This window comes from Rhinolophus sinicus, linkage group LG09 (assembly GCF_036562045.2).
Source record: "Rhinolophus sinicus isolate RSC01 linkage group LG09, ASM3656204v1, whole genome shotgun sequence".
Classification (NCBI taxonomy): Eukaryota; Metazoa; Chordata; class Mammalia; order Chiroptera; family Rhinolophidae; genus Rhinolophus; species Rhinolophus sinicus.
Window position 1 is genome coordinate 101,985,803 of NC_133758.1, and position 72,089 is coordinate 102,057,891.

A 72,089-nucleotide genomic window follows, 5' to 3' on the forward strand; every position below is an offset into this window, starting at 1 on the left:
TTCAAAGCCAGCAATGGCTGATAGAATCTTGCATAGATTGTATCACTTTCACAGGATTCTTCTGACTCCTTCTTCCACACTTAAGAACACTTGTGATTATGTGGGTCCACCTAGGTAATCAGGATAATCTCCCTATTTTAAGGTCCACTCATTAGCAACATAATTCCATCTGCTACCTTAATTCTCCTATGCCATGTAGTGGGACATAACCACAGGTGCCTGGGATTAGGACGTGGGCATCTTTGGGAGGTGATCCTTCTGCCTGCCCCACTCAGGATAATGGTGATAATTTGCATTATAAGGTTGTGGAGAAGATTAAACAAATCAATGCATGAAAAGTGTTTAGAACAGTGCCTGGCACATAGTAAGCACTCCATACTAATTGGCCCATAGTAAGCATTCCATAATAATTATTATCGTTATTATCCGGAAAGGAAATGCAGACTATAAACAATTGTTGCATTGGAGGGTGGGATTAAAGCTGATTTTCTTCTTTCTTCCTTTTGCTCATGTTGGTTTTTCTCCCATGAACATGTATTACTTGGGCACTTAAAATTTTGTAAATAAAAATGAGACAAATTAGGAAAGGAGGTTATCATAGTATAATAGGAAAATAATTTAATTTGGGGTTAAAAAGTTCAGGTGCTCATCTCAGCACTGGTTCTAAAAGAAATTGTGATATGGGGTGAGTTGCTTTACCTCTCTGCATTTCAGTTTTTCTTATCGGTAATATGAGAGGGATGAACTATGCATTTTGCAACATCCTTCCAGTTCTAAATGCCATGTATCTAAAAATTGAAAGATCAGTACATTCATAAATGGTAAAGAACACTTCTTAGTATATAAAGAACACATACAAAATCATAGAAAAAAGACAGCCCTATTAGGAAAAAAAAATGAGTAAATGCTATAAGCAGGCATTTCACAGGAGAAAAACAAATGGCAGTAAGCATAGGTAAAGATGTTAAGCCACATTAGTAACCAGGAAATGCAATTTAAGACTAAACTGAGACACAATTTTGTACCCGCTAGGTTGGCAAGTACCTCCAAAAGTTTCTTGCAGCTTGTCCTCTGTGTGTCCCCAGAGTCAGCCATTTTTTTTGGCACCTTCTGTATTAGGAACAGAGATACGTGTTTCATAACTATCCAGCCAGCCGAAGTGAATTTTTTCCTTCTCCAATTCATCACAGTGTTGATTTCAATGCTGAAGAATCACATTCTTCGTTCCCCTGACTTGTCTTCTGTCATTTCACAAGGTTTGTCCATCTAGTCACAATCCAGAGGGGCTGGATCTCAGAGTCCTGCAACAGTCCTGACAGTCACGTTATTTTTGACTTCCATCTTTGATCCCATAGTCTCCCCCCAAAATAAACGGCTTTGTCTTTTTCTGGGGGGGGAGGAGTTCTATTTTCTTGACTCTAATTGAAGCATTTGGAAGCAATTATCAGAACTCAGGTGTACCTTAAATATCACTGTTTCCAATGAGAGGGTTGGCTTGCATAGAGTTTGCAAAATGAAGTTGGTGCCAAGTGAGTTGAAGAGGATGGGCAAGAATGGTCTTTGAGGCAGCAGTGACACCTGGCATCTACACGTCAGCGCTTTCATGTGCCTTTGGATGTTAGATTCTACGACACATCAGTTGGGTGGAGTACTGGTTTTTAAGACTCACTACTGAAGGCAGAATGGCCCCCCCCAAGTCATTGCATACCACTTTGCATGAGGTCTTCAGTTTTGGAGACAAAGATTTATTTATTTTTAACTCTTTGTCATGAAAAATGTTCAAATGTACAAAAAGAAAAAGAATATAGTGTAAATACACTCTGTAAAGTAGATATAAAAAATTATATAAAGGGTATAATGAAATCCATCACCTGTCATGAGTTCTAATAAATTATAAATCATGAACTTTCTTATTTCATTTGTCCTCCCCCATCCTTTCCAGGCTTATTTTGAAGCAAATCGCCAGTACCATGGGGTGTAGATGTTGTGAGGAGGCCATCATGATAAGCAATCTCAAAGATCAAGAGAGTATTATTAATGGCAATATTGAGTAAAATCCCTCTTTGCCACATTATTACAAGCTATTTATTTTAATCAGTTGAATGCCAAAGTTCTTCACACTTAAGACTACTTTTAGCTTCCATAGCAACAGAATATTGAAAGAGCCAATGAAATAATGCCAGGTCTATTACAATAGTCGTAACCAGTCTCTATAATCCATCCTATGTAAAGCCCATGTTTGCCCATTCTTTTAGTAAATGTGAGTGCCTATTATGTGCAAAGCATAGTACTAGGCACAGGAGGAGATTCAAAGGTGCATCAGATGCGGCTGCTATTCTGTAGCAAAGAATGTGTCTGGCCTTTGTCCTCAGTTTCTGGGTGGGGGTTTCTAAACCCTTGGAATTTTCCAAGTGACAGGAGTGCCTTTGTTATTTATGGTGGGCCCCTGGACCACATCTGACTCCATGATAACGAGATGACTCCTGATGGAAAGACCCAGCCATGTGATTAGAGGGGTGAGGCTTTGGTCCAGGTGATACTAACCTGATCTCCAGGGAAGGAAGAGGGACTGCAGATTGAGTTCAATCACATGATCAATTATTCAATCAGTCTTGCCTGCATATTGAAACTCCAAGCAAAATCCTGGACTGGATAGCCAAAGCTGGGGTGTGCTTCCTGGTTGGTGAACACATCATGCCTAGAGCATGATACATCCCGAGTCCACACCGAGAGGACGAGGAAGCTCTGCGTTTGACACCCTCGCCCTATGTGTCTCTTCACTTGGCTGGTCTGGATTTATGTCCCTTGTATTAAAACTGTAATCATAACCATAGTGCTTTCCTGACTTCTGTGAGTCCTTCTAGCCAATTACCAAACCTGAAGGGGTCGTGGGAACCCCTGAATTTGTAGCCAGTTGGTCAGAAGTGCAGGTGGCCTGGGAACCTCCTGCAGCACAGCCAGTGTCTGAACCTGAAGTGAGGGCAATTTTACTGAGGACCATGTCGTTCACCTATGGAGTCTGCAGTAGCTCAGAACTGCACTGCAGTTATAGACGAAAAAAGGAGTTCTATGGAAAGTAAGCTCACAGGGTGATCTGATCATAAATTCCTAACTGAACAGGTCGTGGTGTGGAGTCACGTACCAAGCGTACAACTTCATAACTAAAAGGCATATCTTTGCCTTCAGCAAGCCCTGTCCACTGATTCTGTGCATTTAGGTGAACACACCTTTGAAATGTCGCCTTTCAGACCCCTGCTTCTGATACATGACCACCCTGTCAGGCCCTGCTGCTAAAGCATGCAAGAGGTAATCCTATCCCCATCCTCCTCTTGCTTTCTCTCACCTTCATGTAATCTTCCTGACATTCCCTCCTTCATCTCAAATGCATGAAAGAAAACTGCAAACTGTTATTCTCAGAAGCATTTGTCTCAGTCTTTCGAGATCTCGCTTCCGGGAGTATCTTCTGTTTGGCTCAAATAAATGTTTATAAACATTCTCTATAAGGTTTGGACGTTCTTAAGTTGACACCGTATTCGACTTCGATGCTAATGAAACTTAAAAGGGTCAGACAACAGTTACAAATGTGCTGTGGAAAACGAGAGACGGGAAAGAGAACTTGCAACTAGGGAGACTGGAGGAAGCATTGGGTGAAAGGTGGGCCTTGCCTGGAGCCCTGAAAGGTAAGTGAGATTTGCACGTGCAGATGACATAAGAATAAACAAGTATTGCATACTTCCTCTGCTCTGCATCAGGCCCTGCTCTAATGACTTAATAAGTTAATGACTTATTAACAGGCACAGTCCTATGAAGGTGCACTAATATTATCTGTCCTCTACAGGAGTGCATGCAGAGCTCAAACAGCTTGCCAGGAATTGCACACCTAATAGGTGGAGAGCTGGGCTTTGAACCTAGACAATATGAGTCCAGTGTCCACGCTTTTAACCACTACACTTGACTGCCTTTCAAGTGAGAGGAAAGAACATTTCAGGAGGAAGGAATAGCAGAAACAGATGGGAAAGCAGAGGTATAAACATAAGGGGAAAACAGGAATGTTAGATAAGTACTTTGAACACCAAGGAGACATTGGGAAACCAAAGTTTCTTGGGGCTGGAGCTTTGTAATGGGAGTCTGTGAACTTTTAGGCACTGCAACAGTGTAAGAAGTTACCGTTGAAAGCACAGCCCCCTTCTCCAAGTCAGGGTGCTGCTCTTGCACCCCTGAAGGATGAATCACTTTCCACCTGGTACTCAAGTTGTGGTGTATAGATTAGAGACTCCAAGGGGAACTATGGCTTTCTCATCGTTTCATCTCCCAGTTGGCCTAATGCATACTGGAGGCACGTGAGTACCTGTGGAATGACTGACTACTATACTAGACTGTACCATATCAATTGCCAATATTTGACCCTTTCTGACCTATAAAAATAGCAATGTGTTATGGTTTCAACCTATGAAGACACTGGATTATAATTATGCTCAGAGAGAGGCTAATGTTAAAATTCAAGTACATGACTGTTAGAGGCCGTGAAATAGGCATTAGAAACTTGACAAAGGACTATTGCTAAACTTAATGTATAGCATTTAAACTAGTATATAAGAATATGTAGTATATTCTACACATATACATTTGTAAATATGCTATAATACATATATTAGCTATTTTAGTATATATACATATATATGGAGAGAGACAGAGAGAGAGAGAGAGAGAGAGAGAGAGAGAGAGAGAGACCTATCTGCAGGTTAATTCTACAAGGACTACTATCCATGCAATCTGATCTTGATGTGAAATCAGAAGCTCAAATTCCATTCAAGTCAGGTTTATAAACTTGAGGTAAACCTCAGAACAGATCAAAAATGAAGGAGGAGAAAGAGAAACAAGAAAATCGGATAAACTTTATTCAATAGTTGCCATTAGACATAGTGTTTCATAGAGGATTCTGTTTCAGTGCGTACGAAGAGTTCATTGTTAGCTGCCTTCCACCAAGAAGTTAGGACATTTTTAATGTTAGGTATGTGTCACATTAGGGATGATGCCATCAATCAAAGGAACAAGACCGGCTGATGTGTATTTCTCATAAAGCAAAAGAGACCTGCCCATCTGTGAGCCTACCTGCTGAGCTCATGGCTGATTCCACAGAAAGTAGAGCGTTATAGCTAAACCCTCAAGAGTGGCCATCATCTATGCAGCTTACCCAACAGAAGGGAACTGATGAATCAGACAGCATAAGTAAACTATATAGTATGCAGCCCAGAGTTTGCAGCCACCCCCAAACTTCTAGTGAGGAGTTTACACGTATACAAGAGTCACAACTCAAGGAGAACAGTTTAAAGTAGACTGAAATGCAACTCAAAATCCTGCCCAGTAAGTCATATGTTTGTTTAGTTTAATTGAACAGATTGTGAAAAAACAAACGATTTATTCCTGACAGCAGGAATGTTTGTTGTGTGCTGACTCCCCTGAAGCAGGCCTACTAATAGGTAAGATTTTTCCTCCTAAAGGTTCGTTTTAAAATAAAATGCTCTAAATAATTAATAGACATAATTGTTTCTAAGCTGGAGGAAGTAGTGAAGCTGGACTAGCTATGTAAATCACGTGACTCGATTTGTACACAAAGGGTGCTCACTCACAAGGTCTGAAGGTAAGGCCCAATAGAAGTGTGAAATGATCCCCCTAAATTAAAAAAAATATATTGATCAAAGGACATCGGATGTCTCTTACATTTATTTACAAATCGCTGGGAAATTCCGTTACTTTCTTTAAATCTCTCAATTTTGTGTCCTGTGGAAATAACAGTACATTCCTAAGAGAATAGCTCTTCTTTTACTCCAGGTTCCCAGAAGTTTTCTTTACGAGGGAGAAGAGATTTTAGGATCCATTCTCCAAGCTGGATGTTTTGCAGGGTCTTCTCTCTAATCGTTTGTAATCCTACAAAGTCTGGTGGCCCTGCCCAACCAGCTCCCCAGTTGCTCACTTTTGTTTTGCTCCCTCCCCTCCCTTCTATCCCTTCTGTTCTAACAGGAAGAGCCTGTTTTTCCAGAAGCCTCTCTTGCCTGGAGACATCAGAAATTCCAAGACTCAGGATGACCATATAGCACAGACCTCTAAAAGGAGAGACTGATACTAAGCGCTTAGAACCCTCTATACCTGATTTTCACACTATCTGGGGCCTCCTTTCCTGTTCAGATTTCCATTGGGGCTAAGAGGTCTGGACAAGTGCCTATTCCTTGGCCCTTGTAGCTTTTCTCCCCTCTTGTTGCTCTCTGCTCCGAAGAGCTTTCTCTTCTTCTTTAGTGATAAAATAATGATACAGCCCCTCTTCTAGAACTATGTCCAGAATTACATGAAATAACACACCCACCATCACATTCAGAGCTCCCACCCCGCTTACTCTCCTGACCATCTAACATAGTATATGCTTACTCAGTGGTCTCGCTCCCCACTCTCCTCAAAACTGTGAACTCCCTAAGGCAGCGACTTTGTCTTTCACTGCTACAGATGTCCCCAGAGGCCAGCACACACATCATAGGCATTCTATAAATATTTGTTGGATGAATGAATGAATGAGTGAGTGAATGTGCCTAGATTGGAGGAGATAAACAAAGAGAGTAAAGAACAAACTTGCATAAAACAACTTTCCTAATACTTTTGAAAATCTGGGAAAGGGTTACAGAGTTACCCAATGGGTGTTAAAATGATCAACGACATCCTGAGCCCACTTCTCAATGTAGTAGGAAAAAAATGACTTTTGCTTTCAGATATGTACTGTAGCCTAACATTCTTTGTGGGGACTTTTTTTTTTTTAAAGGAAACAATCTGTTAGACAAATATGTGAAAGCTTTTTATTTAAAGAATATAAAATATGGAGTCCGAGCGTCAAACTCAGTGTTTTTCTTTCTTTGTGTGCCTCAACCACCAACAACCTGATATACTTCTTAAAGTAATTTGATTCTCTTTTTGGACAAAAGTCACCTTCACCAAAGATGTTATGAATAGCACATGTGCCTTTAAAGGAATATCCTTTAAAATACTGACCACAGAATCATATGATATGATTCTAAAAGGTTCCGAACAAGCCAGAAAGTTTGTTTCTCTAAAAAATGAAAGAAGAGGGAAAGAGAGGAGAATATGTTATAAGCTCCCTTAACCTTCCAGAATGATTCACTTTTTATAATTTTATTTCTCCATATATTGTCAGTATCACAGTAAAGCGTTTGATTTACCAGCCTATATGGCAGAAGCAACTCTGCTTCGGATCCAGTTTTGTTTATTAAGTATGAGTTGCACTATTGGAGTTGGGTCCTCAGGCTTATTTCTACTCACTGATGGGGTTTTGATTGCAAGAGTCAATGACGGCAACACTCTGACCAGTGGAGGAAAGCTTTTTGCAGGACGCAGAACACTAGATAGTCCAGTGGTTTGCTCCTCCCACCTGGAATTCTAACTTTCTTTTGGCTTACCAGGCACCATTCAGTTGCTTTCTCCTTTCTGCTTCAGTAACACTTTCAACAACTCTCACTAGAGCACCTATCACAGATCCATAAGTTACACAGGACCAAAGCTAGCCCATATGGCACCTCTGTGTAAATGAGAAAAAAACACCCCTTCCTTTGGGTGAGTCAGAGAGAGATGGGGTAATACCAACCATGTATTTTTATAAGTTTGGGGAGAAAATTAGGGCTGGGGAGGACACTCATCTTGCCCCCTTCTCAGCGCACACCTCTACCACCAAACAGGAGAAGGATCAGTCAAGCACAGAAATTTTTTTTGCTGTTTAGTTCCATTGTGAGATACAGCTGCTAACAACAGTGACAGTTTTCCTGCACAGACCACATCTCTTCCAGAACAAATGGAACCAGGTCAACACTTTGTGTGAGAAAGACTTTTTTAGAGACAAGGCACTTGATTTCCAAGTGCGTGCTTTGCAGGCTGTCAGCCATTCAGTGATCTCTTACCGTTTTACAGATGGTCCTATATTCCGGGTTTTCAGTAAGAATAAGAGGAACAATGCAATGATGCTTTCTTCTTGTGCTTGAGACCACTCCAGAAAGAACCTTGATCATTTATCCCTCCTCCATCTCCTTTGGGAAGGAGGGAGACAGTGGAGAGGAGAGGGAAAAGACTGAGGTGAGAGAATGGGGTGAGAGGCAGCTGCTACTTTAATCTCAAAACTATCCTGGTGACCACAGTCTGGATGAATTGGAGCACTGGATGCTTCTCTCGCTGGTGTTGGCCAATGATGGTGATGGAGTGTGTACTCTCTCTGGAGAGTCCCCTTCTCGATAGGCTAAGGTTCGTCCTGACAGGCGGGGAGTTACATGTGCTTTTCCACTCCCATTTCTCAACCACGTACGTTGATGATACACACTGACAGGCGTACTAGTAGGGCTAGGAGTGCCTGTTTCAGGGAGTGTTAGGTTTTAACCCTAGAGATAATCTCTTTCCATGTTTTCAAACTTCCCTGTCTTGACCTCATAGTAAGAAAATATTTCATATTGCAACCCTGTGCACACATGACTATATAAACATAGATTTCACTGAAATAAAAGTTTTTGGAAACATTATTTAGTCACATAACATGTAATACACTCTAATCTTTTCTACTCTGTTTTTAGAACATGCTGATCACAACTCACTAAATTGATTTCATGATTCACTAATGGGCTGGGACCTACAGTTTGAGAATCACTGATCTCTTTTAATCCCCTTTTGTTTTAGAGCAGGAAACCGAAGTCAAGAAAGGACAGGGTTACACAACTATTGTCTAGTGGCAGACCCAGGACTCAAACCCAGGTAGTGAAATCATCTAATTTAGCTAATTATTAATAACAAACACTCTTCTTGCAAAACAATGAGCAAATGCTATGCTGGTACGGTGAAGGATGCATGCTATTACCAAAACATGTAGATTTGTTTTTGTTTTTTTTTTGTAGATTTGTTTAAATGGTGGAAAATTAAAATCACTCAAAAAGAACTACATGAAATGTCATCCTCCAAATTCTCACACATTTATCATTTTCAGTTGCAAACTCCAGTGTCTAGAGGGCAAAGTTTTTATATAGGTATGAAGTTTATATAGTGATATAGAATTTATATATCTATATCTATATCATCTATACGTGTTATTTTACAAGCATGTTAAATTACATCTGCAACTTGGCTCCGATTTGCTGGCTCATGTAAACCTCCTTTCACTGATGTCTATAATGAAATGGAAAGAGACATGAGCCACCAGTCTTCCCAGAGATCTTTACTTAAGCCTGTTTGGTCAAAGAAGGGCTGGTGGGCATCGCTGTGCTCAAAGGGAGGCCTCTCAGTTACACTAGGGGACACCACGGAGGTATGAATGGGAGGGTGGGATGCCTGAGAGAAAGAGCCATGAGCAATAGTGCGCGTCTAGAACAGTCTCAGCGAAGATCAGCAACTTCACAGCCCATCATTCTTAGATGGTTGACCTTTAAACGCTGCACACATAATAACTGCCGTTGTCTCTGACCTCATTACCACTCTAAGAGTAGTATTTCTATTAACATAAGTTAGTCTTTAAAAACGAAGCCCTAAATTTCAGCAACCAGCATACTTTCCTTCAATAAAAGCATGCATGCCTTCCTGTTCCACCTATTTTTATCCCATTTCAATAATAATAATAAAAAAAAGCCGGCTACAGCCAAAGCAAATACTTTCTCTCTCTTACCAGCAGCAGGGCTGGTCTCCAACCTGCCCAGGCTATAGAACTGAGGATGGAGCTGATTTTGTCCATGGCTTTTTTTTTTTTCCCTTTCATTGACATGGTACCTGTTCACCGGTTCACGTGTCAGCTGATGAAAGCAATGATGACCTTTTCCAACAATTGGCCTCTGTCTTTACACTGGCTTTCTGCACTTGACTGGAAGCCATGAAGATCACCTTAAGGGCAGCTTTCAACCTATTCCTGTGAAATGGCAACAGAACAGAAAATGACACAGAAGTAAACGGACATTTGTAGATACACTGAGGACTAGGTATAGGTACTTTTAGCTTGTGAATGTGAAAAGGTCACAGGTTGTTTCTGAGCATGTTCCAGCTGGAGGCAAAAATGCTTTGGGGTAAACAAATGGACCACATGCACAGACGCACTGAAAATTAGGTATGAAAGTTACATATGCAAAAGTACCACAAAAATTCCTGCTGTGATCATCATGAAATTACCTTGGAGTGTGGGTTTCTGGCTCACTTTCCAAGCTATGCAAGTCCTTTCATAAAATCTCTAGGCAGCATTCCCCCCCCCCGCCCCCCCGCATTGGTTTGCCTTACGTCAGCATAGCACAGTAAACGTTTTGTCTCTTCCAAGCTCTAACTGCTAGAACAATTGTGTAAGAGGTGATTCCTTTTGGGGGCCGGGGGATAGGAAAAATAAATCAGAAGGTTTGATTATAACTTTTAAAAATCAAGTTTTAAAAATTGGTATATTTCTGTACTTTGTAAAGACAGACATCTTAAATAGTGCCTCACCATGTTTTGGCAGACACATCGCTGACTCTTGGGATGGGCAGGCTTCCATATCCATATTTATGGGAAATATGTCAGAATGTAACCCATCCCACTGTCTATGAAGGGATCAACAATTACAAGTTATCGTTGCCCTGTCATTACATTGCTTTACTTCTTTTCAAAGACTGACATAGAGATTGCTGTGAGATGGAAAATAATCAATCCTCAGAAGAAAACAGAACATTGGCTCGTACAGCTGAGGAGAAGAGTCGCATGTATAATGTTTCATTTCTCATCTCATCTTTGGGTGATGCAATGTTAACACACCACAACTCAGTATTATCAAGGAGGTGACATTTCACAGAATGACTACCTGCATGGCGGGGAGGGGGTTCTATAAGCCGGATTTGCTACTGATGACACTAGCAATTCAGTGACACTAAAAAAAAAAAAAAATTGAGTACCATTTCCAAAAGACATAGGTACCTTTGAAGAAATAATATTGCCTTTTCTTTGACTTTCATGCTCCAGTTCATCCCCAACAGATAGGTGCAGTCAAAACCTGTATCCGTAATGTGAACAATATGCTTCCTTTAATATAAGTCCCAGGTGAAATGAGATTAGTCAGGAAAGGCATGATAATCTCTCTGATTTTACTAGTTAACAGTTCTCCAAAAAACAGACATGTGATTGTTGTTATTCTAGCAAGTCGGTCATTTACAAATGGATCTGTGTCCAAAAATTTCACTTATGTGTTTGGAATATGGAGTGTCAAGTATAGGTGCCCATATATGCAGCATAAAAATGATAGGTACCCAGACTGGCCCAGAGGCATCTATTTCATTCATATTTTGCTGATGATATTGGGAGAGACAAATAAATATGCAGGATCCAAAGAGTAGTAGTCTGCTTGGGAAGACAATCTGTGGCACAAGATCTAAAAATAATCTCCTTATAATTTCTACCACTTCCAGGAAGGAAGGAAGGAAGGCAGGAAGAAAGGAAGGAAGGAAGGAAGGAAGGAAGGAAGGAAGGAAGGAAGGAAGGAAGGAAGAAAGGAAGGAAGGAAGGAAGGAAGGGAACAAGAGAGGGAAGGAAGAATCATCGTATTAGCCATGGTCCAACCAGGAAACAGAAAGCACTCAGAGATTTTGGTTTCTCAGGAGACAACAAAGCTGAGTAACTACTAAGAAGAAGCGAGGCAACCCAGAGATCAGCGGCAGCAGGAAGTTAGTCACTAGCGCCCCTGGAGTGGAGGGTCAAAAGGAAGAGGTGGTGTTAACAGAATCTGGAAGCCAAACTGCCCTGTGGAAGCTGGAAGCATAGTGCGCCTGTCCAGTGGGGGCTAGAGCCATGGAGGAGCTGCCACAGATGCTGTCAGGGAAGAATCTATGGATTCAGGAAAGGATGAGGAGAAACATTATGGCTTCTCTCTTCCTCCCACCATCCAATTGCCACTAATGCCTTCCATTGACCAAACCCAGCCAGAAACCAGCTGACACAAGATCTTAGGAAATTCAGCCTTTAGGGGTCAGCTTCCTACAACACAGAGCAAAGCAGGGAAGGGCAAAGAATGGGTCTCAGGACTCACAGGTCAGGTCTGGCACATGAACCAACTAACTAAAAAGAAGGGGGGCGGTGGGGAATCTAAGTTCAATCTTAGCAGATTCAATAGGAAAGGATTGCTTATTAGCTCTGAGAAGAAAGATCATGTACAATCAACATGAAAAGTCATATTATGATACAACAAAGATAACACAACCAGACATCAATATGAAAGATGCTACAAGATAAACCATGAAAGCTGTCAAATGATCATGAGATGGAGATACTGTGAAATGACTGGGTTCTATTAGGTTGGTGCAAAAGTAATTGTGGTTTAAAAGGTTACAAATAATTGTAAAAACCGCAATAACTTTTGCACCAACCTAATAGTTCAGAAAGAAGGAAGACTGGGATGGACGTAAGGCTTGTGGGGCAGAGAAGCCTCCATTGATGACACAACAAGTGTTTTACTGGGTCAACTCTACATAGTGACAGTCAAAAGACCAATGAAACCTGAGGAAAGGTATTGGACTCCTTGGTCAGGAAGAGTAGGTAGAAGGCAAGTGACCCGTGATCCTATTGCAGATGGCCCCAGTCTAGTCTAGAAGCCATACTGACTAGGTGTGGTCACATTGCAAAGTTTGGGAATGCCTGGAAAAACGAAAGGCGCTTGCAGGGTGGCAGGTTTCCGCAAAGGTTCTGGTTTGAAGATGGAGGAAAGAGACAGAGGGAACAAACACCATGGTGGTGGTGGTACTACAGTGTGAAGGGACTCACTACCACTGAGCTGTGTACTCAAAGAAACGGTTAAGATGCTAAATTGTATGTTATGTGTATTTTACCCAATAATTTTTTTAATTGTTTAAAAAAGAAAAAAGAAAAAGAAAGCAACACCAATAGGCAAAAACCTGCACAACAAATCACCGGCCAGTCTTCCCTTACAGCCTGCAAGCTTCTCGGGAAGGAATTTGCATCGTGTTTGTCTTAGTCATCCCAGGGCTTTGAACAGTGTCTGACATGCAGTAGGTGCTCATTGCAGAGTTGTTAAATGAATAAATGGGTGAAGCTGAAACTGCATGAAATTAGGAGGGAAGAACCACCAAGCAGGTCACATGGAAGATGCTCTGACGTGAGGTGGCAGCATGGTGGCCTGCTGGAAAACCCCAGCGGCAGCCAGACCTGCGTGGGCAGCTACAGTCAGAAAATGAGACGGTTCTTTTTGAGCAAATATGCAGTCATAAATAGTACAGGCCTATGCAAATGGCCACAGCTGCACAGCAAGGACCGGAGTGTGCCCTGGGCCCAGAATGCATTCCTAACCACCAAATTCTTCCCAGCTATCTGTCAGCTCCGAGGGGTCCAGGCCTGCCACCCAGAGCAGGGACCCACTGAGAGGAAACGAGGTCATCACCATTGTGTTAGGCCCATAGAAGGCTGCTCCTAAGAGGTTTGCCCTGAGGAACCTGTGATTCCAATATTACCTGCCTGTGAAAGTGTCCCAACCACTGAGATGGTTTCAAGAAGACAATAAGAAGTAACTGATATGTCAAGTTCTTGGGTAATGTATAGCATCTCTCATGTAGGAATTTTTATTGTGATGATCTAAATGTACGAGAGACTGTCTCCTTTCCGAGGAGGGGGAAGAGGGGCTTTAACAGAAAAAACAGCAATATTTGATTTGTATGGCCCCCTGAAAACCTCTCAGGGGGCTAGGATGAGAGTGAGCCCCGGAACAAAACCAATGAGAAGACAGTGCTACTTATTACCATTTTGAAAGAAAGAACTGCACCCTATTTATATTTCTCTCGCGTTCCCTTTCCCATAGGCAAGAATGCAGTCAGTGCCTGCCTGACTCATAGACCCAAATATTTGTTGAATGAAATAGTCCCATCAGCGAAGTTATAACAATTCCCTAAAATAAATTTTGAAAGAGAAAGTGAAAAAGACATGTAGTTATTACAACAATACTACCAACAACACAATGAAAATGTATTAAACACAAATTCAGGTCCAGGCACCGTGTTAAGCTACAGAACAGTCCACACACGACCCTACACACTCTCCAGCAATTCACCATCCACACTTAGGAAACTGCTGCTGGATGGAGTCAAAGCCACAATCTTATTTTTATTGATGTATTCTCCACCTCCCTCCGTAAAAGATTTGAGGTGACCTACAAGAATACAAACATTCAAAATAAGATTTTAAAAATGTTTTAGTTTCCTGGGGCTCCCATAACAAAGTACCACAAAACTGGGTGGCTTAAATAACAGAATTTTGTAGTCTCCCAGTTCTGGAGGCTAGAAACAAGAGATCAGGTTTGTGCAAGGTGGTCTTTCTGAAGGAGCTAGGAAAAGGATCTGTTGCAGGCCTCTTGCCTTATGTCTGGTAGTCCCTTGGCTTTTGTCAGCACGACTCCAATCTTCACATAGCATTCTTCCCGTGTGCACATCTGTGTTCAAATATCCCCTTTTTATAGGGTACAGTCTTATTGGATTAGGGGCCCACCTTACTCCAGTATGACATCATCTTAATTAATTACATGTACATGACCCTATTTCCAAATAAGTCCACATTCTGGGGCTTAGGACTTCAACATATGCATTTTGACCCAATTCAACCCATAACAAAAAGTGAAAATGAAGAAGACATGGGGGGATTTCGAACCAACAGAATATGCACATTTATCTACTCACCTTCCTAAAACCTCAATAAATTCATAAAGTAATAATAAAAAGTTATTAATCCACATGCAGGAAGAGGCTGTAGGGACAACAATAGTGGATAGGAGATGGAGGATGGATAGCAGAGACAGGAGAGGTAACTGACCTGGCAGAAAAGAATGAAGTTACAACCCAAGGCCAATAAAAGGTGAGGCATTGTACCATTCCACAGAACTCCAGAGATTAGGAGATGCCAGATGCCAGCAGAGGCAGGGGTCACACAAGAAGCTCGACACAGACATTGGTTGAAGAGTCTGTATTCAGAGACACTGGTCCTCTTCCCCACCTCACACAGCCAGATGACCGTGTTTCCCAAGCAGCTTCCTAAAAGAACCAGCAGATTTCTTTTTGGAGAGATTGAGTGGAAAGGTCCAACCCAGAGGACACCAGGTTTGTAAGAGGGCTGGAGTATGGAGTAGGCACAGTGCTAAAACCAGGGATACTATGTAAAAGCCCACATAGCCTATGGAACTGTCAGCCCCCTTCCCCTACATAGATCTTAGAACATCCGCAACTGGAAATGTGAAGGTAAAGACAGGAAGATGGATGATTCTACACTAGAGACCCAAACAGCCCCAGGGGAATAGCTTATGATAGTTACATTTAGGGTTCCCCAACAAAAGGCTGGCTCCCCACCTGCTTGTCCTACAGTGACTCCTACCAATCAACAACTCTTGCCCATGTTAATAGAACTTCAAGTGAGTTTTCAGCGTCTCACTCTTAAACACAAAAGGACAACTAGACACTGGGAGAAGGCTTCTGGGAGCTGGACATGGAGTGAATAAACAAAGGCACCAGGAGGAAACAGAAAAAAATAAAAGGAACCAAAGAACATTTAAAAAAAAAAAATCAGTAATTAATATCCTTGGAGAGACAAGAAAGAACAGTATTTAATAAAATGACAACAATTAAAAACAAGAAAGGCGTCTTGGCAATTAAAAATATAATAAATTAAAACTCATTCAGAACATTAAAAGATAAACACAAGAAAATCTCTCAGAAAGTAGAACAAAATGTCCAAGAGTTAGAAAATAGGGAAGAAGAGATAAGAAAATAAGGAGATAAGAAAAGAAAAAGATTAATTTGGGAAGTCCAACATCTGAATAATAGGAGTTGCCAAATAGAGATAAGAGAAATGGAAGTAAGAAAATTATCAAATAATTATAATAGTAGTAGTAGTAGTAATAATAATAATAATAAAAGAAAAATTTTTGGAACAAAAACATGTCTCCAAATGGTAAAGGTCCACTGAGAATCTGGCATGACAAATGAAAGAATACTCATAACCAAGGTTCATCACTGTGAAATTCGAGAACACCAGGACTAAAGTGAAGACCTAAATGCTCCCAGAAAGACTATAGAGGTCACCTAGAAAGCATGGGGAAAGAGAGCGACATTGCAGGTTAGCTAGTGTAGTCGTCAAGAGCATGGAGCCTGGAGATGACTGCTTGGGCTTATAACCCAACTTATGATTTGTGTGACTTTGGGTAAGTTACTTGACCTCTCTTGCCTCAGTTCTCCATCCCTAAAACAGAGATAACAAGCATCTCTCCTTTATATATGGGATAATAGACATAAAAAATACTTAAAATAGAGCTTGGTTCATTAAAACTGTTACATACGTGCTAACTCATTCATTTTTCCAGACTTCTCAACAGCAACATTGGAAGCTAGAAGACCATGGAATAATACCTTCAAAATCTGAGAGAAAACATTTTCAAATCTAGAATTCTATACCAGTTAAGCTACAAATCAAATGTGAGGACATTTTAGAATTTCCCTTACATCCCCTCCCAGAAAGAGATTGTTTTCTTCAACAAAACCAGGAGAGCTGAAGACATATGAGTGTCTCCTAGTTTAGAAATAGCATGCTCATCTTCCTATTTCTTTCATTTTCAGTTTTAGATATGAACTATTGACTTTAACATTTTGGTACATGAGTACTAAGCTCTGCACTGTATTTGTACCATTTTCCCCTGTCCTCATCTCCCTAACTCAGTTATGTCACAATTTTTATTTAGTTCAATCAAGAAAATCAAGAGTTAGCATTTACAACATCGTGCCTATACAAATATTATTTGCTCTGAGCAAACAATGACTAGAAATATGTCCTCTTTCTCGTATGTCCTTTGTTTCTCCTGGAGTTAAAAGCTGCCTATTTAAAAAATCAGCCTGAGTTTTTATGTCTTTGCCTCTTCCCTCCACCCCCAGTGCTCTATATCTCTACTGCATGCCTATCAATAATATGTTTTATATACTCAATTATATCAATTCCATTTTTCCTCTTAGGGGTTTTTCTCCTAGGACCCCCTATCCTCCATTTTTAGGACTGAATTCCTGAAGCACAGTTGTCATCCTGGGACTTCCCTTTCCTATCATCTGGAGAATTCCTTTCTCTTTTTATTCTTTTTTGTGTTGAATCTTCTGTTATCTGCATTCTACTCATAAATCCAGAAACTTTGGAACTAGTACTCAATCTACTACTAGGTTTGTTACTTCTCAAGGTTATTCTGAAAAGCAGGGAGGATTCAGAAAGAGTGCACTATAGCACTTCTAAAAATCAGCGAAAAAAAAATATAACGCAAAGATATTTGCATATTGAGAAAAAAATATTTCATTACGTCAAGGATCTCACTCAAGCTCACAAGTGCTTTCACAGTAGAGCTACACACACAACTAAATTAATGAACGTGTCAACTGTTTCTTCCTTCTTCGACGTCATTAACATTTATTCTGGCCTTTAGCATTAAGAGTGTTTCAAAGCTGACATCCAGAGAAAGAAGAAAAAAGATCAACCTTGTGTTTTGATTAATTCCTCTACATTTTTCTTGTGCCTCATCTCCCAAATTTACAGGCTCAATTACGTTTATGGTAAACATTTTTAAGGACAAAAAGGGAAAAAATAATATGGAGTAGAAGTGGGGGAAGAGAGAAAAGCAGGTCTCGGAAGGGCAGGCTCAGGACCGCATGAACTTGGACTATTAAAGAACATGGAGGCTGAGACTGCAAACTACTTCCTTTATCTTCTAAATGATGAGTGACCAAAGAAGGAGAAAAGAAGGTGATACCATTTTGATGGGGAGATGGAGGCAACACGAGATTAATTTTTAGGCATTGCCAAATGCGTTATGATGATACCTGTATCTTTCAGCATCAAGAAGCAGTTTTTTGATGTATAAACATCAGAATAATTTCATCTTCTTCTTTTTTTGTTAAATATGTTATCGCGCTCCATTTCAATTATCAGGGGATATATCAATGACAATGTAAAGTTTATAGCACGTGAAATGACATCTCATCAGGTTGAAAGTCACCAGTCACTATTTAGAGAAAAACTTCTTTGTTTTTTCCTTACAAAAGTTTCACATCCTAAGTAGATCCTGAATTACATCACTGTATCCACAATATGCAAGAAGTTAATGAATGCATTACTACAATTTTATCAATCAGAAAATGCCATTGAGAAAAACAGCATGTAAGTGAATTTAAAGGACTAGAATTCCTCATAGATTTTTAATGGTTGATCCCTTCCGTTGAGAGATTTCACACTAACAGCTAGGGTGTGAGTCAAAGCACAGATTTGCAAGTGAGACGCAGGGCCTGGGAAAAGTCAGCCGGCAGGAATGTGCTCCTGGCTGCTCTTCACGTCGTTTATCTTCTGTGTAAGGTGACTCTCTAGTCACCTGTATGATCACCACACATACATCATGAATACAACGTGGTCTCAGAAAAGTCTAGTGTCATAAACATCCTTGTGGAAATTAGACTCCCAATTCTTGCTTCTTGCCTTCATTGTTCTAAAATAAAATATTCTTACATAATCACAGACATGTAGACTACTGAGTGGTAGGGTGGGCAGTACTCTTAAATATTGTCAAATTTGAGTGGACAAAGGCAAAACAAGCCAGGGGAGTTGAGGTTGGATAAAGTTAAAACTAAAGATGTCTCACAGTAGAGAACTATTTGAATCTCTCCAAGACCGGCTGAGAAATATTAGGATCATGCAAAAGTAATCGCGGTTTCAGACCACGAATTTCAAAACATGATAACTAGGCTCAAACACATCTTTATTAATCAAAATAGGAACCATTACAATCAACACATTTTTACCAATGAGAAATAAGTTTGTTTATTCCTGTAGCATAAAAATCCGTGCTTTGGGATTCGACAAACACTTGGAAAGCATTTTCTGCATCCTGATGGTTGTGGAAGCATTTCCCTGCAAAAAGTTGTCGAGATGCTTGAAGAAGTGGTACTCGGATGGCGAGAGGTCAGGTAAATATGGTGGATGAGGCAAAACTTCGTAGCCCAATTCCTTCAACTTTTGAAGTGTTGGTTGTGCGACATGCAGTCGGGAGTTGTCCTGGAGAAGAACTGGTCCTTTTCTGTTGACCAATGCTGGCTGCAGGCATTGCAGTTTTTGGTGCATCTCATCGATTTGCTGAGCATCCTTCTCAAATGTAATGGTTTCGCCAAGATTCAGAAAGCTGTAGTGCATCAGACTGGCAGCAGACCACCAAACAGTGACCATGACCTTGGCTTTGGGAAGTACTTTGGACTTCTTCTCAATCCAATCACTGAGCTGGTTGTCACCAGTTGTCGGTTGTCATATAAAATCCACTTTTCACCACACGTCACAATCCAATCGAGAAATGGTTCGTTGTTGTTGCGTAGAATAAGAGAAGACAACACTTCAAAACGATGATTTTTTTGATTTGTGGTCACCTTGTGAGGCACCCACTTATCGAGCTTTCTCACCTTTCCAATTTGCTTCAAATGCCGAACGACCGAAGAATGAAATGGTCGATGCTGAGTTCTTCAGCAACTTCTGCAGTTGTAAGAGGGTCAGCTTTGATGATTGCTCTCAATTGGTCGTTGTCACCTTCCAATGCCACCACCACGCTCCTCATCTTCAAGGCTCTTGTCTCCTTTGCAAAACTTCTTGAACCTCCACTGCACTGTATGTTCGTTAGCAGTTCCTGGGCCAAATGTGTTGTTGGTGTTGCAAGTTGTCTCCTCTGCTTTACGACCCATTTTGAACTCAGATAAGAAAATCGCTCGAATTTGCTTTTTGTCTAACATCATTTCCATAGTCTAAAATAAATATAAAATAAGCAACAAGTAATGTCATTAGCAAAAAAAAAAAACATAAAGCGAGCAATGTGCATTAAAATGATGTATAACATAACCACATTTATTTAAGAATGTATTCCAATATCAAATGGCAAATTTCAACAATGCAAAAACCGCAATTACATTTGCACCAACCTAATATCTAATCACAAAATAGTCCCTTTTGCCTTGTAAGTTGATTATACCTTTTTTTACAATTTGATTGAATGGGTTAATCATTCAAGAAGAATAGATCAGTCATAAGGAAACACTGGAAAAAGAGAATCGCAGAGGCAAATGTGGGCGGTGTTCACATGACCCCTTTGAGAAGCACCATCCCAGGGACAGCCAGTCACACTTAATAGTTACGGATGTGGGCTTCGCCGTCAAGCAGTCTTTGGGGGCAGAGATTTGAAGCTCATGTCTACTAGCTTCTACTTGTAGTGTGACTTTATAATTCCATCAGCCCCTCAGTAACATCATCTGTAAAATGGGAATAATCAGTTCCCATTACACAGGGGAGTTGTGAGGATGAAATCAGATACCATAAGCTAAGCGGTGTTAGAACAGGGCTTGGCACATGGTCAGCCCTCGATACTAGCTGTTATTAGTATGTCTATATAATTATTTTGATATCAAATATTGCTTTTCAATGAATGCAATTTGAATGTTGCATTTAAATATGTCATATAATTTAATAGTAAGTTAAAAGTAATTTAATTAGAATTTAATTTTTTAAATTACGCTTTCCTTGGGGGCCACTGGAGTCTCTTGAACATGACCCCTCTCCCCATTCCTCAGCAGATTTTGTAAAATCTGAGACTGAAATAGAACAAAGCTGGGCAAGTTGAGGGGATCAAGAAAGAAACACACCTATTTTGGCAGACATACCCTAAGTTGTACCAACTGGACAAACAGTTAACCAAGTTTACTATTTGGAAGTGCTGAAAAGGTTGCATGAAAAAGTTAGACGACCTGAACTTTTCGCCAACAATTCATAGCTCTTGCATCACAACAATGCACCAGCTCACACGGCACTGTCTGGGAGGGAGACTTTAGCCAGTAAACAAATAACTGTATTGGAACACCCTCCCTACTCACCTGATCTGGCCCCCAATGACTTCTTTCTTTACCCGAAGATAAAGGAAATATTGAAAGGAAGATATTTTGATGACATTCAGGCCATCAAGGGTAATGCCACGATAGCTCTAATGACCATTCCAGGAAAAGAGTTCCAAAATTGCTTTGAAGGGTGGACTAGGTGCTGGCGTCAGTGCATAGCTTCCCAAGGGGAGTACTTCGAATAACTGTAGTGATATTCAGCAGTGAGGCATGTAGCACTTTTTCTAGGATGAGTTCATGAACTTAATTGTCTGAACTTAATCTTGTATATACCAGATTTCAAAGATTTAGTATAAAAGATTTAGTATATCACCTGTTGCCTTTTTTTTTAATGTGACTGCTAGAAAATTTTAAATTATATATGCGGCTCACATTATATTTCTACCAAGTAGATGGTGCAGCTCTAAGCCAATCATGGTGGTCTCACTCCATTACCAAGTGAAGGATTTAGGAAAGTGTGTACATGTGATGCTATTACAACCAATGAAAATGAGGGTGGGGGGAATAGTGGTAAGGCTTCTGGAAGGGTTTTCCTCTCTGTTAAGATGGAACATAAGACAGAGAGACATTCTTTTTTCTGCTATGGATGTTGTCATCACAATGTGCTTCCTGGAACAATGGAAGTCATTTTGGGACCTTGGGGACAGCTGGCTTTAAAAAGTAAGCCAGACTAGAAAGATAAAGAAAAACTGTGCCCTTGATGAAACAAATGAGCCTCTGAAACTATGGAGCTTTATGTTAAAATTATGTTTTTTTATGTTAATAAATGAATATCTTTTAAAGCCTAATTTAAATGAGTTTTCTGTTACTTGCAGACAAAAGCATTCTACATAATTGGTTCATCTAGTGGCAACAGTGTCAGAAGGCTGTTATTTCTGTGTGTGTTATCCCCTTACTTAATTTATATTCAAGTTTTCCTCTGAAAAATTAGAGGAAAATTAGAGAAATAGATAATTCTTTTGTGAGCCATTCCAAAATACCATCATCTTTTGTGTCTGTGAAAAAAAAAATCTCAGTGGCTGTAATGTCTTGGAAGGATACCACTTCTCCTGATTAATACTCGTCTTTTCTTTTTTATTTTTTTCAATATGTAAATAAGGAGTAGGCCTGGCAATAGAGGATTGATTCATTTCTGTAGTAACACATGTGCAGTTAGCCTGAGTTCTGTAAATAGTGGGGAGGGAGCCATTTTTCTGGCCAGCTGCCAGTCTCCAAGCCATGCAGACGTGGTACTCACTGTCTTTGAAAGCAGCTCGATGTGGCTTCACGGAGAAGGAGGTTTGATGCGATAATCACATGGGAACCAGTATTAAAAATCTACATTACACCACTCTTTTCCCCTGTACTTGATTACATACTAATAAGAAGATTTCAGTGTACAAGACTTGGACCCAGTAATCAACTGCTTTATTTATCTGTCCTCCCCAAAGTCTAAATATAATCAGCTGCCGACATCAGAAGTGAGCAACTGCTGAGAACTCTGGGCAATGCCTGAAGCACGTAAGAGGCAAGGAAAAGGAAGAAAGTTTTTAAAACAGTGTGGGCTGCAGAGAAATGTGTGAGCATGAAGCAGTAGAGAGAAAAAAGAAACGGTGTGGGAACCAAGTGTTGAAGCTGAAAGGGACCTTTGAGCTCATTCGGTCCAACCCCTTCCCTTAAACATGAGGTAATGGGGCCCAGAGAGGTACTCTTGGCTCCTTCCTCCTTTGCTTCTACACGCGCTGACTGCTGGCCATGGACCATCTACGAAACGCAGGGCTCAGAGGATGGCGACACAGGCAGCTCTGCCCTCCTGGGCTTCTCGACACCAGCTGTTACAGTCAAGAGCAGAGCTGTCAGGGTGATTTTGCTTTTGTTGTCACTTTGTTTTTTTCCTGCTAAGTCACTGCCTCCCTCTATTCCAGATATGAATCAGGGCTGGCTCTCAGACTAGTTCTGCTTTATGTCTTTGCTGGTGGGGTTTGGTTACCATTAGATTAAGAAAATAAAGCAGTAAATTTTGCTCGGATATTATTCTGGGGACGCTTGCTCTATCTATCTCTATCTCCCTCCCCTTCTCGCCCTCCTGGCCTCCCTCCTTTCCTTTTTCCCCTCCCTCCCTTCCTTCCATCCTCCCTTCCTTCTTCCCTGCTTTCTTTCTTTCCAACATACATTATTTCCCTGAGCAGATTTATTTACCATTTTTACCATATTTACTATTCTTTCTGACCTTCCAAATGACAAAGAAATTTCTTGGTTCGAATCATGATCCAAACAACTACCACAAGCTTAGGATTCAAGAGTTGAGTGCTACCCACAGACCCTTGCCTTACTCTTATCTGAAATGTTTACTTGAAATGTAGCTGTCCTTTGGAGAAATACAAAACGGGACAGTTCTGCATCCTTTGCCCCTTCCTGGAGTCTGGAATGATGAAGTTAGAATAGCTGATAGGAAGAAAGACCCACTACATTTAGAATAACACCCAAAGGATGAGCCAAGAGGAAGGTCAGCTGTGGTGAAGACTCCTTCCCTCTCTCCTTCCATGACCTTAGAATCCAAAGCCCCCTCTCCCCGCAAACCCACCCCAACCAGCAACAAAAGGCAGGTCTGGAACTCAAGCACTGAAAACTGGCCTGGAGGTCAGAAAAAGAACAGGATCAGGAGGCTGGGCAGGGTAGGGACATGGCCAGTGAAAAAGGGAGAATGGAAGGAACATAGGAGCAGGGAGAAGAGAAAGTTTTCCCTTCAAGAAGCTGCGAGGAATCATCCTGGATCCTCTGTGTTTCCCATTCACCGCCTTGTACCCATCAGCAAGCCCTGTTGGCTCTTTAACATATTCCAGATCCATCAACCTCTTCCTCCACCCCTGTCCCATGCACCACCATCACCAGTTGGGGCACAGCCTCCTAAACGGTCTTTGAGCTTTCACTCTTTCCTCCTTAAAACACATTCTCCCTGGAGCAGCCAGAGTGAGCTTTTAAAATTATTTTGCAAAACCCCAGTCAGTGGCTTTCCCCAGTACCCACACGCTCTCTGTGGTCTGGCTCTGGAGTTCCCCACAACCCTACGTATCGGCACTTGCCTGCCAGCACACCCATCCAACCACGCTGGTCTTTTCTGTTCTTTGCACATCCAGTCGCATTCTCACCTCAAGGCCTTTCCACTTGCTGTTCCCTCTGCCTGGATTGCTGCCCCGTAGGCACCCACCATAGCTCTCTCTTCCTCATGTTTCAAGCCTCAGCTTAGTATAATCGCTCCCAGGTGGTCTTCTCTGACCACCTGGGCCGGACTCACTCTTCTTCACTATCTCTATGCCGCTCATCACCATTTGAAGTTATGTTGCTGAGCCTTCCTTCCTTCCTTCCTTCCTTCCTTCCTTCCTTCCTTCCTTCCTTTCCTCCCTCCCTCCCTTCCTCCTTTTTCATGCTAATTTTTGGTCTGTTTTTCCACCAAGACCAAAAATTCTAGGAGACTGTGCCTATTTTATTTGGGGCTTTCTCCTTGGAGCCTAGAACAGAATCTGGCACAGAGTAAATGCTCCATCAGTGTTTTCTGAGTGAATGAAGAAATGTGGGGTGGTCTCAAGAGTCTAGAATCACGGCCCCAGAGTAGGGTTGCCAGATTTTGCAAATCGAAATACAGAGCACCCAGTTACATTTGAATTTCAGATAAACAACAAAGGCATAAATTGGTATATGTCTCAGATATTGTACACATTCTTTGTTTATCCGAAATTCAAATGTACCTGAGTGTCCTGTATTACATCTGGCAGCCCTACCCCAGACTCACTGAGGAGTGTGTGTGAATTGAAAACAGCAAAGGAAAAAAAACAAAAAAAAGAAAGAAAACAGCGAAGGAAACCATCTTGAATCTATGCTTTGTAGACCCCTAGGGGTTGGAATTGATATGAACAATGTACAGAGCTGTTTTGTCTTTCTTCTGGACATTGTGTGTGTGTGTGTGTGTGTGTGTGTGTGTACTGTTTAGCTAATAGTAAGGTGGTTTTGGTAATGATTTTGCCACCCAACCCTTGTACTCTAAAAGGTACAGAACAGAATGTACAACAGTAAACAATAGAGCCAGGGTGCAGATACAGCCACAGGAAGGTGTGGCTTGTTTCATATTGACGCAACAACCCCAGGAGACCTTCTGCTAAAGGAGGTCTGTCCCTGTTCAACCTCTTTCTCTTCTCAGTCCTAGAGGCGATTTTGGGGGGCACCATGGAATAATTAAATTAAACTTTTTCTTGGACTTTGTGACTGAGAGAAAAGCTCATATTTATCACAAAACATATTCAATTCTTCAGTCTCAAAAAATACCAGACTTTATGAGGAAATTAAATTATGCACATCTCAGCATTATCCTCTTGCGTCCATAAAATGGTTTCAGATGTGTAAAGTGCATTTAAAAAGTTGCATATATTTCAATTTTCTCCAAAAGTTCTAGTCCAAAGATACATTTTTTTTTTTGCCATGGCTTCAAAATGTGTAGAAATGATATATGGATCTGCTGAGAAGTAGTCCAAAAGCATGGCTCCCAGAAGGAAAGACCCTCAGGGTAAAAGAGGCCTCCAGGAACAGGAGACACTTTTGCATACAGAGCAGGTTGGATCAAGTCCCTTCACAGGATGAATGGAAGAAAAAGCTTGAGATGCTTTGCTCTGCATTGTTTAAAGGGCTGCAATGCACCGAGTTCATTCCTAGAACCGTAAGCCCTTGATCTACAGGAAACCCAGAGTTTTTATGTGTCTTAACAAATCTCACACAACTGAAAAAATACCTTTAATTAATGCAAAATAGAATATTGCTAAAGATGTACCTAGGAGTGTTGTGTTTTGATTTGTTTTTGAGACCAACAGAGGTGCTAAGTAACAACAGTGATTGTTCTTTGGACTGATTCAGCCATTTTCAAGGACCTCAGAACAACTCATGCATTTCATCTCATTTTCTTCACAGTAACTTTTGGTTTTGGTTTTGACATTCCCTCCTTGCAATTATATGGATGGGCGGGTGCCTGAAAATGTAGTGATCTACAGTAAGTTGGAAGCAAAAGCCTCCTCTTCCCCTCAGTCATGTTAGACCGAAACCAATTCAAACCTCCCATTCAGCTGAGAACTGCGGGAGAGACAAAGGTCACAACACTCATTTTATTTACTTATCAGCCATATCCAACATCTGCCCTTTCCCCATCAACAACATTGTTCCACATTCCCTATTTAGTTTTATGTATGCACTTTATTCCAGAAAGTATCTGCGATGCTTGTAGAACCAAGAAAAAATATATACATAATTTAAGATAAAGATATATATAAAAAGGCATCTGATACTTTTTGTTCTTAGATCTAAATACATAGAACTTTCCAGAGCAGTGGCTTCATGATGGGTCAACCTATGAAATACCAAATTAGTACACTGCTCGGTATTGAGAAGAAGGACCTCAAAAATCGGGCCCTCGGATGCTGGCTAAATGAAAGACTGAAACAAGCAGAGAATGGACACACACCTGAAAATAAGGCTTTAGAAGTATACACGTATGCAAACATGAACCATTTCTTCATTGGAAGGAAAGCATGCAGAGCGTCTGCTCAGCATCTTCACAGATAACTGAGCCGGAGCCTCTGTACTGGGATTCCTGGTAAACCTCCATCCGTTACCATCAACTTGTCTCAGTTTCCTCATAATTCTAACATTTTTCCCAGGAAGCCAAAAATCCTACTTGTGGTTAACTCTCCTGGATAAAAGGTATAAGTATGTACCACAGTGCTAAAACACATTCCTAGGAAAATTGTTTTACAACTCAAATTTTATGAATTGAGCTATATTTTAAATGTATCCGGTGAAATGGGGAAGGAGTTGGGTAGGGAATCTACTGTTTAAAAAACCCTTTCGTGAACTCATACACTTTATCATTGGTATTAATTTTTCTTAATTTTCTAAGTAATACACATCGGTAATAAGTCAAAGAATACTTGTACAGAGAGGTACACACAAAAGATAATAATAGGGGCCGGCCCGGTGGCTCAGGCGGTTAGAGCTCCATGCTCCTAACTCCGAAAGCTGCCGGTTCGATTCCCACATGGGCCAGTGGGCTCTCAACCACAAGGTTGCCGGTTCAATTTCTTGACTCCTGCAAGGGATGGTGGGCTCCACCCCCTGCAACTAAGATTGAACATGGCACCTTGAGCTGAGCTGCCTCCCGGATGGCTCAGTTGGTTGGAGCGTGAACCTCTCAACCACAAGGTTCCCAGTTCAACTCCTGCAAGGGATGGTGGGCTGTGCCCCCTGCAACTAAAAAGCGGAGACTGGACCTAGAGCTGAGCTGCGCCTTCCACAACTAAGACTGAAAGGACAACAACTTGAAGCTGAACGGCACCCTCCACAACTAAGATTGAAAGAACAACAACTTGACTTGGAAAAAAAGTCCTGGAAGTACGCACTGTTCCCCAATAAAGTCCTGTACCCCTTCACCAATTAAAAAAAAAAAAAAAAAAAAAAGGCTTATCCTGCAATAAAAGAAACCTATAAAACAAAAATTGCAAAACGGCAATTACTTTAAAAAAAAAAAAAGCTAATAATAACCTTCCCACCGGCTCTCGTTTCACCCTACGTGATTAATACTGACAGTTTGATACAGATCCTTCCATACTCTTCTCATCAAAATATATGCAAATACACACATATGCTTACTGAGGGCTCAGTGGAATTTCAGTTCCTGTTTTCTTTCTCTTTATTAAAACAAATTCCATTATACACATTATCCTTTTTTTATTCCCACTTGGCTGTATAGTACAGTAAGTTCAGTACTTATGGTTTTGTCTCATCGTGTCTGATAACAGCCATAGTTACCCAACACTCCACAGTGTAAAATATATAATGATCTCAACCACGTCCCTTTAGATGGACATTCCTTTTCTCTTGGTTTTTTCTTTTTACTGCCACAAGCAATGCTGCAAGGGGCATTCTGGTACAGGCCTTTCCTGTCGGACATGCCACTCTTGTGCTTACTTTCCAAGTGGAGATTTTTCATACCAGTTTTCCTTAAAACAATTAGAACTAACTTAATAAAGCATCGAAGTACCTTGGAGAAATCTACTATCTCGTCTTTAAAAAATGCGTGTTTGTACCTCGATTGAGCTGAGCACTAACGAACGGCAAGCTAGCTTTCTGTCTTGAACGAGTGTAACAGCTGCTCCTGGCTGGAGACAGGAAGTGTGCGACCCGCAAAGCTTTGATCACCCCTTGGCCTTTCCACACTGGGAACAATTTTTCCCCATCTGCAGGCTCTGTAACCGGTTTATGAACTTTCACTCTTCTGGAAACTTCAGAGATGCATAAAAGTCTGCACATTCGGCCTCAGGACTGTGTCAGTAGTGGAGTCCTTCACAAAACTCCAACTGGGAAGGTGAAACTCAGGGAATGGTTTGTGTATGTGTTACATGCAAGCATGTAGCATGTCAGAATATCAGACATAGTTTGGAGCCAGGGAGCTCCAAAAAACCTGACTTTGAATCTATATTGCCCCAGAAAGTGAACGTATTTCTTGCTACTTTGGCTGTGACAGGAGAGTTGCAAGATTTAGGAAACAAAAATACAAGATGCCCAGTTAAATTTGAATTTCAGGTAAACCACAAATAATTGTTTGTTATTTTAGTATATTATATGTGTATAATATATAATATTTTACTATAATATTGCATGGGACATAGTTATACTAAAAATTATACCTGGCTTATCTGAAATTCAAATTAAATGGGGTATCCTGTATTTTATGTGGCAATCCTAGATGATAGGATAAATTTGCTCCCCGTCCCTTATAGTATAATAAGATAGATAGATTGATTTAATTAAGTTGAGTTCCTACTAGGGTAAGGTAGGCCACAAATCCAATGACTGGCGTCCTTATAAGAAGACGAGAGGACACAGACACACAGGGAAGGCCATGGGATGAGGGAGACAGAGATTGGAGACACAGCTAAAAGACAAGGAAAGCCAAAGACTGCCAGTAACCACGAGAAGGTGGAAGAGAGAGAGGTCTGGAACAGATTTTTCACTCAGAGCTACTAGAAGAAACCAGCAAGCTTGATTTTGGACTCTGGCCTCTAGAATTGTGAAAGAGTACATTTCTGTTGTTTTTGGGTACCCAGTTTGTGGGAATTTGTTATAGCAACTTTAGGAAACTAATACACACAACTAACCAGCTCATGGCAGAGCTGGTAGTCAACCAGGTCTGTTTGCCTCTGAAGATCGTAGTGTTTGCCCTTCGCTGCCCTACTTTCCAGTGTAATACACATCCATAGAGCTTTCTATGAAACCAGCCGGGTACACGTCAGCAGCGACACACAGATTAAGGGTGAGATCCTCACGGATAGGGCTTGACAGTCTGTGGAAAACACTAACCCACAGATCTAGCAAATATATCCTAGGCTTGTCTACTGGGTTCAGTGCTGCTCTTCAGAGGGCAACACACCAGATTGTTGAAGAGCATAGACCCCCCAGACTGTGGCTTTGGGACCATCGCTTAGCCCCGCTGTGCCTCAGTTCTCTCACTTGTAAAATAGCACCAGCTTTATAGGGTCACGATGAGGATTGAAATGAGTCAACACATCCCAAGCAGTTAGAGAACAGTGCCTGGCACTTGGTAAGCAGGACATGAGTGTTACTGTCCTGACTGGGACAGTCCCCATAGGGAGGTGTGGGAACCCAGTCTGTCTCCAAAGGGAAGCAGCAATTTGACAAGAGAAGGAATAGAAGGATTATTCAAGCAGAGGAAAGGCCAATTGAAAGTCTAAATGAGGCAGGGAAAACACTATGAAAGGGGAAATTCACTAATTATTTACAGTCAGGAGGGCTGGTCCTTTGTTTACTGAAGGCATAAGGAGGTGAGGCTGCTGAGCAGGAGAGAAAGGGGTGAGGGGCAGTGTTGGGATGGTTTCTCCAGCAAAGCGGGTGGGACTGGCTGTGACAGGAGGGAAAGCTGGGGAGAGGAGATCAGCCTAAGGGGGCGACATTCCAAGCTCCGGGCCATGAACACCCACCACCAATAAAAGCAATCATCTCCGAAGAAGAATTCATTTCTCACTGGTGTTTTATGGTTTTATTTGGGGGAATCAAGAAAAAAGTCAAACTCCTTCTCCAGGGTGGGCACAGGCCAAGAACTCAGCCTGTCCTTGAGGCCCGGGGGAATACCGTGGTTAAGGGAAAAGAGGAAGACAGAGTGTTGGTGACTTACTGCCTTACTGAAACTTAGTAGATGTCAAGCCTCGTACTAGGAGCTGCAGATACCCGGCGACTGAGACTTTTTGCCCTTGAGGACCTCACCAGCCAGCCAGAGGACAGACCAGTAGAAAAATAATTACAATAAAATGTTATCACATTATTATTAACAAGACCATATTAGAGGTGAATAGAAAATTCCTTAAAATATAGATAAAGAAACAATCTAACCATGTAGCAGATTAAAAGTAGTATTAGGATTAAAGGAAATATTAGAATTTAAAAAGCAAGAACATTTTCCAGCTAACTTTGGAGTCTCTGAACCACCCATGATGAAAACAGCTTCTTAATCAAATCCAGCCTTTATTTCCAGGCTGAACTGTAGGCCCTTCTGTTTCCCACTTAAGCCAGTAAAACATTTTATTCCAACCTGGTTATCTCCCATCACCTGTCAAGTAGAGCTACTTTAGCTGTAGAGTGGTCTCTCGAGGGGGGTGTAAAGACAACCCCTCATCCCCAGAGAATTCTCTGGAGCTTTGCTGTTACTAAGAGATCCATAAAGTAAACAAACCAACCCCATAAAATTAGTTGATCTGGCTAATACCCTCATATCTGGTCTGAGGGCTCTTCAGACAAGGGACATGTCTGTTCTCTCGGGTTACTCTCAGCACTCTTAGCTCCTGGCACAGAAGTGTGCTACGAACTCTGACCATCACCTTTCTCTCAGTGCTTGTCTGGGTTGCAATGTTTGCGTGCGTGATCGCCAGAATCTTTACTGCTGCTGTGCAGACATTGTCTCAACACATGATCACCCAGCAGTAAGAACTAGAAACCCTGGCACCTCTAGAGGGTGAAACAACGACCCCCCAGAAGCCTGATGCACAATCAGCACTCCAGCAGCGGTGGACATCTGGACTGACGGTGGCCCCAGCACGTAATGGTCTGTCCTCTAGCTCACGCTGAAGAATGACCACACGTGGGCACTACATTGCCTATCGGCCACCTGAAGCCCTTGGCTTAATTATCAGGCCTAACACTATGGCTTCTAGATCAACATGGCTTTACCATTTGTTCAGGGAAATTCTGGCCCAGGAAGATAAGGCCTTGAACCACTAAGATCCTCCTATGCTCATTTATCTAAACAGACTGCTCACCCCGTCGTCTTCTCAGGACAGTGGGCTTGTTCACCTGAGCCAGTGGTCCACTTCTCAGGACCGTAGGGCACTCAACGAGGCGAACCCACTTGCCTATCAAATAACTATTTATTTATCAAGTCTCATTTCCAAACTCTCTCCTCTTTGTTGTGTCCACCAGCCCTAAACAAGTCTATCATAAACTTTGCCCAATTCTAATCCAGTTCTTGAATTTAAAGACCACCTTAAATGGCTTGAACTCAAACCCCCAAACTCTATGAATATAATCTCCTTCTGCGACATTACTAAAACCTCACCAAGGTGATGCTTTCCCTTACGACAGCAAATAACAAACTCAGCTTTCTTTGATCAACAGGTGATTCTGGTGGTCTTTGAGGAGAGTCAGCAGTTGATATCCTAGAGGGTTTAAATGAAGAAAATTCAGTGAAGGGACTCCTCACAGAAGGATGATGGGAATAAACAAGGGATGGTGGCACTCAGGAACCAGCAGAAGTGGAAAGCCATTATCAGCCTTATGGCTGAAGGGACAGGGGGAGCAAATAGTGTCACTGGAACCCCGTGAGAGTGGGAACTGTAGACTAGGGGCCACCTAGCAAAAGCTGCAGCTGTGGAGGCGCACATCTAGGTCAGAGAGGAGGGGTGCGTAGGAGGAGAGCAGGGAGAAAACGTCACCACCTCTCGTTTCTCTTGCTTCGGTTGCCTGCTGGTCCCTCCCATTGACCAAATCCCAGTGGAAGCCTGCAAGCAAGGGGCCCAGACAATGCAGAAATCTGCCTTTGGGGGGACAGAGCAGGGCAGAGAAGGGAGAAGAATGGATCCGTGTGAATGTGGGAAGGAGCGAGTGGAGTGAACAAATGGAGTAACTAGTATATAGCACAGCAAATATCTGTTGAATGAATCAATGAATCCCCATTAGCCACCAGCAAGGTGCCTAGTAATTAATGTTTGTTAACGAATGAATAAATGAATGAATGAATGAGTTATATTGACTACAAATTCTTTCTACTTCGATTTTTGGTTTCGGAGGTCATAACCAGTAAATGTCAATTTTGGTGTTTTTTTTTTTTTTGCTTATAACTTCATCTTAAGCCAAGATCAATAAGGAACTCAAAGAGTAAGGAAAACTGGAAATATTTTAGAGATTTCATAGATATTGTCTGTGGTATAATGTGGCTTTAAGCCTGGACTTAGGAGATGTGGCACAAATAATTCTTCACCTCAACGTTACCAAACCAAGACTTTTTATCTAGGGAGCTTATCATAATTTCGAAAGCTACCCAGATCACATTTTCTGGAAGGAGTTGAAAAGGTTAGCAAATTAGGAAATACCACCAAATAAGTTGCCAAAGTAATCTTTTTGTAATGGTCTGTTTTGAATTATATAGCCTACAAGAATGTGAGTTAATGAAGGTTAGAGCCAAGGAAGCAAATTAAGCTTTGGAGCTAGCCCCCATGTGATAGCTACTTCCTATTATAACTGCTAGCAAGCTCTAGTTCTGAAATTAGATAGACCTGGTCTTGAGTCTCCTACTATGGGACTTTGAACACGTTGATGACTCAGCATCCTCATCTGTAAAATGGGAATGATATTCTGTACTCCTTTTGGCAACCAGCGTTCAGTCATCCCCTTTCAATGTTCTTTCCTATATCCCAGGAGGTGTCGCAGACCCAAATCCCTTGGTAGGTCTTGATAAGAAATACACTCTGACAATGTTAGGTATGGCCTGGAGCAGGGTGTAGAAGTTCAGGCTTTAGCAGATGGGAAGTTTCACAGCAGTTTCTAAGTTTTCTCTTTCCAGTGACCAGCCTGGGAGCTGCAGGACGGCTATGGCCGAATGGGACCAGGGGCAGCAGTTGCCTCCTTGTTCCTGATCTGTGTGGTAGCTTCTTTCACAACATCAGCGTTTTCAACTTTTTAAAATGAGCATCTAATTCCTTCTGTGAAATCCTTTCCTGCTTGAAATACCGAAGGTGGTTCCTGTTTTTATAATTGAATCCTGAGTGTTAGGTTTCATGCCCAAAGAGTGCCTTTTGCAGAAATGGTCCTTGAATTCATCAGTCCAGGGTCTGTCCTTTGGTGTGTGTCTCACTGTTCGTGGGATGTCCTAGAAAACTGCAGACTTGAGAGTTCTCCGCAGCAATGAAGAAAAGTGAGCACATCTGTTCATTATGCTGTTCGTGTTTTAATTAAAATCATTCCTCTGGTTAATGTGACCTTTTCTAACACCTTAACCACAGAATCATATCAGATAAACATATGGGCTGAACTAGGGTTCCTGCTAAGAACAGTACAATTTATAAATTTCAAACATATATTTAGAAACCAAATGCAATTTTCATTGACCAAGAGCCACTAAGAGCCATTCCTTAAGACAGCACCTTTTACTTTAAAGGATTATTCCGCTCAATGGAAAATAAGCGCTTTACGTGTTTGCTTATTGTTCCCCCATCTAATTTGACATGTTGTACGTAAAGAAATATAAGTGTATTAGTAATTTGGGTATTGTTTTCATTAAAGACAGAAGAACGTTGGACAATTTGTTGCAAACCCAGTCATTCTTTGCCAGTTCTGCTGAAATGCAGTGGGCTAGAAGACGGCCTTCCTCATACCACGCCCTCTCTTGCCAACGCTGGCGCTTTCTGTCAGAACTGTCTAGTACATATCTGAGAACACTCTATACTCTATGAATGTAGCATGCCCACCCATCCCAGATAAGACTATAATCTTCTTGAAGGCAGGTTTATCCCTTTGGGGAAACTCTTGGTATGGCCTTCTGCAAACTACAAATATTACCAAGTAGGTCACGCCCCACAGATTTGCCAAGAGAACCACCAGCTGAGCCTCCAGCACTGCTTCCTTTAGGCCTGAGTTTTTCAAAGCCAAGTTCAGTCCTCACTTGCCTCAAAAATTGAATTAATCTTATCTCATAGCTAATGAAACTGATTACACGGCACTGTGTAAATATCCACGGTACTCCCCAAAAGGTAAACAGCAATAATGATCAAGATCAAAGCCTCAGGTATGGGGTGCTGCCATTATGGTTTGCGGGTTATGCCTACCTGGGAAGAACAATAAACACAGGCCGGCTTTGATCGTGTCACTCCCAACACACCTTCGGTGGTTCCCCACTGACTTCAACAGCCCACACGTTTTGGTGGACTCACCATCCATGCCCCTGCCATCTGGTCCCAACCCACCCTCCCAGCCTTACCTCCCACTACTTCCGCTCCTACGAACAAACCCTCCAAGTGCACTGCACACAACTCGTCACTGGCCTGGTGGTCTCAAAATACGCTCTCTTCTCCTTCCTCTGCCTCTGGTCACCTGCTGCATTCTGCATCGCCCAGCTCAGCCCCGCCTCTTCTCTGAACCATGACATCATGATCCCCCCCACTCTGCGCAGGAAGAGCAAACAACTGAGGGTTCTTCCCGTGTACTCACTACGCGTTTCACATGTGTTCTCGCACTTAATTCTCAAAACAACTCTCCAGGTGGCATTATTGCCTCCATTTTACGGATGAGGAAACTGAGGCAAACACGATAGTATTTTCAGGCTGCATGATTGACATCCCTCAGATAGTATTTACAACTCACTTATGTTTCTGAAGAAAATCTAACTAATTTTCTCATAAAACAACTGAAGGAAATCTGTAAGATTTTTTGAACAAAGGAGTCAGTACTTTCAAAATTCAATATAATCTCAAAATTACAACAGTGTATATGATATAAGTTATTTTATAGCCAATCAACACATGAAAAGATACTCAATATCACTAATCATTAAGGAAATGCAAATCAGAATCACTTCACATTCATTAAAATGGCTATTATATTAAAACACACACACACACTCAGAAATAACAAGTGCTGGTGAGAATGTGAAGAAATTGAAACCCTTTTGCATTGCTGGTGAGAATGCAAAATGGTGCAGCTGCTATGGAAAACAGTATGGCAGTTCCCCTCCCCCAAATAAACACAGAATTATTAATACCATATGATTCAGCAAGTCCTCCTCTAAGTATATACCCAAAAGAATTGAAAGCAAAGATATCTGTACACCTATGTTTACAGCAACATTATTTACAAGAGCCACAAGGTAGAAACAACCCAAATGTCCATCAAGAGATAAATGGATAAATAACATGTGGTATATATATATATATGCAATGGAATATTATTCAGCCTTAAAAAGGAATGAAATTCTTACATGTGCTACAACACGGACGAACACTAAAGATATCATGCTAAGTGAAATAAGCCAGTCACAAAAGGACAAATACTGTGTGATTCGCCTTAAATGAGGTCCCTAGAGTAGTCAAGTTCATAGACGCAGGAAGTAGAATAGTGGTTGCAGGGACTGGGGGCAGAAGGGGTGGGGAGTTATTGTCTAGTGGGTAGAGAATTTCAGTTTGGGATGATAGAAAGTTCTGGAGATGGATAGTAGTGATGGTTGCACAACAATGTGACTGTACTTAATGCCAGTGAACTGTACACTTAAAAATGGTTCAAATTATACATTTTATGTTATATATATATATATACACACACACACACACACACACACATATATATATATATATGTATGTATATATACACACACACATTTTACCACAATAAAAAATATAAAAATGCTTTTCTATCACGCATTTGGTTCTCAAACACCCTGTAGGGAAGCACAGGAGATATTAGGTCCTCCATTGCTAAGATACAGAAGACGAGGCTCAGAGAGTCCATTCACTTGCCCTAGATGTGTCCAGAATCCCCTGGAGGTCTTGTTACAAAACAGAAGTCACATTCAGCGGGTCTGGATGGGGCCTGAGATTCTGCATTTCTAACCTGTTTTCAAGCGATGTTGAGTATGCACAGACCACAGCCCTCGGTCAGGACCAGAAAGCAGCAGGACTGAGACTCAAACCCTGATTCTTTCGACTCATGATCAACAATTCTTTTACCTGTTCCTGGGAGTCCGTCAGAAATCACTCCACCCTCCCGAGGAGCAAAAGAAGAAAAGGGCCACTGAGATCACAGAGCTTCATTGTCTTGGTGGATTAGCTCAGATTTTTCCAGATGACCATAACCAGCCTCACCTGTTTCTGTGAATGCTCTGGACACACAGGGAAAACCTAAGTCACACATTTCTTTGATTTACACACATTGTTTAAAACTATAATAGATTTTAATTTGATTGCAAACTAGTTGAACCACTTAAAGCTTTCCTTAACACGATTATTTGTCAGGTATATTTCACCTAAGGACGTAGTTCTAGTCCCCAGATACACATTAAAAATAGTATAATTTTTAAAAATATTGATACTTAGGACCCACCCCCAGAGAGACTGATTCAGTTGGTCTGGTGGGTTTTTGTTGTTTTATTTTTTTAGGTTCTCCAGATGATTCAAATATCAGCCAGGCCTGGGAACCATTGACCTAAGATGAAAGAGCCACCCAAATGCAAGATATTTAATAAATTGCATTAGTCTCCATTCTTGGTTGAGATTACCAGGCATCGGAAGAAAAGTCTGTTATATTTTATTTGCTAACTGCAAATGCAAATGAGATATTTCAGCCATTGTATTGGGTCTAAATTTACTTCAGAGGAACAAACTTGTGCAAAATAATGCAACATTGTATGTCCCTAATAACACAAAAGTGAATGGTAATCACCACTACACTCCCAACTGGACCCACCATTCTATTTAAAATCATGGCTGGGCCTATCGACTGAATTCAAACCAACAGTTATTTTACTGCTGCTGAAATAAAATTCGCTACAACAGCCATATTAATGGTACCCTTCTTGTTGGTTATCATTATTCATATTCAGCCATAATTTGGGTATTGCCAACAAACATTTCCAGCCAAGGACACTTTAGGATAATGTAGATAAATTGTGCCTTATTGATCACAGAACATCTGTTGGCACTTAAGTATGTTGACATAGAAACATGAACACAAGTTTGCAAGTTTGCATTTCTTATAGTCATAAAATTATAATTTATACTTAAATGAACACTGGTCGGCTTTTTTAAAATCACTTTCATAAAGATAAAGTGATATAAGCAGGAGTTTTAATTATAAAAACCATTAAAAGAATGTTAAGTCCTAAAGTTTTTTTTTTAATGATTTATGGAAGAAAAAAACATTATTTTTCTTTTTGATACCATTTAATTGCCTTTTGCCACTTTATGCTGAAAAATAATTTTCCAACTCATAATTACTGAAATCGGAAATTATAAGGTAATGCAATAGTGTTTTCTTAAGATAGATAGATCTATCTTTTCCTATATTTAAGATTTCAGGAGTCCACAGTAAGATAAGGGCAACTGATTTCTTGGGCACATTTCCCAAAGATAGATTGGCATAAGCAAAGTAGAGCACGGTTGTTAAATAAAACACATGGCCAAAGTCTCAACCCCTACCTGTCATGAGTGACTGCTGTTAAAACTCTACCAAGAGTGAAAAGCTGCGGGTTTTCCCATAGAAAACAAGATAAACCAGGCAAACAGTACACAGGTGTTGACCTGCCTCGCTGCTGCTCAAAGTCTAGGAACGAGCCAGGTGACCTCATCAGAGGGCACCCTTCCTAACTCAGGGAAGTGAGGAATGAGTTTACAGGAGAAATCTAGCAACCACTGGTTCCCAGGCATGTGGGAGACACTTGCCCCATCACTTTCTTTGCTGTGTTCCCATAGTAAGCGGAGAGCTAGCACTCCTGGAGGGCCCGAGATGGCCTAGGACTCTGCTAGGTCTGGAAGAATATATACCTCGTATATTTTGTAACAAGAATAATATTTTGAAAATATTCATGGTGTGTTTTTCTATTCCACTCCCACAGTCACATTCCCTGCAGACACTCTGTACTTAACTCCGGGATAGAAGGAGAGGAAATGCCATCCTGGGAGGACCAGAATACAACCGAGGGGGATGGGCGAGCCAGACAGACAGGGAAGTCAAAGTCTTCCAGTTCTGAAAGTTTACGGAGCAGAAGTCGGGGGAGCGAACAGTCAGACCCCTGGGTCCTGTCCCTGCCCCCCAGTCTGAACAGAAATGCATGGGGTGGAGCCAGGCTTTAGATTTGGGGTAACCTGGAAGGCTTTGTAATGCCACTCTTCATGGGGAACTCCAGGAGCGACTCCCATTACTCAGTATCCCCAATATAGGGTCGGTACTGCAGGGTAGAAATGGCAGCCAGGCAAAGCACTGAGAAGGGCCCTGAGTTGGGGCTCTGGCACCTCCCTTGGTTTCTGAGCATCGTGGGGGAGTGAATAGAACAGGCCTGACCACAAGCTGAGGTACTCAGGGGTGAGGCAACCCCACCAGAGAGGTCAATTAGAGGTCACAGCTGAAATTCAGAGAGGTCCGCCAAGCCAATGGGAACCAAGGTGGAGGGCTTGGGAGAGCAGCGGCCTGACCAACTGACTAAGCTGAGAGAAGCACTGCTGGCTCTGCAGCCACAGAATGCAGCAAAAGGACCCTGCGTCACTTTGCACTCGACCAGGGCTCCTCAACCTCAGCACTACTGACACAGGGGCCAGGTCATTCCTCATGGAGGGAGGCTGTGCTGTGCATTGCAGGATAGTTAGCAGCACCCCTGGTCTCTACCCACTAGATGCCAGTAGCTCCCCGACTTCGTCTGTGGTCATCAAAAATGTCTGCAGACATTCCCAAATGACCCCTGGAAGACAAGTCAATGAAGGTTAAGAACCACCACACTGGACCCAGACACCATCTTGGAGTGGAGGGTCAGGGAAGGGACCCTGAAAAAGTGAGCACCCCTCCCAAAGACAGCTATTTCATCTGAGCCCTGGAGCCTGAAGAAACTAATATATCATCAAGTTTAAAGATTAAAGACCCGGCCCCTCCACCCCATCCACCCATCCCTGGACTACCCAACAGAGCAGAAGCCCAAGAGCAATAAGCAAATAAAGGAAAATAGAAAATATTTTCACTCCATTTTATATATAAGGAAACGGAGGCTCTCTAAGAGGCTAAGCAACGTGTCCAAGGTCACACACCCCGCTAGCAGCAAAGCCAGTATTCAAAGCCCAGCGAGGCTGTCTCCAAAGCCGTGTTCATTCAGAGAAGCCAGACTACAGCTGCCTTTTGCACACAGTGTCCCATTACGACTTAATCTATATTTCAGTGTCATCTCCAACAGATGCGAGCTCCTGTGGGGGAAGGAATGACATAGGCCTGCTTCTATACCAAGCATTTAGTTTGTCCTCCATAACTATTAGTTGAATGAATAAATGACTGAAACCCTCTCCTCCACCATTGGGCTAAGTAGGGCTATTTTCCAAGGCCAGGCTGCACCTGGGAAAACAAAAATGGAGATAAAGGCTCAGCAAAAGTTGACAATTGTAGGACCAGTGTTCTTTCTCAGAAGGTCCTTGAAAGAGGCAAGAAAATGCACGGCTGGCTTTCAGTCAACAGCACTCATGTGTACGCCAAGAGATAAGCTCCACAAGCTGGTGGGGAAGGGAGAGATGGGAGTGGGAGGAGCCAGGCGGGGGATGCTGGCGACTGAGCAGGGATGATGGTTCAATTTGGAAGGATGAATGGATGAAGAAAAGTCTAGGGTTGAGTTGGTACAAGAAGAACAAAGAAAAGGCGAGAATGAGTAAACCAAGGAGAGTCCAGGCCAAGGGGGAGAAATGAGTCTGGCACCTGGCACCATGAAGAGCTGATACTAAGAAATAAGGTCGGGAGGGAGGATGGCCTGATGGGGAACTTGAAGGTCAGGCAAAGGCGTTCCAAGTTATATGGCAGATTCCTAACAAAAGCCATGCCGTTACCACTGATTGTGGGGTTACCACATGCAGGCACTGCTCAGAGTGCTCTGCGGAGATCACCTCACTCAAGGGCGGCTGATGTCCCAGCTAAGGAAACCTGGAGGAGCTCAGTATTCCCTGAGACTTTAAGTAAGGTGCTCGAGTCACATCATTTATAAGTGAAAGGGCTATGACTCCAAGCTGTACGCCCCCAGACCCCAGACCCTTAGCCACCAGACTACACCACCTCCTGGTACGTGATGTGGTGAAGGCAATATCAGCAAACCACTAAAGAGGAGATGAAAGTGGCAGGGTCCCTCCCTCTTGTTCTTGATCTAGGTAACATTCCTTCATTTATTCATTCATTCGGGGTGGGGTTTAGCCAGAGGTGGAAGAAAGATTCAGGATATATTGTAGCAAAAGCTGGGGCTTAAAAGCTGTTCGCTAGATGACTACCTCTGGTCTGTATGAGATGCTATTACTTCACAGGCAATTGAACCTCTTTGTTCCTTGGTTATCTGTGTCTTTTTTGCGTGTTCATTTTCGATTTAACACCAGTGAGGGGACAGGGAACACATGTGCATTATTTCCTTCCTTACTACAATCTCAACTTAGCACCACCCTCAGTAAGCATCTTGATGATGGAATTATGTGAGCAGATGGTAAAACGTGGAACCAGCAATGATTCTGGTTCTTGGAAATGCAGTCAGCATGGTGGCCGGTGAGAACAAATGATCTCTGTTCTGGGGCGGGGGAGTGGATGTGAGAGGGAAGTTTTTCAGGTGTTTGTTTCCTTCGTTCATTGAATCATTCATTCAACAAATATTCACTGAGCACTTACTATGTGCCAGGCATTGTTCTAGGAGGTTGGGACACTTTGTGAAAGAACAGATAAAGATCCCTGCCCTCACAGAGCTAGCATCACCAGGGGAAAGACAGACAGTAACCATAATAAATAAGTAAATTATATAGTGTGTTAGAGGGTAATAAGTGTCTTGGGGAAAACACGTTAAGGAAGGTAACAGAGAGCAGGGAGGTAACAGAGAGCAGGGAGGGAGCAGGAGAGGAGTGGAGTCGTTTGTAGTATGAAGGAGGATTGTCAGAGAGAACATTTGAGCAAAGACATAAGAATGGGAGTGAGCGAGCCAGCTGGACATGGGAGAAGGGTGGGCCTGGTGTGCTCCAGGCCAGCAGAGCGGCCAGTGTGGCTGGAGTGGAAGGAGCTTGGAACCTGCGGTGCAGGAGGAGACAGGTCAGGGCGTGGAAGGTTGGAAAGGGGCACATTACTAAGAGATTTGCAGACATTTACTCTATGTGAAATGGGGAGCCCCTGCCAGGGCAAAAGCATAAGAGGGCTATGACCTTGCTCAGACGTAAGCATGGCCCATAGCAGGCCAGGGGAAGCTATTGCCATAATCCAGGGGCGAGATGGTGGAGGTGAGAGGCAGAGTAGTTCTTTCCCCCCAGTGTAGAGCCTGCCCAATGTCGTTCCAAATATAATTGATGAGGTCAGAGTCAACTAAGCAAATTCTTCACCATGAATCAGCACGGGGAAAACCACCGCGTCGGGGGAGGACGTGTGACACATGGTCACGCAGTGTGCAGATAGCGAACGAACGAAGAGTCAGACCCTCAGAGGCACCTGGCTATGGGAAAGAGCGCCCCACCACCCAGACCACATCCCAGGCAAACAAAGCACTCACACCTGCAGTACTGAAACTTCGGTCCCGTCACCTGCTGCAGCCTGCAGAAGCCACGGGCTTTGTCTCTTCACTGTCCTGGCGTCTTCCCACAGGGGTTGGGGTGGTGTCCAATCCCTCCCCAGATGATTCCTGCCCTCACATGACATGTCTTGGTTCCAAGTAAAGTGTCTTCATCTGAGGAAATTCACTTTGTTCTAACAGGTCGCTTCAACTACATGTCTAAGGTAGAGTTTCACTAAACCACGTGGGGAGTATTTTGCATTTGTATTGTAGTTTTTGCCATAGAAGTTCACGGCAAATGCTTTTTTGCATTTTCTTGTTTCCTGAAGCAATTTCCTCTGCTAGCCTTTTCGTTACAAGAAACCATTTTATTCGTTTTCAAAGAGGATTGTTTTGTGAAATCGGGCTGCGTGTCTTTGTGTCCAAATTCTGACTGATAGGAAGGGCATTTACCTGGTAATGGGAACATATTTCCTAATTTTCAAAGAAAGGCCCACTCAGTTCTTGCTTACACAGATCACCTACAGCCTACAAAGCTGAGACTGTAGAATGTTTTCATACTCGATGACTCCTCACTCTTAGATTATTCAGAATTTATCTGATTTGGCAGCTCTTTTGGGGTTGAAGAGCCTCCAGTCCTCTTCCCCTTGGCTTTAAAGGAAAAGGAGGGATAACCCTGGCTTTTCAGGACCTTTATCACCTCTGCTGTAGTTCTTTACCAGCTTCCTGCTCAGGGGAAGATGGCTGTTGGGTGGGAGTGCAGCTTTGAGAGTTTGGGAACTCGTTCTTCCTGTGCCAACCTGGTCCCGTACCACCATCTCGAAGCGCTTCCCTTTATCAGTGAGGACTCCCTGTGACTCCCCCAAGGGTCAGCCAATCACCCTCTTTGCTAGGGATAGAGCCTGGGGCACTGGTGAAGTCTCATGCGGTGGAGTAAAGGAGCTTTGTCATTTGACCAGTATTGATTAGGCATCTCTTACATGCCTGGATCCTGCCTTCTGGATCTGTTACCTAGCAGCTCTGAAACGCTGCAGCAGATCAGCCTCTCCCACTGCACAGACCATGAAAAGGCTCTCTCTACAAGTGGAGCTACAGTGCCACCGTGGACATGTGGACCCATGCCTGCAGTGCTGCCCACATAGCAGAAATGTCCAGCGTGGGAGACATGGGGGACGTTATTCTATGTTCTAGAAATGGTGCAATGAATAGGAAACTCACTTTCACAGCCGTGGTTCGGAACATGAGGTCTGGAGTCAATCGTGTGGGATTCAAGTCGCAGCCTTGCCATGCACTGGCTGAGTGACCTTGGGCAAGTCACCTCAACCCCTTGAGCCTGGGTCTCCTCATCTATAAGGGGGGGTTAGTAAACGTGCCGACTCCACAAGCTTGTTGGGAAGATTCCATGAATCCTCCCACGTAATTCGGGGCCTGGCACATAATAGATGCTCCGCTAACACTTGTTGTTATGTTGGTGATCGATTTCATTTTACCACATGGTAATGAGCAGCCGAGAAACCAAGAGGAGGCTGCGACCTGGAAGGGCGGCACTGGAGAAATTAGGGAAGAGCACCGAGAGCAAGAAGTGTCATTAGAGACCAAGGCTAAGCTATCCAAACCCTCATATTCCCAATAACTGTGAATGGATGCAACCGTTGGACAGTGAAGAAAGCTGACAGGAAAAACAAACATTGACTCCGTTGAACCATGGTGCTGGAGGAGAGCTCTATAGATACCCTGGACCACCAGAAAGATGAACAAGTGGGTCCCAGAGCCAATGAAGCCTGGAACATTGCTGGAGGCAAAAATGACAAAACTGAAGCTGTCTTATTTGGGGCACCTCATGAGAATGTGGGGTTCTTTGGAAAAGACAATAATACTGGGAAAAAGAGAAGGCAGCAGGAAAAGAGGAAGACCAAATATGAAATTCACGGACTCCATCAAAGAAGCCATAGGCTTGAGTCTGCAGGAACCGAGCAGGGCTGCTGAGGATGGGACGTGGTGGATGTCAGTCATTCACAGGGTCCCCAGGGGTCAGAGCCCACTCAGCAGGTCCCACATGGTAGCAGCCCTTGCTGCCTGAGGCTAATGCCATTTAAAGACATGAAATATGCAAGCCCCTCCAGGGATCAGCTCTGTCCTCCCTACCCCCAATGGCCCCAGCCTCAGTGACAGGTAAGGCACACGTGTCTGAGAACAGAGGCCACATACAGAACAGTTAGAAGGGTACTGCTGCCGCTCCTGCTGCTGTTTTGGATTGAACGTGTGTCCTAAGGCAGAAACCACCCACGGTCTCTGAACCCCACACCCAAGCAGCTTCCACATGCCCATTCCCACCTTGCTCTGAAGAGTTTGGAAGTCTGGTAACCCCTCACTTCACTGAACATCCAGATGTGCCCATTAACTGGTGGGGAACCTCTAAAGCTCACATGGTAACACGATCAGGATTCTTCAAAAGTCCCACCTCTTTGGCTGCCGATGAGGACCCACATGCCTACCTTCGTCTTGGCTCGTAGCGAAGGCTTTTGTTTGGTTCTAATGTGGGGGTGACATTTGATGTGGAGGTAACGCTACAAGAAGGGAAGGGAGGGCTCTCTTACGTACCAAGAAGGCGTGTTCTCCGTGGTGTGCAGTGGACCTCAAATCCCGTGAGTGGTTTTTCTCCAGACGTGGATAAGAGGCCATTCTTTCTGTTCATTCTCCTATGGACTCCGGTTGATGTCTTGCCAATGTAGCAGGATGCTTCCCCACTCCGGATGGGCAGGAAGCCAAGAAATGCAGTTTTGTGTTTGTCCAGGCACAGATAGTTGAGGAAAAGCCCCAAAGCAAATGTACAGTTTATATCTCTCCAGAGCCTGTTGCAGATAGTCTCTTATTTCTTAGCAACAGGACAAGCCTGAGGCAAAAATCAGACCGACGCAAGAACGTGCTTTTGAAATTCCATAGAGTCTCACTATGCAGCAGGCTCATTCAGCAAGGAATGTCGTTGGTCCTCACTGGGCCGTGGTGTTTCCTCAGGTTGTCCCAGAGGTCCCCTCTCCTGCTGGTGGCCCTGGGAAAGCAAAATGATTTTTAACGTCAGTTTATGTTCAACCTAATCTGGAGGGCAAATCTGCTGCTAACAACAACACAACAGAAATGTCTCTTGATTACTTCCAAAGTCAAAGAGAAGGAACGTTTGCATTATCTGAGGTCTCTCCCGGGCGAGCCCACACACAGAATGGAACTCGTCTTCTTGTTCATAAAAAAGGACTTTGGTGAGTCAACCAGAGTGGAGGGCTTCGCCTGTGAATTCAGATTGCAGTCAGTGATTGTTTTTTCTTTAAGCCACTAAGCTTGAATTGGATAAAGAGTGTGACTCATGAAATAGCTTTTATTTAAGGGATTTAGGGCCTTGATTTTAAATGCATGCTTATGAGCATGGGAACGCTGTGGGGGAAAAAAAAGAAAAAAACGTACAATCACGGGTAAATATTCAGATTAGAAATCCAGAATGCATTCCAGCTGTAGGATTCTTGTTGTTGTTGGCTGGTGTTGTTCTGGGGGTGGGGGAAGTGGTGCGCTCTAGCCAAATGAGCCCCTATGACTATGCTTCCCACAGGATTTGTTTTTTTAACATACCAGCAAATGCTCATACATTTAGAAGTGAGAGTTAAACACTATGTCTTTATTTTGTTTAGCCAGGCGGTAGTTGAACCCTGCCTGTTTTTCAACTCTGGTCTTCTAACCTTACCAGTGGTGAGAGCTGAAGAGAAACCCTTCGTTTTTGCTGAGAACCTCATAACTTATATTCAGTTCAGGAACATTCAAAGGTTTCTTCTAAAAAAAATGCATCAATACTTCCCATTCTCCTCCCAGCCCCGACCCCAGGACACAGGTTTGGTTGGTTTACATTGTTTAGCCTGATGGAAAAAAGGGAAAATTAGGAGTCAAGATAAAGTGTCAAGTTCAGATGAAGACACCAGGCAGGGATCGTGTCTGATTCCACCTTAATCCTCAGCGTCTAGAGGGACACTTTGGCGTGGCCAGCCTCTGTAGACATCCTGGATCTGACAGCATTCCCAGTGTCTACCACCCTGATTGCTCAACCTCCAAAGGCAGTGAGGACAAAACAAGTGGAGAGAGACCCAGGGCGTTAGAACGAGGGTTTCTGGATATGTCTCCTGCCCGATGTGGGACCTTGGCTCCAAGTCTTCATTTGTATGCAGGTCAATGAACCATCTCTCATGTTCCTTCCAACTCTAAAATTTCCTTCAAGCTTGATTTCCTTTACAGACTCCCAAGGCCTCGGGGGCCATGCAGGATAAATAATAGAACAACTGTGCCCCAGGACTGTTAGGGCTGGAACCCTAAGAAGGTCTGGAGGCTGAAAGGTGCAATTGCCAAGGAGGACACAGCAATGTGATTATTCTTCACTATAAAACTTTAAATGGGAAAGATGACTATCTAGAGAGGTGCTGTGCTCATAAAGTGAGATACCACAGAGTGTATAGCACAGTACCCAGCATACAACAGGTCCTCAGGGAGAGATGGCTGAAATAATGGAAAAGGGAACAAAACTCTCCAGCAAGCAACTCACCGCAGGACTCCCCGTTAGCGCGAGCAGAGCCAGGCCAGGACCCTGCGTGCTCTGCTTGCAAGTCTAATGATCATTCCACAGCTCATCACATGTGCTCATATGGCCCCGAAGTTGGTGCCTGGTAGGTTATTGTGGCTCTTCCGAAACGGAAGTTCTGCTTAGACATTCATTACAAATGATCTGATTCAAGGTAGGAAATTTAATCTTAATGTTGGATTCACTCAGGTGGTTGGCAAGAATTTATTATGTCCAAATCGCGTACAGGCCACATGCACCCTCCTCCTATATTAGGCCCCGCATACATACTTTGACTTAGTCCCATTAAGCATTTATTATGTGTTTCCTTTTGAGTATAGCACTGTGCTCTAAGGACTGTAAAGCCTGCATCCAGGTTCATTAAAGAAGAGTAAGGTAGGGTCTGTAGGCAGGTCAGGAGATGAGACAGGCAGACACGCACAAGAGTTATGGAGCACTGCAAACATATGTACAGAGCCAGAGAGAATTCTACAAATCAGTACCATGTTATGGAACACTACGAAGAGGGAGCTCCACTGGGACTAAAAGGTGGGCTACAATTATACCTTAAAGGACTTTACTGCAGGAGAAAAGGACATTATAAGACAGCGAGAAGCCTACGTCAAAAATAGAATTCTCTGCTCACCAAAATGGTGCTGATCCTTGGGCGTTTCCAAGCCTTAGCAATATCTTTTTACCCAGTGGTTCTCAATGCCTGGCCACCTGCATCAGAATCGGGTTGGGGGCGGGAGCGCTGGTGTGGTATAATAAAAAATGTATTTGCTCTTTGTCCCTGGTTCTTGGGACAGAGCTTCTAAAACTCTTGGCATTTCCTAAGTAAGAGGAGCATCTTCCTTATTCATAACAAACCCCTTTTGAACCATACCTGCGTTTATGCCAGCAAGGTGACTCCTGGTGGGTCCTGAATTTCAAGGGAAGGGCTGGCCACACCAGAAAGACCAAGCATAGAATTGGAGGACTGGAAGTTTCAGCGCCACCCTCTGACCTCTGGGGAGCAGACTGGGCTGGAGACCGAGTTCAATCACAAATGGCCAATGATTTAATCAGTCGTGCCTGCGAATGCAGGCTGGATAACAACTCTTGAATGACAAAGTTGGGGAAGCTTCCAGGTTTGTAAATACATTTATGTGCTGGGAGGGTGACACACTTGGAGCAAGCGTGAAAGCTCTGTGCCCCCCCCCCCCCCCCGCCTTACTTGACCACATAGAGCTCTTCTATGTGGCTGTTCCTGAGTTGTATCCTTTATAATAAATCAGCGATTGTAAGTATAGGGCTTCCCTGAGTTCAGTGAGTCATTTGAGTGAATTATGGAAACTGGGGCGGGGTGGGGGTAATGGGATGGGAACCTTTGAATTTGTGGCCAAGTCCAGCAGAAGGGCGGGTAATCTGGGGACCCTAAACCTGCACGTGGCATCTGAAGTAAGGGTCTTGTGGCACTGAGCCCTAGAACCTGTAGTCTCCCACTCACTCCAGGCGTTTAGTGCACGTGACAGAGCTGGCGTTGAAAACCAGCACAGCGGTATTTATTAAAATCCCAATTCCTAGGCCCATAGAGTGAACTCCTGAATTAGACCGTGAGTGGGGCTGGGTAATTCTCAGTGACGCCAGCTTTGAAGAACCACTGTCCCAGCTTCTGCTTTGGCAGCCTCCCCATCAGGCCCAGGGTTCATCCTGCCAAAGGCACCAGGCTCTAGACTCTGGCAGTTAGACGGCTTGCACACTCTCCTGCCTTCCTGGCATAGAGAGGCTGAACAACAAACGCTTCTGAAGTTTGGGCCTTGCCGTTTCAAGACTCCCCTCAGTCAGCCCAGCTCACACGACCCACATGACCCACATGACCCACACAGACCCACATGACTGCTGGTGGGGTTCTGTGAGGCCAACAGGGAGGGGAGTACAGCCCTCCATTTAGGCCCTTCCCAAACCACGTCTGGGTTAGGAAGACCCTCACCAGCCCTGAGACCACAGAACTTCCATGTTGCTAAAGTGGGGGGTTGTGTCTGGAGCCTTAAGGTAGCTGCCCCTCCCTGGAGGTGTGCCCATGGGTGAATCCGCTGTGTGGGAGCCCGTGAACACACACCCCGTTTCCACATGCAGGAGATGGTTTCCTCAGAGCCTCTCTGGGCCTGGAGAACAGGGACACAGGGACACAGATTCTTGTCCTCTGTCACCATCTACCTGAGTGCATGTTCTTCAGACAGTAAAAAATAAGCAAAAGCAAAGTATACAACAAAAAGTCATCCACAATTCCACCACAAGACAACGACCACAGTTGGTACTGTATTTTTATTTCCTCTCCGTCTTTCTGTACACACAGTAAAAACATGGCCCAAGTCTGTATTGGTGTTCCTGAATAGCTTCCAGGGCAGTAAACAGAAAAGCACAAAGGTTCTTCTTCAGATTTCCTCACACGAGAACATGGTATGTTCAGTATCCAACAGCTTTTGTTCTTTCTGCTGTGGAAAACTCATTCTCCCAAGGAAGGTTTATTTACCTCTTAATCTTTTTAATACCGAAATAATACCTATTCATTTTTTTAAAAATCCAAACAATATAAAAATGAATAAAGTCTCTCCTCATTCCGTGTTTGGTGTGCATGGTTCCAGACTCTTTTCTCTTCACATAAAAACACATGTGACTTATACCTATCTTGTTTTTCATCTACAAAAATAGAGTCATAATGTGGATTCTGTCCGGCGACTTCCTTTCTTAACCTACTGAGATATTGTGGATGCCATACGTGTTTTTAGTGAGAAAAAGAGAACGCAGAAATAAAAACTGGTCTAGAAAGTGAAAACAGCTTCTTTAATCTGGATGCCAGGAAGAAAGTATGTACTGGGTTTGCTATGCTAATTGAAACCACAACCCAAGACTATTATATACTTTGTCCTAAGTAGAGGACTGAGAAATGTAAGTATGTGGGTTGTCATTTCTTAAAGCACCCAGAACAAATAGTAAATGTATGGAAAAGGGGCCAGAGAAAAGGTTTACATAAGTCTTAATTACATACCACGCTTCAATGTCCCTCAGCTTGCAATTTTACTTTCGTTCTTTCTTTTTTTTAACAGACCATACTGCGAGAAAATACTAAACTGCCAAAGATACAGATTTACCTTTTCCTTTAAAAAAAATACAAAAGCAATCAATGAATTCTATAGATATTGAGGATCTATGTGCCAGATACTGCGATAGGAGATGGGATATATCAGCGAATAACAGCCAAAGATAGACTCCCCCACTCCTCAAGGTCAGGGGAGAGTGGTGGGGTTGAGAGAGAGCTGGCTGTAGGAATAATCACAGGAAACATAGCATGTGCTAAAAACTAGTATGTGCTATGGGCTGGGGGGGAAGAGCAGCTTCAAAGGTATTGGAAGTTGGCGCTCCGTGGAGACGATAACCTTACGACAGATAACATTTATGCAAGGCCCTGAAGAAGATAAGGGACTGGTCCAAGCATTCCCAGGAAAGAGGAAGCTGCCTGGGTGTTTGTTACGCGCTGAACTGTGTCCTTCCCTCCCCCGCCAGAAGGAAACATTTGTTGAAGTCCTAACCCCCAGCACCTATGAATGAAAATAGGGTGTTTGCCTACGTCATCAGGTTAAGATGAGGTCATTAGGAGGGGCTCTCATCCAATGACTGATGTCTTTATAAGAAGAGGGAAATTGGGACACAGACACTCAGGGAGAACCATGTGGAGGCAGAGACACAGACACAGAGGGAAGACGGCCATGTAAAGATGGAGGCAGACGCTGGAGTGACGCTGCCACAGGAGAAATGCCTGGGCCCCCAGAAGCTGAAACAGGCAAAGAAGAACGCTCCTCAGCGGGCTTTGGAGGGAGTGTGGCCGGCCACCACCTTGACCTCAGAGCTCTGGTCCCCAGAAGTGGGAGAGAATACATTTCTGTTGGTCCAAGCCACCCAGTTTGGGACACGGCAGCCACTGGAAACAAATCCAGTATTCAGGGCACAGAAGGAGTCAGTGCGGCCGGGAGGAGAGGGAGGCCGAGAGCACAGGAGATGAAGTCGGAGACAAGCAGGGGGTCACTCAGGATCTAGCCAGTCAAGGGAAGGATTTGGGTTTTAATCTTGTGAAATGGGATTGTGGGCAAAGGAGTGGCAAGATGTGATCTGCGTTTGCAAAGGTCTCTCGCTGTAACTGCTGGGCGGAAAATAGGCTGGGGAGTCACAGGAGACCAGTTAAGAGGGGCTTGCCATAGTCCTGGTAAGACAGTCTGTGGTCACAGTGAAAGGGACAAGAAATGGCCAGGTTCCCCGTTTATTACAAAGGTAGGATTTCCTGATGGTTTGAATGTGGGGTGAGAGGAAGAGAAGTTCAAGGTTGACTGTGTTCGCTGAGGGTAACGTAAAAAGGAGAGTAGCTCATCTTAGCCAACTTGGCACTTCTTAAGCACTCAGGCAGCAGAGAAGATGGGATATGTTAGTGAATAACAGCCAAAGATCGATTTCCAAACCAAACCAAAACAAACCAAAAAACACCACCACTACAGACACTGAAGAAGTGAATGACCATTGTTTATGCTGCCTACGTGAAGCTTTGAGCAACTTTAGATCTAATCCTAGGATCCCAGACTAGGTATCAGGAGGCTATTTTTAAAATAATTCTGCTTTATTGAGAAATCATGGAAAAAAACACTTTTTTATTATTATTATTATTTTCACTTCTCATTTTCTCTGAGAAACAAAAGTGCAAATACATGGTTGTCCTTATATCTTTTCATGCTTTAATGGAAAAAATAAAGCGTGACTTCTCTGAACTTAACAGAGAACGGTAAAACTGTTTCTGTGATTTTATGATGATGTTAATGAGAAATAAATCCAGACATTCATGATTCCATGAGCTACAGGGCCCCTGAATTCAGGAAACATCTATAAGCACCTCCTGTGGAACTGAGAGAGGTTTGAAGGTACAGAGATAAACAAGACATGCCCCCCGTTTGGAGGAGGGAGGGCAGAGACGTAAATGTACATAGACACACACACAAGCAGGGAGTATAAAGTGTAAATACAAGTTGTGGTGGCCCCAAAGAAATAAATAATTCATTTTTAATCGAGCTATCCGGGTATGTTAGATATTGGAGATGATATTTAAACTAGGTCTGAAAGTATGAGAATCCTTGAGAAGCAAATGGGGTGGGGGGGAGACTCTGTCAGGCAGTGGGGACACCGATAGCAAAGGCAGAGGCTTGAGAATAAATTGTTTGAGGATGGTCAGGGGTCTGAACAGCAAATCAATGAAAGGATGTGGTGGGGAAGAGGCATGAGAAGAGCCATGCACGGTAGACAACTACCTGCCCGCCCAAGGCCCTTCTCAGCAGATCTGTGGGCTGATTCTCAACCAGACAAGTGCTTCATCTCATGGCCTTAAACTAAGAGATGCTGGCGGTAACCCTTGTATTGGAATGTAATGTGGAGTCAGAGATAGAGCAGCCATGACAAGCCAAGGGTGGATAGGGAGAAAGACAACGAAAGAAGGAAAACCAGAAATGGATATGAAAGACGCCAGGGTAATATGTGAAAGAGCAGTTGTCTGCCAATTTTTCAATGCCTGGGGGGCCCAGGTGTACTTCCTACAATGAGGTCTGATGAGAGTGTCCTATCTTTTTATAATGAATCCCATTTCATGTGCGGTCATTTGAATGGGCCTCTGCTTCTTGCCACCAAAAAACCCTTAAGACAGGAATCATAAGGGTTGAGGGATGAGAAGAGAGGCATTGAATGCTGTGCTTCAGAGTAAAGATTTCATTTCTGTAACATTCTCCCGTATCTCTTCCCAGTAGAAATCAGGGTGCCACCTTCCAGCCATCCTTTTCCCCAAGTTCTCCCCACATCTATTCCTTGCCCTATCTCTCACCATAAGTGCAATAGCTTGAGAAACTATATCTGTAAGCTGAGTGACTCATCTATTGGGCCTTGGAACCAATCAGACAATTTTCTCCGAACATGAAAGGAGCAGGATGGGTCCACAGGGCATTGACGACTCACATATATTCACGTTAGCCACCATCCTACCACATCACCCCACCCCTTTAGCAGTATATGCCCTCGTCTTTAATGCCCCAAATCACGTCCCTTCCCAGTTTTCTCTCCCTCCCTTTACATCAAAGCCTTCTACCTTGCATGGCTGGTCCCATCACCCAAAGTGCCCACTTTAGATTTATACTTGTGAACTTGACACCCACCAACTAGTAAAATAAAAATCATTTGTAAGCGAAAATTGGCAAGCAATGAGAAGATGAATGTTGCATTTTTATCTCGGTCCATACATTAATGTTTATGTTCTAACTTTAAATTAAGCCTTTCTGTGATTATTTTTGCTATCACATGCTCATTGAAGCAAATCAATCAACACAAAAGCGGTTCATAGAAAAGTAAATACATTTCTTTCCAGCTCTGCTCCTGCCACAAGCACAAGAGAAAACCAGAGTTAAAGGCTGGTATGTATCCTTCCAACTGTTCACTAGGTTTACACAAACATATACTCCCATATGTGGAATTTGCCCCTTTAAAAAAGGATAAGAATACGTCATCCAAAGTACTCTGCAAACGTGTTTTTTTTTCTTTCTCATAACAGCATCACGAGCATCTTCCCAGGCAATACACATAGATCAAACTCATTTTCTTAATAGCTGCATAACATCCCATTGCATGGATGAATCATAATTTATTCATCTGTTCTCTATCAATAGACATGGATAGCTTGTTTGTGGCGTTTTGCTGTTTTTCACACATCTATCCTTATTTGCTGGGACATTTTATTTCCGTAGAATAGATTCATAGTAATATGCTTTCTAAACAAAAGTGTTGCCATTACAGATTTATGACCACTGTAAAGTAAATTACTCATTTTTATCTTCTAGAAATAACCTTGTTACATCACTAAGTCTCATTTTATATTGTGGAAATGGGTAGCTAGGAGCAACTCACTTTTGAAAACAGAAAATGACTCTCTCAGGCTTCTGCGTTTTCCACTTGAGTGTTCACTGCTGCTCTGTGCTCTGCTCTGTGGCAGAGCCCATGTCACAGTAATAGGCATTTTAAAAGAAGGAGTAGGTGACCCTCCTCTGGAAAGTCTCTCTCTGTTACACTGGGCTTCTTTATACCATCACTGGATTTAAATGAGAGAAGCCAGGGGGAATTTCCATACAGATTTCTGTAGATCTCTCACCCTCATAGGTCTTTTCTCCCCAACACAGGCCAAATGCAAAAGAGGGTTCTTTAAAAATTGTTCCTATTTCTACCAGGGATAACTAGGAGACAGTTTTTTTTAAGGGCCTCCCAGCTTCCTGGTATTTGCTAAGTCTCCACCATTAGCCACAGGGAATTGTCCAGCTTAGAAGAAAAAAGTGCGATTCCATCAGATCAAACCCAGCCTAGGGTCAGACTCTTCCAAGGCCCAATGTAGCATGAGGCTCCCAACTAGTCAAACTCACCTGCACGTGCTCAAGGGGTCAGACCAAAGGGAAACGGGAACTGCAGGATTCTGCAGACCGCACTGAACTTTAGAAAACTGCAAAGCCTCTCCTCACCCAAACCTGGCTAGGTAACCACAGAAACCAACTTTAGAACATTACCTACGATGCTCTGTGACACAGACACACCCTCTGGAGCTACCTGGTCGTTTTTTTCTAGACAGACCAAAAAGAAGACCAGGATAACTTACCACTGCGAAGTTTTTGGTGAAATGTGTATGAAGATGATGAGAAATGAAGGTGACAAAAGTGGATATGGTGAAAACTTCCTTCCGGCCCCCGCGATTCCCTTTCCAGGCACAGGGGTGTAACATCTTTGAAGTTCATTTGGTCCCCTGACTGTGCTGCAGAGAGCGGCTGCCGTCAGTGCACTGCTGGCTGCTGACAGCACACATGCACGCACCACCCCCACAAGTGCGTCTCCCAGAGATCTGCCGCTGAAGCTGAGAACTGGATTGAAGGGTTTTCACCGAATACACTTGGCATGATCATCTGTTGCCTTGCCAGAGCAGGAGGAAGGATGCAAAGCACCATGGAGAAAAACCTAAGTAGAGAGGAGAGCAAGGCTGAAAAGAAAGAAGAGGTGAGATGACATGATACTGAAGACACAATCCAGAAGGTACTGAACATACAACCCTCCTGACTCACATCTCCCCCAGGATCTGCCGGAGATGCTTCTTCTGGAAAGCCCTCCCTCTTACCCCTAGAGATGGGGACCCTCCAGTGCACCCACAGCACGTGCCACACTGTTCACCCAAGAACAAGCGTCATGCCTTTTCTTGCTCGTCGCTGTACTCCGGCACCTGGAAACAGTGCCTGGCGTAGCGAGTTTCGCAGTGAGCAGGGCACCATAGAGGCAAATGAAGGCGGTGATGCCAATGGGCTTGGGGTGGGGGGCAGCAGAATTCCCAAGTCTAGGAGTGTAACACTGATGAGACGCTTGCGTGTAAATCTCACTCTGTGTGTGTGTCAGTCGGCAGAGCAAAGAAATAATGTAAGATACGCGTCTTAGGACAGGGTTTCCGAAAACTTCTAAAAGCCCTCTGGGTTAGTTTGTTTTCACTGCTGTCGCCCCCATAGGGTCAGACATTTTGAACTCATATAGTAAATCTTGGGGCCTCAGAGCCAGTTTGCTGGTTTACTTCCCTTCTCTATTTCCATCCTTTCTTCTTCCCTTCCTTCCGTCCCTCTTTTTGCTTCCTTTCTAGCTTCCAAACATTCCTTGAGCACCTACTATGTGGCACGCGCAATGAGAAGTACCAAGGAGATGGTGATGGAGACTACAGCCCCGACCTACAGAAAGTTGCAGTCTAGTTTGTATTAGTGAGGACAGGCTATCTTACACTAAAATTACAAATCCCTCTGAGATCTCGGTGACTTAGCACAACAGAACTTCACCTGTCACTCCTACAGAGTCCTGTGAAGGCCAATAAGGCTCCCGTCTATCCAGGGATATAGGACATCAGGCTCCCTCCAGGTTGAATGCTGGCCTCTCACACGCAGCTCCCAGGGCCACAAGAAGGAAAGAACAAGCATGGAGGAAGCACACTGGTTTTGCAATTCCCAGGCTCAGAAGTGATGCATTAGTCTCCCACTCAGAGGTCATTGGCCTAACGTCGTCACAAGGCCCCAACCTAACTGCAAGGGAGGCTGGGAAATGTGGGGAGCACATGGATATTAACTAAGCATTAAATGTCAGTGTCACCCTCATGAAGGACACAAACAAGAAAATGATTTCTACACGATGTCCCAGGGGCAGTACTCAGGGTATGTGCAGGTCATGAAGAGAGCACAAAGCTGCCTTCCCCTTGACACGGGAAGGAGCAGGTGAAGGCTTTTCTGCGGACATGATACTTTTCCTTCCCTTCAGTTTGTTTTCACATCAACAGGGTCAGTCGTTCAGAGCACAGCTGTACACTACACGAAGGCCTCAAATTCAAAGTACGGACTACTTCTTTTTTGAGATACATATTGAAATATTTACAAATGAAATGATATAGGTCTGGAATTTGCTTCACAATTACTGGGGGATTGGGTAGGTGGGGGGAGAGCTGAAACAAAATAGGAAGTTTATTTAAAAATTGGTGAAACTGGGTGATGAGTACATCAGTTTCTTTCCTCAAGTCTTTCTACTTTTACTTATGCTTCAAATTTTCCATAATCATTTGTTTAATTACATAACCATTGGGTAGATTACAAGTATAGAGTGCCTTGTTACAAACCACACTGATGTCACCTAAAGTTTTAATTTAAACAAGCTATTGCTCTAGTTCCACTCCCACCCTTGATCTCAGACCTCAGCTCCTCAGCCGTTCTTTGCTGGACTGGATCTTATTCACATCTGCAGTCACGTCCATTTACACGGCTTGAGAAGGCTTTTCAGCCAAGGGAACTCAGCTCACTAAGGAGCACGGACCCTTTCCATCATGCTTCCTTCACAGGCAAAACGCCCTTCTGATGAACTCCCAACAGCTTCTGCCTAGATTCACTCTCAATTATTTATGTTGATACAAACTACTCGAGGAAAAGCAGCTCTAAAATATCTGCACCCGCCCTAAATTTCAAGAGCAGGCAACTTCCTGTTTCGGAAAGTAAAGAAGGGTCCCAATGAACTCTATGTCTTCTTCCACTTACACAAAAACCTGATTCATCTTTGTGCCTCTGACACCCAGCCCCACTCAAAGCCTGCCTCAGACCTGGGGCGCAAGAGGTTCTTGTTGAGGGGATGTGTCTGGTCCCCTCCATACTCCACTTTCTCCAAGACACTGCGAGCAGAAGGGAGCTCACAGGGCCTTGCTTCTCACTGTAACCACACTCGTCAGCTCACACTCATCTAGACTTCTCAGCTGCTGCCAGACAGAGTCCCCTGTACACTCAGCCGCCCACTTTCCTGTATCCCCACGTGGCCAAAATGTCACTCAGAGACACTTCCCCGTTGGTGCCACATTGTCTCCAGAATTTTATTCCACAAAAGGGCTTCTCTTCTTTCACAGGTCATTATTTTAACATCTTACTATTTTAGAAACCTTCTGTTTTAAAAATAGCCAGTGGCCAGCCTCCTGCTACTACGGAAGCCCCATCAGCGACTGCTAATGTGTTCACATTCCAGAGACTCCCTGGGAAGAGGGAGGCTGAGCAGCTCCCTCCACCTACAGCAAGGTTCTCTGCTGCATCTGCCGTGGCATTTCCTATCTAGAAATCCATCTGGAAGCAGTCCAGTGCACTAAAGAAAGCGCTTTAGTCCTTCCTTGTAACTTTCTTTTCCCTCCTACTAGCCCATAAAAACTTGAGCCGTCTTGCTTCAATCCACTGAATTTTACAAATGAACAGGAATAAATATTTTGTTCCTAAGTTTTACTGGGAATGAGAAAGGAGTCAAATTACTCTTAACATACCTTCAAGAAAAAAAAAATGTTCTAACCTTAGCAGAAAATATGCTTTTCTGGGATTTCAAGAGGTTTACAGTTTTTTGCTGTTTTGCTTGTCTGTATTTTTTTCCCATAAGGAGCATGCATTATTTTGTAATTTTTTAAAAAAACATAATTGTCTTTTTTCCTTTTTAAAATTAATTTATTTTTTATTGAGGAAACATTGGTTGATTAACATATAATTTCAGGTGCATACCATTATAATTTGATGTCTATGTATTCTATTGCAGCCCCGCTTTCTTTTAAACCAACTTTTCTCAACCTTAGCGCTATTGACATTTGGACTTGATGATTATTTGTTGGGGGGAGGAGTAGGGGGACATGTCTGGTGCATAGTAGGATGTTTAGCAGCATCCTAGGTCTCTACCCACTAGACGCCAGCAGCAGCCACAGAGCTGTGACAATCAAAAATGTCTCTAGACACTGCCACATGCCCCTTCTGGGGCAAAGAGGCAAAATCATGTATTTAAAACCCACTGTTTTAAACTGTAAAGATTTGGTGTCTTTGGAAGCTATTTAGATAAATAAGTATTATATTAATTAGGAAAAATGTCATCAAGCTGCTAAGATTAAATATGCTGAAGAGCAGAAGCCTTTTCTAAACAACGAAGGTCAAAGTACACACACTTGGATTGCTATAAGCCCAGCAGGGCAGTCAGGGGTTACTGGACCGGCCCACCGAGGACAACAGAACAGGCTGAGATACAGCCCGGCCCAGAAGTGTTCCTACAGAAGTCAGAAAAAAACAAGCGGTGGAACCGAACACCTCTACTCACCAACTGGATGCCATTGCTTCCCAGAGAAGGACAAGAGGAGGCAGGTTTATGTGCGGGGAGCCGTGTAGGAAGCAACATCATAAACCTGTTATTATCAGAATGCATGGGCAACGGAGTGCTCTGCTTTTAACCGAGGGTGAACTGGAAACCCCTCTTCATTTCAACATCAACCTTCCTCAAACTCTTCAGTCTGTTCTCTAGTCTCCAAAGGCAGCACAACTATTGACTCAGAACCTGCAGATTGCAAAAGCCTGTTACAATTTTCAATGTACAGGGACCATGACTACCTGTAGCAAGGATGAGTTAGAAGGAGAAACTCATCCTCAGACTCTCAACGCAGGGATGAGAGAGACCAACAGTTTCTGCAGGCACCAGGAGAGATTTGCCAGGAAAGGAACAGGGAGACATACTTAAAGTGTATGAAGGGCAGCGAGGGCAGTGGGTGGCCCTAAGGTGGGGAAGGAGTAGAATTTTAGGAGGAGCAGACACTAGCCTTACCCTTGCAGCGCCCTTGGCTGGGCACCGCCTCAGACGTGTGTGCCTGGTTACCTGGCATCCTTAAGGCAGCACCTGGACTTTAGCACTGGGGCTCTGAGCTTGTGGGCCTCTGTACCCCAAAAGTCCAGACAGTAAAGTGCCTTGACTTAAGCAAGCATAGCAGTTCTGAGCGGCGTGGACTAACATCCCCAAATTTGGGGGCAACCCTAGGAAATGTGTTAGGAAAATTGTGAAAGACTGAAATGGGCATAAACACCAAACAGTTACTGGGTTTTGTGCCTTTCATAGCCTTTAAGCAACTTTACAAATCTGCAGTTGTAGAAAATGGGTAGTGTTATGGGTTGAGTTGTGTCTCCTCAAAATATGTTGAAGTCCTAAGCCCCAGTTTAGTTACCTGCAAGGGAACTCACATAAGATTGTCAGCTGATTTCGCAACAGAAACTTTGCAGGCCAGAAGAGATTAGCATAAAATATTCCAAGTGAGGAAAAGCAAGGACCTACAACCAAGATTACTCTACCAGCAAAGCTATCATTTAGTATCAAAGGACAGATAATGAGCGTCCCAGATAAGAAAGAGCTGAAGGAATTCATTGCCACCAAACCAGTATAACAAGAAATTTTAAAGGGACTTCTTGAAGAAGAAGAAGAAAAAGAAAGATCAAGCATATGAAACATAAAATGGCAATAACTACCTATTTATCAATGATTACTTTAAATGTAAATGGATGAAATGCTCCAATCAAAAGACATAGGTGGCTGAAAGGATAAGAAAACAAGACCCTTACCTATGCTGCCTACAAGAGACTCACTTCAGATTGAAAGAAACATGCAGACTGAAAGCAAATGGATGGAAAAAGGTATTTCATGAAAACGGAAATGAAAAAAAAAAAATGCTGGGGTGGCAGTACTTATACCAGACAAAAATAGACTTTAAAACAAAGGTTATAACAAGAGACAAAGAGGGACCCAGGAATCACATTTCTGGGTATTTATCTGAAGAAACCCAAAACACTACTTTGAAGGGACACGTGCATGCATATGTTCATTGCCGCATTATTTATAATACTATCACATGGTGACAATCTGGGTGTCCATCAACGGATAAATGGATAAAGAAGAGGTGACATACATACATATAATGGAATATTACTCAGCCATAAAAAGAATGAAATCTTGCCATCTGCAACCATGGATGGACCTAAAGTGTACTGTGCTGAATGGAGTAAGTCAGACAGAGAAAGACAAATGCCATGTGATTTCACTTATATGTGGAATCTAAAGAACAAAATAAACAAACAAGTGAAACAGAAACAAACTCATAAATATAGAGAACATTTTGATGGTTGCCAGATGGGAGGGAGGTTTAGGGGGCTGGGTGGAAAGGGTGAAGGGATTAAGAAGTACACATTGGCAGTTACAAAACAGTCGTGGAGATGTAAAGTACAGCATAGGGAATAGAGTCAATAATATTGTAATCATTATGTATAGCATCAGACGGGTACTAGATTTATCAGGGTGATCACTTCCTAAGTTATATAAATGCCTAATCACTATGTTGTACACCTAAAACCAACATAATATTGTATGTCAACTGTAAGGAAAAATAAAAGATTCGTTTTTTTAAAAACTGTCTTTTAACAAGGAGCAGGGCTCCTCAAAACATCCCCAAGTTGAAACTCCTCCTTCCCATGGTCACAGGGACACGGAGTCAGATTTAACTCCACTTAGAAAATGGAAACAATGTCGCAATGATTACACCCAGTGTAGAGAAGTAGATTCACACCCACAACATGGAGAGGTTGGCTTCAGTGGGCAGAGAGTTACCCAGAAGCCATTGGTTTATTTGATTTCGTTTTGATTCCCAAAGAAGAGTTTTATTAGTTCTTATTGGCCTTATTTTAAATCTGACTTTTTTATCCAAGGCTTCATTAAGTCTCCACTGGGCCAGGCTGAGACAGTCTTTGAGACAAAGCCCAGCCGCTGTCCTCAAGGAACTCAGAACCGAGTGCTCAAACAACACCTGTCACACGTAAGTATTCAGTGCTTATCGAAGTATATTTATTTCCTCACAAAGTGGGACTAGCTCATGGAGGACTAGTCAGGTTTTAATTGTATTTATTATACAACAATGCTTTCAAGCGAGCCAAGTATTTTATGAGTCTCTGTGGGTAGAAATTCTATACATTATTTAAAAAATCATAATGCAACTATGCAATAGAACCCCTTACTGGAATAAAGAGACTAACCTAGGAATGTTATATAAAATTAGTAGGTGTTCTTTTTTAACAAGGCATGTAGCAATTTTATGTTTGAAAGACTGTACACTGTCTGCAAATGAAGAAATGATAGCAGCCCTAGACAAAATTACATTTCTACAATTTGTTTGTTCTTGCCTTTTCTTTAGCACTCTTCCTCCCATCCCTCCCAAGGGTACCCACATCACTCAGCCTATACTCTCAAAGGGGTTGAGTGCTCCTAAATTTTTTTATGATCCCTTTTAAAAAGCAGGTTTCAAATCGTTGCTATAAAATAAACATGTAAATTCACACCAAAGTGAGAATGACTAACAACATACAATGAGTTATTACTTTGGGGGCACATTTACATTTTAATGAGGACAGTTCCATCCATGAAGCACTAAGGAAGTGTCTTCTATGCCCAAGTATTACGCTACTGCTCTGAGTTTTATATGACAGAGCCCTGGGACATGTGACATAAAGTTAGTCTGAGCTCCAGATTCATAGCCTGCTTCAGCCTTCTGACCTAAAGAAAACTCTTTTCTTTTCCCCACAACCAGTTCGTTTTTCCCATCTCAGTAAATAACATCCAGCATCCATGCCGGTACTCAAACTAAAATCCTAGGTGGTGTTCATGATTCTTCTCCTGACTCACTCTCTATCTCTAGTGCATCACTAGGTTTGCCTGCTCTGCCCCCAAAATATATCTCAAGCCTGTATACTTCTCTCCGTCTGCTCGTCTAAGCCATCATCATCTTACCTCTGGACTGGAAAGGTCCTCCCAGCTGGTCCCTGCATCCCAGCTTGCCCCTCTACAATCTGTTATCTACACAGCAGCTACAGCAGTCTCTTAAAATCATAAGTTAGATCATGGCCTTTCTAGATAGAGAAGGAAAGAAAAAAATCACGACGACCTCACACCATCAAGAGGAACAGCAGGACATCCAGATATTTCTTTGGCTGCTCCCAAGGAAGAGTCTGGAAAAGAATCCTCAGGAAGTTTGGAGCTTGTTTAGACATTACTTGTGAAAAGGCCTGGAAATGACATGAACAGGCCCAAAGCCTCTGGGACAAAGACCATTCACAACTGATTTGACTAGAGTTACACTGGGCTGATGAGGTGGGGTCGGAGTAGCTTCAAACTGAAAATATGCCCAAAGGAAGCACAAGAAAGTATCTCCCCTCAAAAGTAAACTAGGATAGAAGAAGGTGCTACGAAGTGATCCTTTCAATGCATTCAAGGAACCTAACAGTTTACACTGGAGTCAATGGCCATTGGATTGTCACAATGTGAAACGCTGCTCAGGATGACACAAAGGAAACAGAGACTCGGAATGTTCTGCTTCCGTCTAAGGAGGAAAGTGGCATGGCCCTATTCCCAAGTAGTCTGGTGGACGTATGCACACGCGGACAATGACCACCACGACAAAGGACAGAGGTCATTTGTTCAAAGACGACTCTGGTAACCCCACTACAGTTCCCTTCTGCCTGGTGCTGGGCAGGGAAGGGGTGAGCCCTGAGCACTTATGGAAGGAATGTAAGTGAAGAAATGGACTTGTTAACAGCCCCAACCGATCTGTGATGGTTATTTCAACTTTAAAAGATAATAGACAAGATTCTCCACCAAAGGCTGTTAAAAATTAAAGATGGCGAGGTGTTTCTGAATCAGTACACAGACTGTGGATATGGCAAAGTACATTTCTGGGTGGAGAGTTGGCGCCCCTGTGGAACTTTGAGGGGTTTTGAGGCCACTTCTGCCACTTACTAAATGTGTGGCCTTGGGCAAGTTCCTTAAGAGGACCGAGCCTCCAATTACTCACCTCTAAAAGGGTGATGGTAATTCTGACACCACAGGCTGAGGGGACGGTTGAAAGGAGTTATAAATATATATATATATATGACTATATATATATAGTTTTATACATATATACATATATACATATGCTAGGCCTTGTCACACTTAAAAAATTTATATGATATATATTAATATATCATAAATTTTTTAAGTGTGACTATATAGCATAAATTTTTTAAGTGTGACGAGATATATATATATATATGTATATATATGTATATATATAAAACATATACATTTTTTAAGTGTGACAAGGCCTAGCACATACCAGGGGTTCAGTAAATGGTAGTTCCCTTCTCTCCTTCATGCAGATCAGGGCAGGAATCACCTTTAAATGGTCTGAAAAAAGTCAATAATAGGAACTCTTTTGGCTCCCCACATCACAAATTCACAGATAAACTGCAACATGATTTCGTAAGGCCATGAAAGGGGAAGAAAGGAATCAGATTTTGTCTACAAAGGCAGGTGTAGCCCACCAGAGTTTGTGTGGGGAGGGCTCCCCAGGGTGCCGGGCCCCTGCTCTTGGGGATCATACAGCGCCCATGCCGGGGTCACAGTTCTGGCCTAAATAGTCAGGATAGCAACATCTTTGCTTATATAGGGCTTTCTCTATGCCAGGCAGGAGTTTCAGCGCTCCACTGAATTAATTAATTCACTGAATCATCACAACAACCCTACTAGATGGGAACTGTTCTTATCTCTACTTTACAGATGAAGAAACTGAGGCACAGGGAGGTGAAGTGACTGTGCCTGAACCTAATGCGTTCCTGGTCTCATTCTCTGACATCCACTGGCTGCTTGTTTTCTAGAACCCAGTTTAATAATGACTGTTTCCAGAGAGCCCCACAGCTTTAGAGCATTTGTTCAAGTTAGCTATATCCATCCAAATTTAAATGCTCATACCTTTGACCTAGCAATTCCTTTCCTAGGAATATACAGTAATAATCCCTCAAGTATGTAAATATATTGTAACACAACATTATTTGTTGCAGCTTTGTTTCAAAAACTAAAACAAAATGGAAACAAGCTAAAATAGCCACCACTATGAAATGGATTAAATAATTTATGGGGCACCCATGCAATTAGGATTCTATGGAGGCATGAAAAAGAATATGGTAGCTCTCTATGCACTGACCTGGAAAAATGTCACCGCATATGAAATGAATGAAACATGAGAAAATGCAGGATATTGAATGATCTCGCTTTCACAATTGTACTACATATTACTAGACAGGGAGGGGAAAATAAATCCAGAGGCGTATAACCAAGCCAGCCCCAGTTATAATTTCTAGAAATGTTGCTTTCCGTTCCATATTCCTTTTATACTTCTTTTTTTTTTTTTTACAATAAACATCTTAATTTTAAAATAAAAAAATAAAGATATATATTAGGTTGTGTAAAAGTAATTGCAGTTTAAAAGGTTAAAAATAATTGCAAAAACCGCAATTACTTTCACACCAACCTAACATCTTTAAGCTTGCCTATATTTTGTCTCATTTGATTCTGTGGCGCCACTGGGAAGTATAACAAAACAGAGAGGAAACTGAGGCTCGGACAGGCCAAATGACTTGCCCAAGGTCACCCAGCTGTCAATAAAATGCCCCGGTAATCCAGTCCAGTATATCTGACCCACAGTTAATGCTGCAATATGCTGTGCCCCTGAATGAAACTTTTAACAGTAGCATTAGGCCCCCCTTGTACAAGTAACGATAGACTTGTACCTGCAAAACTGCACAAGATTTCTGTGGTTCATCCTCAAGGAAGAAGTAAAAGAATTGGAGACAAATCAGAGTGAAGAAACCTGAACCATTAGAGGATGGCACAACTTCTATACTCAGACAGGCAGAGTGGGATGGAATATTAAAGCCAAGAAGAAAGTTTAAAACCCATGGAAGGAACACGAGTAGATCAGAGATCTAGTCTCTAAATCCCCAAACCCTGTCATGTGAAGTTATCATTTAAAGTTGGAAAATACTAACCTTTGATTCAATACAAGGTAAGTGTTACCTGCACAAACCATTACATCAAAGCTGAAATGAAATGAAAATGGAAGTCAGAGGCATTTATATCAATTGATAAATGAAAGCTTAATAACTGTGTGATCTGGGAGCTGAGGCCGGGCCTGATCTGCCACAAAACACCCACACAGTTACTGCAGAGACAGCGTTTGGGGCTGTGGGCCACTAGCACGACTCAATGCCACGTCTGTGATGACCTTCTCAGTCTTTTTCCATTTCCTGACAGCAGTGAGACTTCTTCAGTAATATTTTACATCACATGCTTTGGGTTTAGATTTCTTTCTTCAAAATAGATTGTTTGAAACCATTTGAGTGTGTTTGTGTCATTGCTTCCAACAACGTCTTATTTTACTCAGCCTGTTGCCAATCGCTCTCCTAGTTGGTAGTCAGCAAGTCTTGTGACTGTCAGTTGTGCTTCTCTTGGATATTTTATTTAGTAATTGTATTTTCCAAAGTTACTCTCAAAATTGAGTATATCAGAATTAATAATAATATCATCCTAAAGATTCAGGGTATGCTTTATTTTACATTCAGCTTTTGTTTCTTTAAACATCACCTTAGTCCTTATTTAAATCCACGCATCCAAAACCATGCCTGGAATGGTCATCTACTCAGTGTGTAGATCCTGGATTTACTAACATAATTGATTATATATTCAGATATATTAGCATCTAGTATATAATTATATCAGTAAATGATACAGCGATATCATGGGTGAGGGCTCAAAGACGGCACAAGCCCATCACTAATCCCCCTCCCCCCTGCCCTCAAAATGTAACTGTCTTTTTCAATATATAGAAAGAAAGCAAAGCACTGTGCATTTTAAGACTTCTCTTTTTTCAGTTTTGATTCTGTCCAAATTCTAAATATACAATTTCTTAAACTACAATTTTGTCTGTCACCTTGGTTACAGCACCCAACAGGAGGCAGCACCTCTCCGTGCTGGCGTTCCAGCTGTTCTTTCATTTCGTTTTCCCATTTCTCCGAGCCCGCCAAGCTCTAGGTAAAGCGCAGGGAACAGACAGCTCATAAACCTCTCTTCAAAATGTGCTCACATCGACTCTACCAATGGATGAGCAGATAAACAAAATGTGGTCTTTACATACAGTGGAGCATTTTCAGCCTTACAAAGGGAAGAAATTCTGACACCTGCTACAACACGGATGAACCTCAAGGATATTATGCTAAGTGAAATAAGCCAGGCACAAAAAGACAGATACTGTGTGATTCTCCTTATATGAGATACCTACATTAGTCAAATTCATAGAGACAGAAAATATAATGGTGGTTGCCAGGGGCTGGGAGGAAAGCAAAATGGAAACTTATTGTTTGAAGGTATAGAGTTTCAGCTTTGCAAGATGAAAAAGTTATGGATTTGTGAATGTACGTAACGTTACCGTACACTTACAAACGGTTATAACGGTCAGTTTTACGTTATGTGTATTTTACCACAATCAAAAATCTAAAACATTTTGTTTCAATGTACTAAAATTGTACAAAAGCATTACCTCCACTATAGCCTATACAATCTACATTAAAAAAAAAAAAAATAGCCACATTAACCACATGGTTTCCCAAAGAAAACGTTCCCTGGTATGCCACAAAGTGTGAAAATAAATAAGATATAGAAAGGCTCCTGTGAAAAGACAGCAGGTGTTTCTTATTAGAACATTTACATTTGAAAGTATTTCCATATTTTGAAGATATCAACAAACTGATTTTAAACTTTACGTGGAGAAGCAAAAAATCCAGACTAGCCACCACGATATTAAAGACCATGATGCTGAAGGACGGACAATACCCAACTTCAAGACTTATGAAAGCTGCAAGTATCACGACAGTGTGGTATTGGTGAAAGAAAAGACAACTAGATCAACGGGAAAGAATACAGAATCCAAAAACAGACCCACATAAATAGAGTCAACTGATCTTTGACAAAGGGGCCAAAGCAATGCCATGGATAAAAGACAGTGTTTTCAACTAACAGTGCTGGAACAACTGGACGTCCATATGCAAGAAAAAAACTGAGCTAGACTTGGACCTTACACCCTTCACACACACACACACACACACACACACAAAAAAAAAATAATAATAACAACAACAAGTCAAAATGGATCATAGACCTAAATGTAAAATGCAAAACTCCTAGAAAATCACACAACAGAAAAATGAGATGACCTTGGGTGTGGTGATGACTTTTTATAAACAATACCAAAGGCGTGACCCATAAACAAAAGAATTGGTAAGCTGAACTTGATTAAAATTAAAAACCCCTGCTCTGTGAAAGATACCATGAAGGGAATGAGAAGACAAGCCACAGGCTGAGAGAACATATTTGCAAAAGACATATCTGATAAAGGACTAGTATCCAAAATATGCGAAGAACTCTTAACGTTCAACAGTAAGAAAATAACTCAATTTTAAAATGGACAAAAGATCTGAACAGACACTTCACCAAAGATATACAGATGGCAAATACGCATATGAAAAGATGCTCAACATCATATGTCATTAGGGAATTGCAAATTAAAATAAAGAGATATCACTATATATATTAGAATGGCGAAAATCCATAACACCAAATGCTGGCCAGGATGTGGAGCAACAGGGACTCTCAATCATTGCTGGTGGGAAAGCAAAATGGTGCTGCTGCTTTGGAAGGCAGTTTGGCACTCACTTTCTTACAAAACTAGACATAGTCTCACCATACAATCCAGCAATGGTGCTCCTTAGTATTTACCCAAAGGAGTTGAAAATTTATGTCCACACAAAAACCTGTGCATGGATGTTTAAAGCAGCTTTATTCATAACTGTCAAAACCTGGAAGTAACTAAGATGACCTTCAGCAGGTGAGTGGATAAATAAATACACTGTGGGACATCCAGACAATGGAATATTGTTTAGTGCTACAAAGAAATGAGTTATCAAGCCATAAAAAGACAATGGAGGAAACTTAGATGCATGTTACTAAGTGAAAGAAGCCAGTCTGAAAATGCTACATCCTGTGTGATTCCAACCATATGACATTCTGGAAAAAGGCCATTCTATGGAAACAGTAAAAAGATCAATGGTTACCAGGAATTGGGGGAGGAAGGGATGAATAGGGTGAGCACAGAGCAGCCAGACTATTTAGAGCAGTGAAACTATTCTGTAGGACACTAAATGGTGGATACATGTCATTATACTTTTGTCCAAACCCAGAGAATGTACAAAAGTGACCCCAACATAAACTACGGACTCTGAGTGATGGTGACATCCCATTGTTGGTTCAGCAGTGGTAACAAATGTACCAGAGTGGATGTCCACAGTAAGGGAGGCTGTGAGTGTGGGGCGGTGGGGGCAGGGGGCGGTAGATGGGAACTCTGTACCTTCTTCTTAAGTTTGCGGTAAACCTAAAACTGCTCTCAAAAGGTCTGTTCATAATTTTTTCAAAGGCTACATTCTGTATGATTCCAGCGATGTGACATTCTGTAAAAGGCAAAACTATAAAGACAGAGTGAAAAGATCGGTAACTGCCAGGGGTTTGGGAGGGACAAGAGGGAGGAATGAACTGGGGAGAGCAGAGAACTTTTAGGGTGTGACATGATTCTGTATGATACTGCAATAGTGGATACAAGACAGGATGCTTTTGTCAAAACCCACAGGACTGTGCAACAGTGAACCCTTTATGTGTGTTGGAGATGCACGCACATCGACCTGTGAAGCTGTCGTTCATTCATTTCATCTCACTGCAGAATGGTATTCTATTGTATGAGCATCGCACAACTTATTTATATTGATCCATTCTCCTGGTGCTGGTCATTTGAATTGTTTCCAAATCCCTGCTGTGCACATTCTATGGCGTGGCATCTGGCACACAGATGCAAGAGTTTACTAGGATCCACCTAGGAGTGGAATTACTGGATGCACACATATTCAGCTTTACTTAGGTAACGCCAACTTGTTTTCTGAAGTGGTTGTACCAATCTGTACTGCCATCCCATCTAGAAGAGTCCCCACTGTGCCCAACACTAAACACTGTCTGAATTTTACATTTTTGCTAGTTTGGTGGATATAAATAGTATCTCACTGTGGTTTTAATTTCCATCTCACTGTTTACTAAGAAGGTTAAACATCTGTTTATATGTCTATTGGCCATTCATGCTTCTTCTGTAGAATTACTATTTGTGTCCTGTACCTATTTTCCTCTTGGATAATTTATCTTTCTCTGCTCTCTTCTCAGGCACACTCTGTATATTCGGAATGGTAATCTTTCATCAGTTATATGTGTACACATATCTTCTCACAGTTTGCACCCTGTCTTTTCAATCTCTTCATGGAATCTTTTGAAGAACATAAATTCTTAATTACAGTGGAGTAAAATATATTCATCTTTTCCATTATGGCATGTTTTTGTTTTTTTTTAATAGAAACTCCTGATGCATCTTTCTTAATTGGTAAGCCACTTCTTTTCTGGCATCCCACATACCATCAAGGCTAAGCCATAAGGCTTAGTGTCCTAGGAAAGAAAAGAGCGAGTTCCACTAAGGGGAGGGAAGGAAAGCAGAAGGAAATGGTACAGACAGAATGAGGAACGAGAAGCCTTTCCAGGAGAGGTGATGGTGATGGAGAGAGATTTGGAGAGAAGAAGGTAAAGAGAATCTCTCAGAGACTCAGCACTGCCTCCTCCCTGGACCTCACACTGGGCAGAAGATTACCATACACAGTGAGAGAAGCTGGAAATAGATGGGGCATGTGCCACGTCTTTTACAGGACTATGGGAGAAAGCCATTTCACAGGATATTTCCTTGTCGAGATGGAGCACAGAGTCCTGAGGCTCACCTTGCCTCCTGGTAGCATGAAAGGAATTCACAGGATCCAGTGGGCTCTCCAGTGGGTGACACAGAAGCTAGCTCACCACTGACAGCCAACAGGACTGCTGCCGTGCTGGCATGGCTGGTGTCAAACTGACCCATAGCACAGACCACAGAAGAGACACCCCAGGCCAGTATCAGATGGAGACATGGAAGAGAAGGAGAGCACGTGAAGAACAAGCAAAGGCCAATGTGGGGCTCAGTCAGCTCCTGGCCAGGCTGAGGCAGGCCATGTCATCTGCAGACTCCAGCATCCAACAGATGCCAGCCGGATGCCTGGTGACAAGGAGGAACAATGAGCAATTCTGAGGCCAGCGGAGATGCAGATGACAGCCAGAACCATCCCATGAACTAGCCATCTTTCCCCACTGCCCTGAGGACATGTAAGCCTTCCCTATACGGACACAGTTTTAGAGAGGGAAGGGAGGAAAGCTTTGAAAGAAGACAAATGGCTCTGATAAGGAACTGACTCTTGAGTTTGACTAACTACCAAAGACCAAGCCAACTGGACACAGTTTGAAGGGCTATGCTTCCTTGGCAAGTTTAAGTAACTCTTTCTTCCCCACGCACACAGCTGTCCACAGGATGGGGCCTTGATGATGAGAGCTGTTAGAGAAAATCATTGAAAGCTACCTTTTTCTTTTCTGCACATTCGAGAGAATCAATACACAATTCTACTCTGCTTCTGTGGTTATTATTATTACGGTCCTTGTTGTACATGGGAAGCCAGACATGCAAAAAAGATTACAATGCCATCTAAGTCCAGTATTAGAGCCGTGCACCATACACATGGAGTCCACAGGAGGGGAAAATTAGCTACATGTATTATTTTCCATTGTTGTGCAACAGTATTTCCACAAACTAAGCTTAAAACAATACACGTTTATTATCTCACGGTTTCTGTAGGTCATGGCTCAGGTGGGTCTTCCATACGGCTTCAGTCAAGGTATTAGCTAGGGATGGGTGTTCACCCAAAGGCTCTGCTGGGGAAGGATCCATGTCTAAGCTCACATGGCTGTCGGCAGCATTCAGTTCCTTATCTGGGTGGTAGACAGGCTGTCAGCCAGAGGCCACCCTCACTTCCTGGCCACAGGCACCGCCCCATCATGGCCGCTTGCTTCCTCAAAGCCAACTAGGAAGAGAGGCTCTCAGCAAAACAGACATCAATCACAATGTTATGTAACAAGATCATGGCAGGGACATCCCATCACCTTTGCCATATTTGATCAGTTCAGTTAGTCACAGGTTCTCCCCACACTCAGGGGGCGGGGGGGATGGAGGGGGCATTGCAGGAGGGCACAAATACCAGGAGGCAGGATCACGGGAGCTCCCTGAGGGTCAGTCCTCCATGCTACATAAGGCAGGGGGTGGGGCAGAACATGCCAGATGGAATACCTCTGAGGAGACACAATCGGAGCTGGCTTTGGCAGAAGGTTAAGGACCCAGAAAAGCCTTGGCAGTCCCAGGACCTAGCGCAGAGTCTAGCACCACAGCAGGCAACAAAAAATGTTTGTGAATGGATATGACATCAGGAGAAAAGTCTGCTCCCCCCAGTAAGAAAGAAGATAGTGTTCTACATAGGACAAAAACAAGAAAAATAAATGTCAACTCTCATCTCGATAGCAATAGCTTCCAGCAGTATTAGAACAGGAGAGGATACTGCATTAAAGCCTCAGCAAACCTCACTGGGAAAGTACAACGGACGACAAGGGCACTAAAAGGACGGGAGATGATCTAATACAGGAAGCTCCCCAAATACTATATTTATACGAATGATAAATAGGTTTCAAGAAAGGAGAAACCAACTAATGTTGATGACTGTGGAAATAAATAATATTAGAACTTTACACTGCAGGAGTAGCTTTCATCTGAGACCCTAAAAAGCTTTAAGTGTAATTAAATGTGGGTGCTGCATAAACCTAGATCCATTATTTTAAACAAAAATGGGGATTTTATGCCCTTCAGCAGAAGTAGCACATAATGCTCTCACAGATAACAAACTGCATATTAATCTTTTAAAGAATGTTTTCTAATTGCTTCCAAGGTTCTAAATTCTTAATTGGCTGAGTCTAAGGAAACACAGGGTGAAACCACATTTCTTTCTGCACATCCAAACAGAGGCAGCAGTTTTAGCCCCGGTGGAATGTGGGTGGCTCATGGTTAGAAACAATCCAGATGGAAAAGGGCCATAGGTGGCAGGAAGCAACCTGCTCATGGAGAGGAAAACTGATGGAGACAGAGAAGGGACTTCAGCCAAGGCTTCTAGAGGGAGTCGTTACAAGTTCACCAAGGGCAAACCCAAGTCAGTCTATGACTTTCCATCTAGGAAACAGATTTGGGAAGAATTCAGGTCTGACAGTGACTTATTGCAGCATGACTGATGGACAGTAAATGTAGGTAGGTATTCTCATAAATGCAGAAACAAGAATAAAAATGTGCAGTAGTCAGATTGTTTGGTGATGTCTAAAATCTATTGGCAAACAGTAACATTGATTGTTTCTGTTTTCCATCAGGTGGTTTAGGAGG

At 42.7% G+C, this 72,089-nt stretch overlaps 1 long non-coding RNA gene across 1 annotated transcript; it reads right to left on the reverse strand.

Annotated features, from left to right (window-relative positions):
- Positions 1-18,810: 18,810 nt before the first annotated feature.
- Positions 18,811-54,448, reverse strand: LOC141573212 (uncharacterized). Its single transcript, XR_012498907.1, has 3 exons — positions 54,087-54,448; positions 44,395-44,842; positions 18,811-19,832 (listed from the first exon to the last, which is right to left on the reverse strand). It is a non-coding gene; the product is annotated as an uncharacterized LOC141573212 (long non-coding RNA).
- Positions 54,449-72,089: the final 17,641 nt, after the last annotated feature.